Source organism: Oncorhynchus masou, chromosome 16, assembly GCF_036934945.1.
Source record: "Oncorhynchus masou masou isolate Uvic2021 chromosome 16, UVic_Omas_1.1, whole genome shotgun sequence".
NCBI lineage: Eukaryota > Metazoa > Chordata > Actinopteri > Salmoniformes > Salmonidae > Oncorhynchus > Oncorhynchus masou.
The window spans coordinates 23,715,548-23,770,493 of NC_088227.1; the positions used below are offsets into that span (position 1 = coordinate 23,715,548).

Here is a 54,946-nt window from a genome sequence, read left to right on the forward strand (position 1 = left end):
TTGCCCTCTAAATACACCTCTGCTGTCTTCAACCAGGATCTCAGCGATCAGTGCCTCATTGTAAAACTGACTATCCTTCCGATCCTTGACTTCGGCGATGTCATTTACAAAATAGCCTCCAACACTACTCAGCAAACTGGATGTTGTCTATTGCAGTGCCATCTGTTTTGTCACCAAAACCCCATATGCTACCCACCACTGCGACCTGTATGCTCTCGTTGGCAGGCCCTCACTACATATTCGTCGCCAAACCCACTGGCTCCAGGGCATCTGTAAGTCTATCCTAGGCAAAGCCCCGCCTTATCTCAGCTCACTGGTCACCATAGCAACACCCACCCGTAGCACGCGCTCCAGCAGGTATATTTCATTGGTCACCCCCAAAGCCAGCACTTACTTTGGCCGCCTTTCCTTCCAGTTCTCTGCTACCAATGACTGGAACTAATTGTAAAAATCACTGAAGCTGGAGACTTATATCTCCCTCTCTAACTTTAAGCATCAGCTGTCAGAGCAGCTTACCGATCACTGTACCTGTACACAGCCTATCTGTAAATAGCACACCCAACTACCTCATCCCCATATTGTTACTTATCCTCTTGCTCTTTTGCACCCCAGTATCTCTACTTGCACATCATCATCTGCAAATCTATCACTCCAGTGTTAATGCTAAATTGTAATTATTTCGCTTCCATGGCCTATTTATTGCCTACCTCCCTACTCTTCTACATTTGCACACACTGTACATAGATTGTTCTATTGTGTTATTGACTGTACGTTTGTTTATGTGTAACTCTGTGTAGTTGTATTTGTCGCGCTGCTTTGCTTTATCTTGGCCAGGTTGCAGTTGTAAATGAGAACTTATTCTCAACTGGCCGACCTGGTTAAATAAAGGCGAAATACAAATAAATAAAACATGATCAGTCCAATCAAAGCTGCTGTACATATAACTTCATTTGATGTCATTTTATCTGTGGCCAATGACCTTGAGTTTTCTTGGATGGCCACTTCTAATGTAACTCTATGGCAGCACCCAAGGGACTAGAATTTTCTAGCTCTAATTTTCTAGTTCTTGTGGGGCGGCATGCAGCCTAGTGTTTAGAGCGTTGGGACAGAAACTAAGGTTGCTGGATCGAATCCCCGAGCTGACAAGGTAAAAAATATGTCGTTCTGCCCTTGAACAAGGCAGTTAACCCACTGTTCCCCGGTAGGCCGTCATTGTAAATAAGAATTTGTTCTTCACTGACTTTCCTAGTTAAATAAAGGTTGCATTACCATTAGACTTGGCAGTGACATAGTGTCCCCATGAGTGACAGAACACTGAGCTAGGCTGAAACACCTGCATTTTGGAGTTGCCTTACTCAAGAAAACAAAAAAGAGACAGTGTTTGTATGCGGCTTTATTAGTAACATGCCCCCCCCCCCCCCCAAAAAAAATGTTTTTGTAAAAATGTTGGCCCCAAAACAGGTTTCCAGCGTTTCCACTGCACAAGACTAAGATCACCATGCCAAGCGTCAGCTGGAGTCCGACAAATCTGGGTTTGACAAATGCCAGGAGAACGCTACCTGCCCAAATGCATAGTGCCAACGGTAAAGTTTGGTGGAAGAGGAATAATGGTCTGGGGCTGTTTTTCATGGTTAGGTTTAGGCCCGTTACTTCCAGTGAAGGGAAATCTTAACGCTGCAGCATACAATGACATTCTATATGATTCTGTGCTTCCAACTTTGTGGCAACAGTTTGGGGAAGGCCCTTTCCAGTTTCAGCATGACAAAGCCCCTGTGTTCAAAGCGAGGTCCATACAGAAATGGTTTGTCGCAAATCGGTGTGGAAGATCTTGATTGGCTTGCACAGGTCCCTGACCTTAACCCCAGTAAACACCTTTGGGATGAATTGGTACGCCAACTGCTTATCGCCCAACACCAGTGCCACTCCTCACTAATGCTCTTGATGCTGAATGGAAGCAAGTCCCTGCAGCAATGTGGAAATCCTTCCCAGAAGAGTGGAGGCTGTTATAGCAATCTGCACACAAGGCCGTAAACACTTCCTTGTGTTTGAACGCTAACTGCAGTTTAAGAACAGCGGCAGTTAGCCTAGTGGTTAATAGTGTTGGGCCAATAACCGAAAGTTCGCTGGTTTGAATCCCCAAGCTGACAAGGTGAAAAATCTGTCTGTGCCCGTGAGCAAGGTACTTAACCCTAGTTGCTCCTTTAAGTCAGTCTGGTTAAGAGCATCTGCTAAAATGTAAGAACGTTATATTTACATTCATCTGAGTTTTGTGTTTTTCTAGTTGGGATTCAGCCCTTAGTCTTCACACTAACACACATTGCAGTTTAAACAGTGTCTTTTCTCTTCTATATATTATGTATGGTATAATATATAGCATTTTGTGTACTGTATAGTATATTGTCCACCTGACTGTGGATCTATAGGAGGGAAGTTCCCCTTCAGCCCTCCAGCAATAGGCTGTTAGTTTGGCACAGTCATGTTATTATAGTACAGGACTGTGGAATCTATGTAACTCCAGCCATCTTCTAGACAGGTCAACACACACACAAAGGACTTCTCGACGTGTGCCACCCCTTCCATTCAATACTTGTTTCTCAGAGTTCACTGGACAATATCTGTTGCTGTGTCTGTATTGGTCAGAAGACTTTAGTACAACATGCCACAGTATCCAGGACTGAGCTTCTCACTGAGCACAGGTGGCAGGTGGCACCTTCATTTGGGAGGATGGACTCAGTAATGGTTGGAACGGAATAAATTGAATGGTATCAAACATGTGGTTTCCATGTGTTTGATAATATCCCATTCACTCTATTCCAGACATTATTATGAGCCGTCCTCGCTTCACCAGCCTCCTGTGCCTGTCAGGCTTATTGGTGGCATGGCCACATATGCAAATTTAAACATTATGCAAAAATATATCCACACACATTCAAAAATATGTGCACACACTGAAAATCCATTTCCAGACCGGTGAGTAAGGTTTACAGCACATTTCACTGTAAAAGTGTGGAGCATGTACGTCTGTGGTGATGTCATCAGATCAGACGAGCCATTATGGAGCCTGACCGTCATCAGGGGTGGTTGTCATGGCCATGCGGTGGTTTCTCAGGGCGACATGCGTGGGCGGAAGGTACGTGGGCGGATCATCATACTGACTTTCCTTAGAGAGTAGTAGTCCGAGTCCTTCCAGGAATACCACACGATTCCGTCTGGTCCGAGAGGGTTCTTCCCCTTGGGGGAATACCGGCCTCCCTGTGGGGTCACAAACACAGTCAGAGTCAGCGGTCAGGGTGGTAACAGGGAGGAATACCGGTGACCAGATACCTATAGGTCTGTAAATATCTGTCAAGCACTTTGCGACAACTGCTGATGTAAAAAGGGGATTATAAAAAACATTTGATTGTTTGATTGGTTATGAATATACTTTTGATTACCATTAGACACATACCTCTATCAAACATTCACATACCATTCACATTCTATCTGACAAGGTCATTTATTGTGCAGTGTGTGTGTGTCTGTATGGTGAGGTTGTTACTCTGTAGTAGACTCCGTTGAGGTTGGCGTAGAAGCACTGGTTGTACCACCAGCCTCCGTGGGATATCTCAGCACAGATGTTGCCGGTGTCGGGGGTGCTGAAGCCCTGCTTGTCATGGTACCAGCTGAATGAGTCCTCCGTCGTCCCACTGAACCCAGACACATGGAGACAGTACTGGCTGTCCTCCCCATCCACACTGTATGGAGACACACACGCACACGGACAAGCAGAAGTTAAAATGCCACCCAAAAGAGAATGTCTAGGTCATTCCAAATTCCATTAACAGTGTGTGTTTTCATTCAAATAAAAATTGAAAATCTGCAGAAAATTACGATTTTGAAATGTCCAACTTCTGCAAAAATGTTAACCCACTCAACCCCAAGGTTTTCACAAGTTTTCACCATTGTTGTTAACCCCTGGTTATTTTGTTGCTTTGGACAAGTAATTTAACTTATTTAATGTGATTAGTGATTAATTAACATTTGTCCCTCCGGTTTAAGGTCGACCCTGAAATGTGAACTGGACTCTCGTTTTAATATGGTAAAACTATTTCTTTGGAAAAAGGAACATTGAACATTAATAGTCAAATCATAGTGTATAAGCAGGTGAGATGTTTCTACTGTTTTATGGGGGTGTTTTTTGTTGGAAAACTGAGTACATTGAGTATAACATGTCAACCCTGTTACTCATTATAGGCTAGAAATGTTTTAACACGTTAAAATATTGTTGTGAAGCTTGCATTTAATTCCCCCTCCCTGTTCCATACAACAAGCTTCCATTCCCCCTGTCACATGGGGAGTTACGGCTGAGAAAGATTCAATTGTCAACCCTTTTTCTGTCAACCCAGTCCCTTTTTACAGTCCGTTTTCTAGTAATTTGTCGTAATTTAACCTCTTGAAGTTGGAAATGTGTTTGTTTGTCTCTAACCCCCACCTGAAACTCTGGTAGAGGGCGTGTTTGTCTCTAAACCCCACCTGAAGCTCTCGTAGAGGGTGTGTTTGTCTCTAACCCCCACCTGAAGCTCTGTTAGAGGGCGTGTTTGTCTCTAACCCCCACCTGAAGCTCTGGTAGAGGGCGTGTTTGTGCTTGTTGCTCCAGTCCTCTAGGTCAATCCTGAGGCTATAGTCTCCCTGGCTGGTCAGGTCATGGATGTGGTCGTTACCCAGCCAGAACTCAGAATGCATATCACCAAACCCGTCCTTATACTCCCTCCAGCTCCGGTCAAAGGTCACAGAGCCATCCACACGCCGCTGGAGCATCGTCCAGCCACCACCTGGGAGAAGGAGAGGATACGTATACATTAAATATGACATACACTACCGGTCAAAAGTTTTAGAACACCTACTTATTCAAGAGTTTTTTTCTTTATTTTTACTATTTTCTACATTGTCGAATAATAGTGAAGACATCGAAACTATGAAATGACACATATGGAATCATGTAATAACCAAAAAAGTATTAACCAAATCAAAATATATTTTATATTTGAGAATCTTCAAATAGCCACCCTTTGCCTTGGTGACAGCTTTGTACACTCTTGGCATTGGTAGTGTACAAGTTATGCAAACACACATTATGAGGATATGTTATTGACTGATCAAACTGGTTATTCAAACCACAAACCAACTCTGTTCATGTGTGACACTTGTGAGTGTATATAACCCTCACCCTCTGTCTCCATGTCACAGTAAACCTCGACAGGCATAACCCCCAGTGAAGGCACCACCGTGTACAGACCAGAGCGCCTCACACCGTTATAGTAGATAGACGCACAATCTATAGGACAGTTCCTCACATGCTGTACCTCTGGCGGACAGAGAAAACACAGTGTTTCATCAGTATTTGACACAAACTTAAAAATGCAGTATTTGAGCAGAGATGAACAGTGGGATATTGGACTCAGAGAATACTTTTAAAGAGGCTTGTCACCCCCTACTGTTAAATTGTAGACCTTGGCTCCAATGAATTGTAGATATGTTAAATATGTTAAATCTACACGTGTGTGTATAAGGTAGTAGTTTTGGAATTGTTAGTTAGATTACTCGTTGGTTATTACTGCATTGTCGGAACTAGAAGCACAAGCATTTCGCTACACTTGCATTAACATCTGCTGACCATGTGTATGTGATCAATAAAATTTGAGTCCAAAATAAGGCAATAATTATATATATATTTCATATATATATGAATGATAGTGTGTGTGTGTTTATCAATAATGGGTGTCTATGTACCTGGATGCAGGGCCTCCTCTGAACTCATCTGAGGGCTGGTACCGACAATGTTGATCATACAGCCAGGGTTCCTCCGTACACTCTCTACCAGCCGAGACAGGTTATGGATCTGGGCCTAGAGAGACAGACGACTAGCTCTCAACATGTTTGAAAAATGTACTTAGATTATTACATTACTGGTACTATAAGATGTGTACTGTACTGTGTACCTGAAGGTCGTAGATGAGGGTCCCTTGTAAGTGCACTAGTGTGGTGGCCTCGGCATAGTGCGTCTCCAATTCATGGAATCGATGCTCCAAGGATGAGTTAATACGGGTCTTCTCCTCGCTCTGATATATATATATACACACACACACACACATTAAGACAACAATGCATGGATATGTACACAGCAAAGAATAAACTCTACAGCTGGCCATTTCAAAATCTATGCAAGTAATGGAACAATGCTTGAAAGTGTTGATTGTTTGAGGATATATTCTGAATGATCTTTTGAAAAGCACATTGATTATATTCGAAAAACAACTATAAGCTTAGATTACTACACAGATCTAATATTTTTTTTACTTCATCCATTAGAAAGATCTTAGTAACTCAACTGTTGCTTCCTATAATAGACTATGGTGACATCATCTATAAAAACACAACCACGACCTTACTTTATGAATGAGATGTAAGTGATATCAATCTTCGAAGATTGATTCCTGGATGCCATTATAAGGCACATCATTGCACAATGTGAGTCACTAAATGGTCTGTCACTGTCTAACAAAAGACAACTGCATTGGTACCAATTTCTTTCTAAATGTATCTATTTAAATCTCTCTGTATCAGTGGAGGCTGCGGAGGAGGACAGCTCATAATGTCTGGAACGGAGTGAATGGAATGATACCATTCCACGTATTCCGCTCCAGCCACTATCACGAGCCCGTCTTCCCCAATGAAGGTGCCACCAACCTCCTGTGCCCTGTATATACTTACTTTACAAGACACACACTCCTTTCAAAAACAGTAGCAATCACAAATTCTAAGGGTATATCATGAGGTTGGAGTAAGATCTTTCAGATACAAAGGACCAACTTACTGAAGTAATTTACATACAGAAATCAGGACATTACAATCACACAAGGAATTTAAGAAAGGCCTTTTTAGAATGTTAAGAACAAACTGTGTTTTTAAGTAATAGAAACATCACCATGTGAATATGTTTGTAAATATGTATCTATGTATTATAGGTACTTGGATGTATTAGTAGTGTTAGCAGTTGTTTTTATTAGTTGTATTGTTAGCAGTAGTTTTTATTAGTTGTTTTAGTAGTGTTAGCAGTAGTTTTTATTAGTTTTATTAGTAGTGTTAGCAGTAGTTTTTATTAGTTGTATTAGTCGTGTTAGCAGTAGATTTAATTAGTTGTATTGGTAGTGTTAGCAGCAGTTTTTATTAGTTGTATTAGTAGTGTTAGCAGTAGTTGTATTAGTAGTGTTAGCAGTAGTTTTTATTAGTTGTATTAGTAGTGTTAGCAGCAGTTTTTATTAGTTGTATTAGTAGTGTTAGCAGTAGTTTTCAGTAGTTGTATTAGTCGTGTTAGCAGTAGTTTTTAGTAGTTGTATTAGTAGTGTTAGCAGTAGTTGAATTAGTAGTGTTAGCAGTAGTTTTTAGTAGTTGTATTAGTAGTGTTAGCAGTAGTTTTCAGTAGTTGTATTAGTAGTGTTAGCAGTAGTTGTATTAGTTGTATTAGTAGTGTTAGCAATAGTAGTATTAGTAGTGTTAGCAGTAGTTTTCAGTACTTGTATTAGTAGTGTTAGCAGTAGTTTTTAGTAGTTGTAGTAGTAGTGTTAGCAGTAGTTGTATTAGTTGTATTAGTAGTGTTAGCAGTAGTTTTTAGTAGTTGTATTATTAGTGTTAGCAGTAGTTGTATTAGTAGTGTTAGCAGTAGTTTTTATTTGTTGTATTACTAGTGTTAGCAGTAGTTGTATTAGTTGTATTAGTCGTGTTAGCAGTAGTTGTATTAGTTGTATTAGTAGTGTTAGCAGTAGTTGTATTAGTAGTGTTAGCAGTAGATTTTATTAGTTGTATTAGTAGTAGTTGTATTAGTAGTGTTAGCAGTAGTTTTTAGTAGTTGTATTATTAGTGTTAGCAGTAGTTGTATTAGTAGTGTTAGCAGTAGTTTTTATTTGTTGTATTACTAGTGTTAGCAGTAGTTGTATTAGTTTTATTAGTAGTGTTAGCAGTAGTTGTATTAGTTTTATTAGTAGTGTTAGCAGTAGTTTTTATTAGTTGTATTAGCAGTAGTTGTATTAGTAGTGTTAGCAGTAGTTGTATTAGTACTGTTAGCAGTAGTTGTATTAGTAGAGTTAGCAGTAGTTGTATTAGTAGTGTTAGCAGTAGTTGTAGTGTTTGCAGTAGATGTATTAGTTGTATTAGTAGTGTTTGCAGTAGATGTATTAGTTGTATTAGTAGTGTTAGCAGTAGTTGTATTTGTTGTATTAGTTGTATTAGTAGTGTTAGCAGTAGTTGTATTAGTAGTGTTAGCAGTAGTTTTTATTAGTTGTATTAGTCGTGTTAGCAGTAGTTGTATTAGTATTGTTAGCAGTAGTTGTATTAGTAGTGTTAGCAGTAGTTGTATTAGTAGTGTAAGCAGTAGTTGTATTAGTAGTGTAAGCAGTAGTTGTATTAGTAGTGTAAGCAGTAGTTGTATTAGTAGAGTTGTATTAGTAGAGTTAGCAGTAGTTGTATTAGTTGTATTAGTAGTGTTAGCAGTAGTTGTATTAGTAGTGTTAGCAGTAATTGTAGTGTTTGCAGTAGATGTATTAGTTGTATTAGTAGTGTTAGCAGTAGTTGTATTAGTAGTGTTAGCAGTAGTTTTTATTTGTTGTATTAGTAGTGTTAGCAGTAGTTGTATTAGTCGTGTTAGCAGTAGTTGTATTAGTATAGTTAGCAGTAGATTTTATTTGTTGTATTAGTAGTGTTAGCAGTAGTTGTATTAGTTGTATTAGTAGTGTTAGCAGTAGTTGTATTAGTAGTGTTAGCAGTAGTTGTATTAGTTGTATTAGTAGTGTTAGCAGTAGTGTTAGCAGTAGTTTTTAGTAGTTGTAGTAGTAGTGTTAGCAGTAGTTGTATTAGTTGTATTAGTAGTGTTAGCAGTAGTTGTATTAGTTGTATTAGTCGTGTTAGCAGTAGTTGTATTAGTTGTATTAGTAGTGTTAGCAGTCGTTGTATTAGTAGTGTTAGCAGTAGATTTTATTCGTTGTATTAGTAGTATTAGTAGTGTTAGCAGTAGTTTTTATTTGTTGTATTAGTAGTGTTAGCAGTAGTTGTATTAGTCGTGTTAGCAGTAGTTGTATTAGTTGTATTAGTAGTGTTAGCAGTAGTTGTATTAGTGGTGTTAGCAGTAGATTTTATTAGTTGTATTAGTATTGTTAGCAGTAGTTTTATTAGTAGTGTTAGCAGTAGTTTTTATTAGTTGTATTAGTAGTGTTAGCAGTAGTTTTTATTAGTTGTATTAGCAGTGTTAGCAGTAGTTGTATTAGTAGTGTTAGCAGTAGATTTTATTTGTTGTATTAGTAGTGTTAGCAGTAGTTTTTATTAGTTGTATTAGCAGTGTTAGCAGTAGTTGTATTAGTAGTGTTAGCAGTAGATTTTATTTGTTGTATTAGTAGTGTTAGCAGTAGTTGTATTCGTAGTGTTAGCAGTAGTTGTATTAGTTGTGTTAGTAGTGCTACCAGTAGTTGTATTCGTAGTGTTAGCAGTAGTTGTATTAGTAGTGTTAGCAGTAGTTTTTAGTCGTTGTATTAGTAGCGTTAGCAGTAGTTTTTAGTCGTTGTATTAGTAGCGTTAGCAGTAGTTTTCAGTAGTTGTATTAGTCGTGTTAGCAGTAGTTTTTAGTAGTTGTATTAGTAGTGTTAGCAGTAGTTGTATTAGTAGTGTTAGCAGTAGTTGTATTAGTAGTTGTATTAGTAGTGTTAGCAGTAGTTTTATTAGTTGTATTAGTAGTGTTAGCAGTAGTAGTATTAGTAGTGTTAGCAGTAGTAGTATTAGTAGTGTTAGCAGTAGTTGTATTAGTAGTGTTAGCAGTAGTTGTGTTAGTAGTGTTAGCAGTAGTTGTATTAGTAGTGTTAGCAGTAGTTGTATTAGTAGTGTTAGCAGTAGTTGTATTAGTAGTGTTAGCAGTAGTTGTATTAGTAGTGTTAGCAGTAGTTTTTAGTCGTTGTATTAGTAGCGTTAGCAGTAGTTTTTAGTCGTTGTATTAGTAGCGTTAGCAGTAGTTTTCAGTAGTTGTATTAGTCGTGTTAGCAGTAGTTTTTAGTAGTTGTATTAGTAGTGTTAGCAGTAGTTGTATTAGTAGTGTTAGCAGTAGTTGTATTAGTAGTTGTATTAGTAGTGTTAGCAGTAGTTTTATTAGTTGTATTAGTAGTGTTAGCAGTAGTAGTATTAGTAGTGTTAGCAGTAGTAGTATTAGTAGTGTTAGCAGTAGTTGTATTAGTAGTGTTAGCAGTAGTTGTGTTAGTAGTGTTAGCAGTAGTTGTATTAGTAGTGTTAGCAGTAGTTGTATTAGTAGTGTTAGCAGTAGTTGTATTAGTAGTGTTAGCAGTAGTTGTATTAGTAGTGTTAGCAGTAGTTGTATTAGTAGTGTTAGCAGTAGTTGTATTAGTAGTGTTAGCAGTAGTTTTTAGTAGTTGTATTAGTAGTGTTAGCAGTAGTTTTCAGTAGTTGTATTAGTAGTGTTAGCAGTAGTTGTATTAGTTGTATGAGTAGTGTTAGCAGTAGTAGTATTAGTAGTGTTAGCAGTAGTTTTTATTAGTTTTATTAGTAGTGTTAGCAGTAGTTGTATTAGTTGTATTTGTAGTGTTACCAGTAGTTGTATTAGTAGTGTTAGCAGTAGTTTTTATTTGTTGTATTAGTAGTGTTAGCAGTAGTTGTATGAGTAGTGTTAGCAGTAGTTGTATTAGTAGTGTTAGCAGTAGTTTTTATTTGTTGTATTAGTAGTGTTAGCAGTAGTTGTATTAGTAGTGTTAGCAGTAAATGTATTAGTAGTGTTAGCAGTAGATTTTATTAGTTGTATTAGTAGTGTTAGCGGTAGTTTTATTACTAGTGTTAGCAGTAGTTTTTATTAGTTGTATTAGTAGTGTTAGCAGTAGTTTTTATTAGTTGTATTAGCAGTGTTAGCAGTAGTTGTATTAGTAGTATTAGCAGTAGTTTTTATTTGTTGTATTAGTAGTGTTAGCAGTAGTTGTATTAGTCGTGTTAGCAGTAGTTGTATTAGTTGTATTAGTAGTGTTAGCAGTAGTTGTATTAGTAGTGTTAGCAGTAGATTTTATTAGTTGTATTAGTAGTGTTAGCAGTAGTTTTATTAGTAGTGTTAGCAGTAGTTTTTATTAGTTGTATTAGTAGTGTTAGCAGTAGTTTTTATTAGTTGTATTAGCAGTGTTAGCAGTAGTTGTATTAGTAGGGTTAGCAGTAGTTGTAGTAGTTCTTATTAGTTTTATTAGTAGTGTTAGCAGTAGTTGTATTAGTTGTATTAGTAGTGTTAGCAGTAGTTGTATTAGTAGTGTTAGCAGTAGTTGTAGTAGTTTTTATTAGTTGTATTAGTAGTGTTAGCAGTAGTTGTATTAGTTGTATTAGTAGTGTTAGCAGTAGTTGTATTAGTAGTGTTACCAGTAGTTGTATTAGTATTGTTAGCAGTAGTTGTATTAGTAGTGTTAGCAGTAGTTGTATTCGTAGTGTTAGCAGTAGTTGTATTAGTTGTGTTAGTAGTGTTACCAGTAGTTGTATTAGTAGTGTTAGCAGTAGTTTTTAGTCGTTGTATTAGTAGCGTTAGCAGTAGTTGAATTAGTAGTGTTAGCAGTAGTTTTTAGTAGTTGTATTAGTAGTGTTAGCAGTAGTTTTCAGTAGTTGTATTAGTAGTGTTAGCAGTAGTTGTATTAGTTGTATTAGTAGTGTTAGCAATAGTAGTATTAGTAGTGTTAGCAGTAGTTTTCAGTACTTGTATTAGTAGTGTTAGCAGTAGTTTTTAGTAGTTGTAGTAGTAGTGTTAGCAGTAGTTGTATTAGTTGTATTAGTAGTGTTAGCAGTAGTTTTTAGTAGTTGTATTATTAGTGTTAGCAGTAGTTGTATTAGTAGTGTTAGCAGTAGTTTTTATTTGTTGTATTACTAGTGTTAGCAGTAGTTGTATTAGTTGTATTAGTCGTGTTAGCAGTAGTTGTATTAGTTGTATTAGTAGTGTTAGCAGTAGTTGTATTAGTAGTGTTAGCAGTAGATTTTATTAGTTGTATTAGTAGTAGTTGTATTAGTAGTGTTAGCAGTAGTTTTTAGTAGTTGTATTATTAGTGTTAGCAGTAGTTGTATTAGTAGTGTTAGCAGTAGTTTTTATTTGTTGTATTACTAGTGTTAGCAGTAGTTGTATTAGTTTTATTAGTAGTGTTAGCAGTAGTTGTATTAGTTTTATTAGTAGTGTTAGCAGTAGTTTTTATTAGTTGTATTAGCAGTAGTTGTATTAGTAGTGTTAGCAGTAGTTGTATTAGTACTGTTAGCAGTAGTTGTATTAGTAGAGTTAGCAGTAGTTGTATTAGTAGTGTTAGCAGTAGTTGTAGTGTTTGCAGTAGATGTATTAGTTGTATTAGTAGTGTTTGCAGTAGATGTATTAGTTGTATTAGTAGTGTTAGCAGTAGTTGTATTTGTTGTATTAGTTGTATTAGTAGTGTTAGCAGTAGTTGTATTAGTAGTGTTAGCAGTAGTTTTTATTAGTTGTATTAGTCGTGTTAGCAGTAGTTGTATTAGTATTGTTAGCAGTAGTTGTATTAGTAGTGTTAGCAGTAGTTGTATTAGTAGTGTAAGCAGTAGTTGTATTAGTAGTGTAAGCAGTAGTTGTATTAGTAGTGTAAGCAGTAGTTGTATTAGTAGAGTTGTATTAGTAGAGTTAGCAGTAGTTGTATTAGTTGTATTAGTAGTGTTAGCAGTAGTTGTATTAGTAGTGTTAGCAGTAATTGTAGTGTTTGCAGTAGATGTATTAGTTGTATTAGTAGTGTTAGCAGTAGTTGTATTAGTAGTGTTAGCAGTAGTTTTTATTTGTTGTATTAGTAGTGTTAGCAGTAGTTGTATTAGTCGTGTTAGCAGTAGTTGTATTAGTATAGTTAGCAGTAGATTTTATTTGTTGTATTAGTAGTGTTAGCAGTAGTTGTATTAGTTGTATTAGTAGTGTTAGCAGTAGTTGTATTAGTAGTGTTAGCAGTAGTTGTATTAGTTGTATTAGTAGTGTTAGCAGTAGTGTTAGCAGTAGTTTTTAGTAGTTGTAGTAGTAGTGTTAGCAGTAGTTGTATTAGTTGTATTAGTAGTGTTAGCAGTAGTTGTATTAGTTGTATTAGTCGTGTTAGCAGTAGTTGTATTAGTTGTATTAGTAGTGTTAGCAGTCGTTGTATTAGTAGTGTTAGCAGTAGATTTTATTCGTTGTATTAGTAGTATTAGTAGTGTTAGCAGTAGTTTTTATTTGTTGTATTAGTAGTGTTAGCAGTAGTTGTATTAGTCGTGTTAGCAGTAGTTGTATTAGTTGTATTAGTAGTGTTAGCAGTAGTTGTATTAGTGGTGTTAGCAGTAGATTTTATTAGTTGTATTAGTATTGTTAGCAGTAGTTTTATTAGTAGTGTTAGCAGTAGTTTTTATTAGTTGTATTAGTAGTGTTAGCAGTAGTTTTTATTAGTTGTATTAGCAGTGTTAGCAGTAGTTGTATTAGTAGTGTTAGCAGTAGATTTTATTTGTTGTATTAGTAGTGTTAGCAGTAGTTTTTATTAGTTGTATTAGCAGTGTTAGCAGTAGTTGTATTAGTAGTGTTAGCAGTAGATTTTATTTGTTGTATTAGTAGTGTTAGCAGTAGTTGTATTCGTAGTGTTAGCAGTAGTTGTATTAGTTGTGTTAGTAGTGCTACCAGTAGTTGTATTAGTAGTGTTAGCAGTAGTTGTATTAGTAGTGTTAGCAGTAGTTTTTAGTCGTTGTATTAGTAGCGTTAGCAGTAGTTTTTAGTCGTTGTATTAGTAGCGTTAGCAGTAGTTTTCAGTAGTTGTATTAGTCGTGTTAGCAGTAGTTTTTAGTAGTTGTATTAGTAGTGTTAGCAGTAGTTGTATTAGTAGTGTTAGCAGTAGTTGTATTAGTAGTTGTATTAGTAGTGTTAGCAGTAGTTTTATTAGTTGTATTAGTAGTGTTAGCAGTAGTAGTATTAGTAGTGTTAGCAGTAGTAGTATTAGTAGTGTTAGCAGTAGTTGTATTAGTAGTGTTAGCAGTAGTTGTGTTAGTAGTGTTAGCAGTAGTTGTATTAGTAGTGTTAGCAGTAGTTGTATTAGTAGTGTTAGCAGTAGTTGTATTAGTAGTGTTAGCAGTAGTTGTATTAGTAGTGTTAGCAGTAGTTTTAGTCGTTGTATTAGTAGCGTTAGCAGTAGTTTTTAGTCGTTGTATTAGTAGCGTTAGCAGTAGTTTTCAGTAGTTGTATTAGTCGTGTTAGCAGTAGTTTTTAGTAGTTGTATTAGTAGTGTTAGCAGTAGTTGTATTAGTAGTGTTAGCAGTAGTTGTATTAGTAGTTGTATTAGTAGTGTTAGCAGTAGTTTTATTAGTTGTATTAGTAGTGTTAGCAGTAGTAGTATTAGTAGTGTTAGCAGTAGTAGTATTAGTAGTGTTAGCAGTAGTTGTATTAGTAGTGTTAGCAGTAGTTGTGTTAGTAGTGTTAGCAGTAGTTGTATTAGTAGTGTTAGCAGTAGTTGTATTAGTAGTGTTAGCAGTAGTTGTATTAGTAGTGTTAGCAGTAGTTGTATTAGTAGTGTTAGCAGTAGTTGTATTAGTAGTGTTAGCAGTAGTTGTATTAGTAGTGTTAGCAGTAGTTTTTAGTAGTTGTATTAGTAGTGTTAGCAGTAGTTTTCAGTAGTTGTATTAGTAGTGTTAGCAGTAGTTGTATTAGTTGTATGAGTAGTGTTAGCAGTAGTAGTATTAGTAGTGTTAGCAGTAGTTTTTATTAGTTTTATTAGTAGTGTTAGCAGTAGTTGTATTAGTTGTATTTGTAGTGTTACCAGTAGTTGTATTAGTAGTGTTAGCAGTAGTTTTTATTTGTTGTATTAGTAGTGTTAGCAGTAGTTGTATGAGTAGTGTTAGCAGTAGTTGTATTAGTAGTGTTAGCAGTAGTTTTTATTTGTTGTATTAGTAGTGTTAGCAGTAGTTGTATTAGTAGTGTTAGCAGTAAATGTATTAGTAGTGTTAGCAGTAGATTTTATTAGTTGTATTAGTAGTGTTAGCGGTAGTTTTATTACTAGTGTTAGCAGTAGTTTTTATTAGTTGTATTAGTAGTGTTAGCAGTAGTTTTTATTAGTTGTATTAGCAGTGTTAGCAGTAGTTGTATTAGTAGTATTAGCAGTAGTTTTTATTTGTTGTATTAGTAGTGTTAGCAGTAGTTGTATTAGTCGTGTTAGCAGTAGTTGTATTAGTTGTATTAGTAGTGTTAGCAGTAGTTGTATTAGTAGTGTTAGCAGTAGATTTTATTAGTTGTATTAGTAGTGTTAGCAGTAGTTTTATTAGTAGTGTTAGCAGTAGTTTTTATTAGTTGTATTAGTAGTGTTAGCAGTAGTTTTTATTAGTTGTATTAGCAGTGTTAGCAGTAGTTGTATTAGTAGGGTTAGCAGTAGTTGTAGTAGTTCTTATTAGTTTTATTAGTAGTGTTAGCAGTAGTTGTATTAGTTGTATTAGTAGTGTTAGCAGTAGTTGTATTAGTAGTGTTAGCAGTAGTTGTAGTAGTTTTTATTAGTTGTATTAGTAGTGTTAGCAGTAGTTGTATTAGTTGTATTAGTAGTGTTAGCAGTAGTTGTATTAGTAGTGTTACCAGTAGTTGTATTAGTATTGTTAGCAGTAGTTGTATTAGTAGTGTTAGCAGTAGTTGTATTCGTAGTGTTAGCAGTAGTTGTATTAGTTGTGTTAGTAGTGTTACCAGTAGTTGTATTAGTAGTGTTAGCAGTAGTTTTTAGTCGTTGTATTAGTAGCGTTAGCAGTAGTTGTATTAGTTGTATTAGTAGTGTTAGCAGTAGTTTTCAGTAGTTGTATTAGTAGTGTTAGCAGTAGTTTTCAGTAGTTATATTAGTTGTGTTAGCAGTCGTTTTTAGTAGTTGTATTAGCAGTAGTTATCATTAGTTGTATTAGTCGAGTTAGCAGTAGTTTTTAGTAGTTGTATTAGTAGTGTTAGCAGTAGTTGTATTAGTAGTGTTAGCAGTAGTTGTATTAGTAGTGTTAGCAGTAGTTTTTATTTGTTGCATTAGTAGTGTTAGCAGTAGTTGTATTAGTTGTATTAGTCGTGTTAGCAGTAGTTGTATTAGTAGTGTTAGCAGTAGATTTTATTTGTTGTATTCGTAGTGTTAGCAGTAGTTGTATTAGTTGTATTAGTATTGTTAGCAGTAGTTGTATTAGTAGTGTTAGCAGTAGATTTTATTTGTTGTATTAGTAGTGTTAGCAGTAGTTGTATTAGTAGTGTTAGCAGTAGTTGTATTAGTAGTGTTAGCAGTAGTTGTATTAGTCGTGTTAGCAGTAGTTGTATTAGTTGTATTAGTAGTGTTAGCAGTCGTTGTATTAGTAGTGTTAGCAGTCGTTGTATTAGTAGTGTTAGCAGTAGATTTTTTTCGTTGTATTAGTAGTGTTAGCAGTAGTTGTATTCGTAGTGTTAGCAGTAGTTTTTATTTGTTGTATTAGTAGTGTTAGCAGTAGTTGTATTAGTTGTATTAGTAGTGTTAGCAGTAGTTGTATTAGTTGTATTAGTAGTGTTAGCAGTAGTTGTATTAGTAGTGTTAGCAGTAGTTTTTATTAGTTGTATTAGTAGTGTTAGCAGTAGTTTTTATTAGTTGTATTAGCAGTGTTAGCAGTAGTTGTATTAGTTGTATTAGTAGTGTAAGCAGTAGTTGTATTAGTAGTGTTAGCAGTAGTTGTATTAGTAGAGTTAGCAGTAGTTGTATTAGTAGAGTTAGCAGTAGTTGTATTAGTAGAGTTAGCAGTAGTTGTATTAGTAGTGTTAGCAGTAGTTGTATTAGTAGTGTTAGCAGTAGTTGTATTAGTAGTGTTAGCAGTAGTTGTATTAGTAGTGTTAGCAGTAGTTGTAGTGTTTGCAGTAGATGTATTAGTTGTATTAGTAGTGTTAGCAGTAGATGCATTAGTTGTATTAGTAGTGTTAGCAGGAGTTGTATTAGTAGTGTTAGCGGTAGTTTTTAGTAGTTGTATTAGTAGTGTTAGCAGTAGTTGTATTAGTAGTGTTAGCAGTAGCTTTTATTAGTTGTATTAGTACTGTTAGCAGTAGTTGTATTAGTTGTATTAGTTGTGTTAGCAGTAGTTGTATTAGTTGTATTAGTAGTGTTAGCAGTAGTTGTATTAGTAGTGTTAGCAGTAGTTGTATTAGTTGTATTAGTAGTGTTAGTAGTAGTTGTATTAGTTGTATTAGTTGTGTTAGTAGTAGTTGTATTAGTTGTATTAGTTGTGTTAGTAGTAGTTGTATTAGTTGTATTAGTTGTGTTAGTAGTAGTTGTATTAGTTGTAGTAGTTGTATTAGTTGTATTGGTAGTGTTAGCAGTAGTTGTATTAGCAGTAGTTGTATTAGTCGTGTTAGCAGTAGTTGTATTAGTTGTATTAGTGTTAGCAGTAGTTTTTAGTAGTTGTATTAGTAGTGTTAGCAGTAGTTTTTAGTAGTTGTATTAGTAGTGTTAGCAGTAGTTTTTAGTAGTTGTATTAGTAGTGTTAGCAGTAGTTTTAGTAGTTGTATTTGTAGTGTTAGCAGTAGTTTTTGGTAGTTGTATTAGTAGTGTTAGCAGTAGTTGTATTAGTTGTGTTGGCAGTAGTTGTATTAGTTGTATTAGTAGTGTTAGCAGTAGTTGTATTAGTTGTATTTGTAGTGTTAGCAGTAGTTTTTGGTAGTTGTATTAGTAGTGTTAGCAGTAGTTGTATTAGTTGTATTAGCAGTAGTTGTATTAGTTGTATTAGTCGTGTTAGCAGTAGTTGTATTAGTTGTATTAGTAGTTAGCAGTAGTTGTATTGGTTGTATTAGTAGTTAGCAGTAGTTGTATTAGTAGTTAGCAGTAGTTGTATTGTTTGTATTAGTAGTTAGCAGTAGTTGTATTAGTTGTATTAGTAGTTAGCAGTAGTTGTGTTAGTTGTATTGGTAGTGTTAGCGGTAGTTTTTAGTAGTTGTATTAGTAGTGTTAGCAGTAGTTTTTAGTAGTTGTATTAGTAGTGTTTGCAGTAGTTGTATTAGTAGTGTTAGCAGTAGTTTTTAGTAGTTGTATTAGTAGTGTTGGCAGTAGTTGTAGTAGTTGTATTAGTAGTGTTTGCATTAGTTGTATTGGTAGTATTAGCAGTAGTTTTTAGTAGTTGTATTAGTAGTGTTAGCAGTAATTTTTAGTAGTTGTATTAGTAGTGTTAGCAGTAGTTTTTAGTAGTTGTATTAGTAGTGTTAGCAGTAGTTTTTAGTAGTTGTATTAGTAGTGTTAGCAGTAGTTTTTAGTAGTTGTATTAGTAGTGTTAGCAGTAGTTTTTAGTAGTTGTATTAGTAGTGTTAGCAGTAGTTTTTAGTAGTTGTATTAGTAGTGTTGGCAGTAGTTGTATTAGTTGTATTAGTAGTGTTTGCAGTAGTTGTATTAGTTGTATTAGTAGTGTTTGCAGTAGTTGTATTAGTTGTATTAGTAGTGTTGGCAGTAGTTGTATTAGTAGTGTTGGCAGTAGTTGTATTAGTTGTATTAGTAGTGTTGGCAGTAGTTGTATTAGTTGTATTAGTAGTGTTGGCAGTAGTTGTATTAGTAGTGTTAGCAGTAGGTGTATTAGTTGTATTAGTAGTGTTAGCAGTAGTTATTAGTAATTGTATTAGTAGTGTTAGCAGTAGTTGTATTAGTTGTAGGCCTATTAACTGTTTTATGCTGTTTATGTACTTTTTTGTTTGTTATTATTTCATTTGTATTATTTTTAGACTGTTGTTGCCATATTATTCCTGTTGTTAAGTATTGTTTGTTTGTTTCATTTTTTTTTTTTGGACACGAGTTGCTGCCTCAAGAGATTTCATCCTTGAAAATATATAATAAATATATATAAGTACATTTTCATAAACAAAGATGTTCTGTACATGCTAAGAAAAGTCTGCTTTGCCCTTTTCCCCTGTAAGGTGAGAAGCGTTGGGATATAATAGTGGGGCAATATACTGTATGACCCCAGAAAAAGAGATTTGCAAAGAGAGAAAGGAGTAAAAAGGATAAGGGAAATGACAGAGAGAGACAGACATACAGAGGGGATTCAACCACCGATTATGGTGGAAATTACAAGATTATGTTATAATGCTTTTTTTGCATCAAATGGTTGTTTTATGCAACCAAATGTGTATTAGCAGTAGTTGTGTTAGTAGTGTTTGCAGTAGATGTGTTAGTTGTATTAGTAGTGTTAGCAGTAGTTTTTATTAGTTTTATTAGTAGTGTTAGCAGTAGTTGTATTAGTCTTATTAGTAGTGTTAGCAGTAGTTGTATTAGTCGTGTTAGCAGTAGTTGTATTAGTCGTGTTAGCAGTAGTTGTATTAGTCGTTAGCAGTAGTTGTATTAGTAGTTAGCAGTAGTTGTATTAGTAGTTAGCAGTAGTTGTATTAGTTGTATTAGTAGTGTTAGCAGTAGTTTTTAGTAGTTGTATTAGTAGTGTTAGCAGTAGTTTTTAGTAGTTGTATTAGTAGTGTTAGCAGTAGTTGTATTAGTAGTGTTAGCAGTAGTTGTATTAGTAGTGTTAGCAGTAGTTGTATTAGTTGTCTTAGTAGTGTTAGCAGTAGGTTTCAGTAGTTGTATTAGTAGTGTTAGCAGTAGTTTTTAGTAGTTGAATTAGTAGTGTTAGCAGTAGTTGTATTAGTTGTCTTAGTAGTGTTAGCAGTAGTTGTATTAGTAGTGTTAGCAGTAGTTTTCAGTAGTTGTATTAGTAGTGTTAGCAGTAGTTTTTAGTAGTTGTATTAGTAGTGTTAGCAGTAGTTTTTAGTAGTTGTATTATTAGTGTTAGCAGTAGTTGTATTAGTAGTGTTAGCAGTAGTTGTATTAGTAGTGTTAGCAGCAGTTGTATTAGTTGTATTAGTAGTGTTAGCAGTAGTTATATTAGCAGTAGATTTTATTAGTTGAATTATAGTGTTAGCAGTAGTTTTTATTAGTTGTATTAGCAGTGTTAGCAGTTGTTGTATTAGTAGTGTTAGCAGTAGTTGTATTAGTAGAGTTAGCAGTAGTTGTATTAGTAGAGTTAGCAGTAGTTGTATTAGTAGAGTTAGCAGTAGTTGTATTATTTGTATTAGTAGTGTTAGCAGTAGTTTTTAGTAGTTGTATTAGTAGTGTTAGCAGTAGTTGTATTAGTAGTGTTAGCAGTAGTTTTTAGTAGTTGTATTAGTAGTGTTAGCAGTAGTTGTATTAGTTGTATTAGTAGTTTTAGCAGTAGTAGTATTAGTAGTGTTAGCAATAGTTTTCAGTACTTGTATTAGTAGTGTTAGCAGTAGTTGTATTATTTGTATTAGTAGTGTTAGCAGTAGTTTTTAGTAGTTGTATTAGTAGTGTTATCAGTGGCATCCTCAAATAGATGATTTTTATAACTATTGTGTGTGTGTTCTACTGAGGATGGGCCTCTGGGAGATAACACTGACAGGAGATTTATGATGTCTTTTGGGTGATAAAACCTAAAGAGACCGCATTCCAGAGAATGAGTTTATGTTTCTGTTCTATATGGTACCAGGGAGAGATGACCCCAGTGCCAGACACTGGTCTCTACACAAAGATAACTGTTTTTTACAACAGATACTGTCTTCTGTGTATTATAAGTATCGTTCATACAAATCTTAACCTTGTGACCCATTCTATATATCTGTTGTTCATCATGTAGGTTGAAAGGGGTGTATCTTAGCTATAAAAGACCTTTGTACTTTTGTCTCAGGGCTCTCAACGAGTCATCTGAGGGTGACTCGATGACCAGCCATCATTATCGTAAAGCACTCAATCGATTCACTTCATATGTGTGAGTTGTATTGACCTGCTGATTAAAGATTTAGTTTAAGTGTAACTCTGACTTGTGTGATAAGGTTGTCTCCTCATTTGATAGTAAAGAAATGAACCACCACACTAACCCCAACCATCCCACCTACAGGTGCTATATTCCCAGCCCATATCCCAAACCACATCCAATTGGCACTACCCCCCTTTCGTCCCAGACCTGGTAAAAGCCATGGTTAGCCAAAGGGCTGAGTCCCAGTGCCACAGACACACGAGGCAGCACGTGGTGGAGGAGGGCCAGGAGAGCCAGGCCAGAGTACCCAGGGCTAATCCCCTTAGCGCCAGGGTCAAGGACTTGCTAGGAGGGAGGGACACCTGGGGAGATACCGTACACTACCGGCTGCTACGGCGTAGGGGGAGTAACAGAGACAGGTGTCAGTGTGTGTGTGTGTGTGTCTACAGTATGCGTGTTAGTTGGCTGGAGTCCTCCTTTATGACGTAGGGTTAGAGTGTGTTCCGGAGGCTTTTAGCATTCAGTTTAACGTAAAGTAACCATAGCAGTATCTCAAGAACAGTTGCTCACCTGCAGTTCTAGACCACTGGCACATGTCCTGCTCTGAGTCTGAAGCAGTGGCTCACCTCCAGCCTTACACACTCATACAGAAACTAGAGCACTGTATCTCAGTCATTGAACTTTTATTTCCATGAAGCTTTATAACCCTGGCCTACTTGTTTTTCCCTGAACTCTAGTTCTAGAATTTGAACGCCATCTATTTCTCTACACCATTAGCCTATTCCTCCAGTTCTATCTCTAGAACCCACCTGCAGCTCCAGAACCTTGACGCGGTGCCTGTGGTTCCTCAGCTCCTCCTGAAGCTCTGAGATGGTCTCCCTCAGCGACAGAATCTGCTGTTTCCTCTCCTCGTTCTCATGCAGCCAATAGGAGACTTCGTCTGTGCAACGGAACATGTCTGGACAGCGCTGGTCCTCGGTCTGGGGCAGGGTGGCCACCAGACGGCACATCCCATCCTCCATCACCTGGTTACTGTAGTCCCCGCACTGGGAGCCCCCACCACCACCGCCAATCTGATGACTAGTGGGGTCTTCTCCATGGACCTCCCGGACCAGGAGGACATACAGAGCCAGCCACAAGCCCAAGAGGGGGGTACAGTGAGGGGGTAGGAAGGCCATTGTTCTCCTCTGGTTGGAACGTCCAAGCTTGGTCAGAGAGAGTGGTCTGTCTGGCTCTGGAGACTGGCAGGTTCAGGTTCAGGTTTAGCTTTCTCTCTGTAGGATGGGCAAAAAAAGCTTTAGTACTATAAAATCACAGCTCACTGGCAGGCCTATATGTACCACCAGATCATCATTACATTACTTAGCAGACGTTCTTATGCAGAGCAACTAGGGTTAAGTGCCTTGCTCAAGGGCACATCAACAGATTTTTATACCTCGGCAGCTCAGGGATTCAAACCAGCGATATTTCAGCTATTGGCCCAACGCTCTTAACCAATAGGTTACCTGGTGCCCCATCGTAGTCCAGACACTAATGTCTGACATATTCATAGCTCACACCAATGCCCACCTCCCAACCACAACCTTTGACCTGCTCTAATAGCGTGATTAACAGGTTGTGAACTCTGAGCACTGAAATGAATACTAGGTGAGCCTACCATGTTATAATAGTTGAATTGCATCATAACTGATATACATGTTTTCAAATAACTGAGTAGCATTTACTGACACACAAATACATAAGCCAATGTATCTCAAACCCCCCTCCAAAACAACATACTATTTAATCACTCTATTTATTCACACAACACAATAAAACCCAACAACAAACCCAGTATAGAACCCCCCTGTGCATATACAGAGTTTGCTACAGAGCTGCTGTAAACAAAGAAGTTTGGTATTTCTTTACCTCTCTCCTGGCCAGTCTCTCGCCCCTGTCCTTACACCATCCTGGTCGTAAGACCCTCCCCATTCCTCTCCGTCTCCGTCGTTCCTTCTCTCCTCCAATCTCCACCTCTCTTTCTCTCTCTATCCCTCTATGTGAAAGAGTGATTTAGAGCAGTGTGGCTGTAACACAGTGGACATCTTATCCCCATAATCCACCTTAGAGGATTCCCCTGAGGGAGAGGGAAAGTGAGGGAGGGAGGGAAGGAAGGAAGGAACGAAGGAGGGAGGGAGGGAGATGCTGTGAAAATAGGATTAGGGATGAGCTGGGATGTGGACATGAAGCTAGGGTTAGAGGTAAGGTTAGGGATGAGCTGGGATGTGGACATGAAGCTAGGGTTAGAGGTAAGGTTAGGGATGAGCTGGGATGTGGACATGAAGCTAGGGTTAGAGGTAAGGTTAGGGATGAGCTGGGATGTGGACATGAAGCTAGGGTTAGGGGTAAGGTTAGGGATGATCTGGGATGTGGACATGAAGCTAGGGTTAGGGGTAAGGTTAGGGATGAGCTGGGATGTGGACATGAATCTAGGGTTAAGGGGTAGGGATGAGCTGGGACGTCATCCTGGTCTCAGAACATTTCGGTTTTTCTTTCATTTTTGTCTCTATGTATTAATTTGTGGATATCCATCACCCATTTCTTATATGTTACGAACTACAATTCATATTATAAACTCAACAAAAAAAGAAACGTCCTCTCACTGTCAATTGCGTTTATTTTCAGCAAACTTAAAATGTGTAAATATTTGTATGAACATAACAAGATTCAAAAACTGAGACAGAAACTGAACAAGTTCCACAGACATGTGACTAACAGAAATGGAATAATGTGTCCCTGAACAAAGGGAGGGTCAAAATCAAAAGTATCTCCTCCTCATGGACTGCACCAGATTTGCCAGTTCTTGCTGTGAGATGTTACCCCACTCTTCCACCTAGGCACCGGCAAGTTCCCGGACATTTCTAGGGGGAATGGCCCTAGCCCTCACCCTCCGATCCAACAGGTCCCAGACGTGCTCAATGTGTTTGAGATCCGGGCTCTTCGCTGGCCATGGCAGAACACTGATACTCCTGTCTTGCAGGAAATCATGCACAGAATGAGCGGTATGGCTTGTGATGCTGGAGGGTCATGTCAGGATGAGCCTGCTGGAAGGGTACCACATGAGGGAGGAGGATGTCTTCCCTGTAACGCACAGCGTTGAGATTGCCTGCAATGACAACAAGCTCAGTCCAATGACGCTGTGACACACCACCCCAGACCATGACGGACCCTCCACCTCCAAATCAATCCCGCTCCAGAGTACGGGCCTCGGTGTAACGCTCATTCCTTCGACGATAAACGCGAATCTGACCATCACCCCTGGTGAGACAAAACCGCAACTCGTCAGTTAAGAGCACTTTTTTGCCAGTCCTGTCTGGTCCAGCGACGGTGGGTTTGTGCCCATAGGTGATGTTGTTGCCGGTGATCTGTTGAGGACCTGCCTTACAGGCCTACAAGCCCCCAGTCCAGCCCCTCTCAAGCCTATTTGGGAAAGTCTGAGTACTGATGGAGGGATTGTGCGTTCCTGGTGTAACTCAGGCAGTTGTTGTTGCCATCCTGTACCTGACCCACAGGTATGATGTTCGGATGTACCAATCCTGTGCAGGTATTGTTACACGTGATCTGCCACTGCGAGGACAATCAGCTGTTCGTCCTGTCTCCCTGTAGCGCTGTCTTAGGCGTCTCACAGTACAGACATTGAAATGTATTGCCCTGGCCACATCTGCAGTCCTCATGCCTCCTTGCAAAGTGCCTAAGGCACGTTCACGCCGATGAGCAAGGACCCTGGGCATCCTTCTTTTGGTGTTTTTCAGAGTCAGTAGAAAGGCCTCTTTAGTGTCCTAAGTTTTCAAAACTGTGACCTTAATTACCTTCCGTCTGTAAGCTGTTAGTGTCTTAACGAACGTTCCACATGTGCATGTTCATTAATTGTTTATGTTTCATTGAACAAGCATGGGAAACAGTATTTAAACCCTTTACAATGAACATCTTTGAAGTTACTTGTGTTTTTACTTATTATCTTTGAAAGACAGGGTCCTGAAAAAGGGTTGTTTCTTTTTTTGCTGAATTTATGTTACGAGTTTGCAAAAATATACTATAAAATAAAAAACATTACATCTAGTCTGGGGATGTGGACATGAAGCTAAGGTTTGTTTTTTTTAAACCTTCATTTCACTAGGCAAGTCAGTTAAGAACAAATTCCTATTTACAATGACGGCCTACCCTATCATGGCCGGATGTGATGCAGTTTGGATTTGAACCAGGTACTGCAGTGACGCCTCTTGTACTGAGACGAAGTGTCTTAGAACACTGAGCCACTCGGGAGCCCATAAAAAGGGTTAGGGGAAGGGAGGAGCTGGGATGTGGACATGAAGCTAGGGGTGGGGCAGTGACGGCCCTTCATTCAGGGTACCTGTTTGAACCCAACATTTTTTGCAAAAAATTATAATAAAATAAATGTTTTGTTAAAGAATTGGGCTTGCCTGTTTTGCATGTTATTTTAGAATGAATACGTGTCACATATCAGTTTGCAAACAATGTAAAAAAAAGTACATATCATTGAGTTAATAAAGCTGCATATAAACATTGTCTTTTTAGTTTTCTTGATTAAGGCAGCTTCATAATGCAGGTGTTTCAGCCTAGCTCGTTGCGTCATGATTGGTTCAGTGTTCTGTCACTCATGGGGACACTACATCACCACCAAGTCTAAGTGTAGAGCTAAAAAAATTGTTGCCCCTTGGGTGCTGCCATAGAGTGATATTAGAAGTGCCCATCCAAGAAGGCTCAAGGTCATTGGCCACAGATAAAATTACGTAAAATCACGTTATACAGTATCTACTGTAGCTTTGATTAGACTGATCATATCAACATCATACTTTCAAAATGTTAGCTAGCAGTCATCATGAATCACGTTGACAACCTACTGGTAAATCCTTTTAAATTCTTGTCATATGAAGAGAAATAATGAGAAATTATAGATAAAACGTATCGGTGTTCATCGACCATTGGACATAAACATTACACAACAAGTTTGAAATCTCAAATTTAACAATGAGTGGTTTGGAAGTAATCAGTGGCTAACTGCAAGCATTTCAAAGCAATCATTAGCCTGCTATTCAGTGGAGTGGCTTTGTGGTCCCAAGTCTAAGATCTATGGGTCTATTCTCCTAGTTTAAAATGATAAACATTCAACATTGGCCATGCTGTCTGATTTGTGCCGCACTCAAAACAACTGTTAACTCTGAACTGAAAAATCTGATTTTAGTGAGTTCAAGACAACTGGGAAATCAGGAAAAATGAGCTACGACTGGGAAAATACATTGTGAACTTTCATCCAACTCGGAATTGTAAATCAGGAATTCGGGCCTCTTTCTAGAGCTACGACCAGTTGTCTTGAAAGCACCATAAATCCAAAGAGTGACAGATTTGATGACGAAGATTGATGACAAAATTCGCCCATGAAGGTCCGCCGCGCCACCTTCCTGTTCAAGTGAGAACAGCACAATAGGGTGATGTGCCTCACCCTAATAATTTGGTCTATTTTCACCTCTTAATTTCACCTGCTGTTCTGACTTGGTGGTGCACATTTAGCCTATAACCTGTTTTTGAGAAATGTAATAATAAAATATTGTAAGAGCTTTCATTGTCTGCTTATATGGTCCCTTTATTTATCATACTGTTCTGACTTGGTGTACAGGGAGAACACTGTAAGAACAGCCCATATTCTGAAGTCAAGGTTCTGCTGATAGCCAGGTGTAGCAGTGGGATACAAGGATTCAAGCCATGGTGCTGAAAATAAAGCTCTCCTGTTGGGACAGCTTTATGTAGGCCATACTGTAACATTGTGGGCATCATTTGTCACCGTTTCAGTGCAATTAATGTATTGTTTAGTGTTGTGGCTTTGCTGGCATGCATCTAAAATAATGTTGGAAGGTTTGTCCCACCAAGATTTACACTCTAAAATCGCCACTGTGGTAGGATTTAGGGATGAGCTGGGATGTGGACATGAAGCTAGGGTGAGGGTTTAAAAAGTTTGGGAACCTCTGGGTTAGGCTAAGCCTAACCCTAACTCTAGTTTCATGTCCACACCCCGGTTCAAATCCATCCCTAGCCATAACCCCAATCCTAACCCTTAAAACTTTACAGGTTGTCATGTAAAGAAAGTTGGCCTTTCCCTGAGTTTATAGTGCTCTTAAATCAACCTGAAATCATTTGTTTTGATGGCTCATAATAAAGCATATACAGGTGTAAGATCTTAATTTGATCAGTTTCTCACAGCAGGAAAATAATCATGCAGCAACGGGAAATGTGAATTATTGTGTGAATTATAATTAATGGACAATTTTGTAGTGGATGATACATTTTTTTTGTTAGGGCAAATCAAGTCTGACATTTTTAAGTGAAAATTGTCAACTTTAGAAGCCTTTTAAAACCTTGAATACACTACAAATGTGCAGGAAATTTCCAGCAACAACAAGGTGATCAAATTAAGATCCTACGCCTACAGGTTATGTTGGAGCATTTTGACATTTCCATGGCATCAATGTAGATTACTCACTTCACACTTAGGTCATGTTCAGACAAGCTTGCTGTTGAATAACTATTTGACAGAGCACAAAACAACTTTCCTAGAAATGCATTCCAAATATCAAAGTGTGTGTTCATCTGGTGTAATGTATATTTGAGTAACCAACCATTAAAACCCTCCTAACCCAACCAAAACAAAACACACACACACACACACACACACACACACACACACTGTTTTAAGACCAAGTTCAGGTCTTTGAGCTAATGGTAGGCTTTTCATATATTTTTTATCCATCTTGAAAGTGGCAATCTGCTGTAGCTACATCCCATGTTTGGACGTGTAAATTAATTATATGGACCCATTGATTCGTTGAAATGTATCTTATACGTGCCTCATACCCCATCAGAACCCCAAATATAAGCTTGTTTTACTCCTATGTTTGTAAACGAGGTAAATGTAAACGAACACTATATAGCCTCAAAAACTTTGTTAAAACTCTCATTTTGATATCATGGATGGCCATAGCAATGCATCCATAGCTCTGTCAATGAATTTGAGAGTGGGTACATTTCTCCAACCTCATCCATCCCTCAGCTTTCTACCGAATCAGAGGCGGAGGTAAGCTTTGTTAAAGTTTCAACTGCTGATATCCCCTTTAAAGCAAAAAAATACAAATGTTCAATACGCTTTTCAATATACTTCTTGCAACATCAAAGCAACATGTTATTGGAGAGAGAAAAGCTTTATATTTGGGATCCACCATCTGCCATTCTGTGGCTAGCCTAAAGTTCCCTTTCTTTTTACAAATCAATTCAAAATGTACCGTAAAGTGTGTAAAAACCTGTTTCTAGAAAAATCCGTCAATAACTAAGTGTAATTGCTTTCTTTCTCCAGCCCCTAACAGAGATTTCTGTGGTATTTTTTTGTATCTTGTTTCCTTCCATTATATGGAGCAGTCACAATAGTGCATTCAGATCATCCTCCACTGCAATGGAAGACATTGTTTTTCACAATGTGTGTGTAGCACAAGAGGTTGGTGGTACCTTAATTGGGCAGGACAGGCTTATGGTAATGGTGGAGTGGAATACATGGAATGGTTTGAATGAATCAAACACATGGGTTCAATATGTATGATGTCATTCCATTTGCTAATTTCCAGCCATAATTGTGAGCTGTCCTCCCCTCAGCAGCCTCCACTGATGTGTAGGGTTGCAAAGGGAGGGTATACTGTATTACTGGTCACTTTAAAAGTTTATAACATGTCAAATAAATTACATTGTAAATTAAGACAATTTTAATATTGACATTTTTTTTGATGACAAAAGCTGTATAACATTATCCTAAATATAACCCATCAACTTTGTGAATATCGTTGGTGTTTAAAAGGGAGGGTTTCAGCATGAAATATCCTTTATATTTTGACGTGCTTTTATTTATTTTCATCTGTCAATATGTGTTTGTTGTACATGTAAATAGGGTTGCAGAGTTCATTGGAATTGATTTAATTGTTGATTAGATGTTTTTTTTTAATTAATTAGGCTGTTTTCTCTTGATCATAATGGTCTATACACTAAAAACTCATGGGCAATAATATGGATACAGATCTAAATATGAAGAGAAATTAATATTTTACATTAATACATTTCAAATATATATTTAAGAATAAATTTCTACTTACCATAGATTGCCAAAATTATAGATAATTCTGTTTTGCAACCCTACAGTGTGTGTGTGTGTCTGCTTCAATCCTGCTTGCGTGTGTAAGGTGGAAAGAGTGTTTGCTTGCCCTTCTACAACCCAACTTCTAAGGGTTTATTAAGGTGTAGCAATGATGTGTGATCATCAATGAGTCAGATTTCTGAGAAAATGTTGATTTGGCCTTAAATGTTATCCTTGATGAAAACCAATGGAACCAACTCCATTTGCACGCTGCCCGCTGCTGCCCTTTCTCCTAGGAAAACATCTTACTCCACATCACTCCTCCGTAGCTGATTAGGTAGCAGTGTTTAGCACCTCCTTGAGTATCCATCTACTGACAATGGGGGCTGGAGAGAACCTCAGATCCGGTGTCAGCGTCACCTTTTAAACCCAGAAAGAGATGTGTCAATTTTCCCACATACACATATGATTCAAAAACTGATCAACGCAAAGAAACACAACGTTGGTTGATATGGCATGACTCAACAAGTGGCAGCTACCTGCTAAGACCTCACCTGTCATCTGGTAACGTGAGCCCCCATCGATTAGAGAGAGGGAAAGTGTGTGAGGGTGGATTTTCCTATGACCTCCCCACCCCTAGCCTCCTACCCACCCACACGCGTCTTTGGCTACAGTATAAAAGGTGCTCCCACCTCACAGACATATACACAGGACAAATTCCTACAAAGAAATTGATCAGACAACCAAGGGAAGAGAGAGAGAGAGAGAGAAGGAGTGATTCCATTCTGCGCTGTGAGATCCTGCAGAGAAAGACAGGAGACCTGTGGAAGAACAAAACGAGAAAGTGGAAGAAGGTAAGGAAGATGAACCTGCTAAAGAGCAACAGCAAACTTTGCATAATTTTCCATTCATGCTCTGAATTAGCTGTTGTCTTATTTTGTTGAGAATTATTAGTAAGACTGTGTGTATAAATATGATTTTAGATAATTGCACAGGTCTATTGCATGTTAACATTCCTACCCTGAATATTAGCAGAGGTAAGCTGACTAATCTGCTTTTCTGCAATATATATTTCATTATGTTTGAAATAGATTTGTTGGATAAATTTAAGGCTGATAATGTTCATCTCTATTAAACACATATTAGTATATTGGCATTTAAATAAACATTGAAACATTGGACATTTACTGTATATCAACTTGGTTAACTAATATTCCAATTAGTTGGGACACAAATGATTGGACACATCAAATACTTGTACTATCAAATAATGATGAAATCAATGTTAAGTTATAAGTAAGAATTCAAATTTGGTAACGCTTAAGGTTTCCTGATAATTTAAACAAAGTTTAATGAAGTTCTTGCTTGGTGCATATCGAAGGTGTCATAAAAATGGCTCCTGATAATGATCATTTCAAACAGTAATGTAAAGCACTACTATACTGCTGTGTATGTGAGAGGCTCCTTGGAGAGCAAAGCTTAGTGCTCGAGGACGGTTCATAAAAGGTACGCACTGTTGAAGGCACAGACTTACTGTGACTGAGGTCTGCCCACATACCATCTATTCATTACAATAGCGAAGAAGGTGTGATTATTCAATTCCAATACAATCAAATCTGTCTAATACAACACCAAATCATTCAGTGAGATTATTTGTCCTAAAGTAGAGAGATGAGAAATATTGATTAGGTATCAATTGATCAGGGAGAGGAAATATGAACATGCATGCATGGACTACCAACTCATAACATCACTTTTTGTAGTAATAATAATATAAAAAAATATATAAACTACTTTGTTCGTTATTAGAAGAATTTTGGGGGAAATACTTATTTTACTGTGACTTTCAGACACAAAGGTATACTTGTGTGTCAATGTATTAGTCACCATCAATTGAGTTTAAAAGTTACAGTAAAATCAATGCTAATTTCCCCCCAAGATAACCTTTTTTTTGAGCCATTCACGAGCAAATGGCATTTCCTCCTCTAGTCTTTCTGACAAAACAAGTGGCTGACCTTTCTGCAATGCAGAGCTCAACTTATTCTCAGCAAACCTGGGAACATTCCCAGAACATTAGTTAACATTCCCATTCAATTCTTGTTAAGCTTTGAGCTAATCATCTGATACCATCCCACGTACATTCTAAGAATGTTTTTGATCACCAAATAGAGTATATCCTTGGAATTTTCTCCGAACATTCACTAACATGTTGTGCACAACACCTGTTAAAACTACTACAGGACATTCTCCTAAGGTTCTCATTAGGTTGCCAGGGAACGTAATAACACAATGTTCCGGTATATTCTTAGAACATACTGACACAACAAAATATGGGAGCAATAGAAATGGTTCTGAGGAAACGTTCCAGGAACGTTCTGCTTATTTTGATGAATATGAACAAAATATAAAAATAAAAATAAAATTAGGGCATATTTCTACAATGAATGGTCTCATAAAGTTAGTGCGACATTTTGACCTTATGTTCCAAAAACATTCCTTGAACATACTTCATGAAATGATGTCTGGATTCAGTTGAATTGGTTATGACAACATTGCAGGACCGTTCTGCTAATGTCCATGGAGACTCACATAGGTACAGTGTGATGTGTCCATTAGCGTTCCCTGAACATACTTCAGCAATATAATGTAGGAGAAATAGAAAATGCTGGAGAACATTCCTGGAATATTCAACTAATGTTGGTGTATATACAGTATTACTACTGACACCTACAACAAACAAACAACATACATTCCTGCAAGACTGTTATAAAGTTATTCTGGACCTCTATACCAGGCAGTGTCAGAGGAAGGCCCTAAACATGGTAAAAGACTCCAGCCACCCATGTCATTGACTGTTCTCTCCACTACCGCATGGCAAGCGGTACCAGAGTACCAAGTCTGGGACTCCTTAGCAGCTTCTACTCCCAAGCCATAAGACTAATGAACAGTTAATCAAATGGCTAACCCCCCCCTTATTTTATTTTCTGCACTGACTCTCGTGCACAGGCTTGATGTACCCTCACTGGACTCCAACCACACACTCACACATGCACTACACGGCCAAAAGTACGTGGGCACCCCTTCAAATTAGTGGTTTTGGCTATTTCAGCCACACCGTTGCTAATAGGTGTATAAAATCGAGGACATAGCCATGCAATCTCCATAGACAAACATTGGCAGTCGAATGGCCCGTACTGAAGAGCTCAGTGACTTTCAACGTTGCACCGTTATAGGATGCCACCTTTCCAACAAGTTAGTTCGTTAGTTCGCCCAACTAGAGCTTCCCCGGTCAAGTGCTGTTACTGTGAAGTGGAAATGTCTAGGAGCAACAAAGGCTCAGCCTCGAAGTGGTAGGACACACAAGCTCACAGAATGGGACCGCCGAGTGATGAAGCTCGTAGCGCGTAAAAATCTTCTTTCCTCGTTTGCAACATTAACTTCCAAGTTCCAAACTGCCTCTGAAAGCAACGTCAGCACAATAGCTGTTAGTCGGGAGCTTCATGAAATGGATTTCCATGGACGAGCAGCAGCAAACAAGCCGGAGATCCCCATGTTCAATACCAAGCTACGGCTAAAGTGGTGTAAAGCTCGGTGCCATTGGACTCTGGAGCAGCAGAAATGCGTTCTCTGGAGTGATGAAACACGCTTCATAATCTCGCAGTCCGACGGACTAATATGGGTTTGTCAGGATAATGCTGCCTGAATTCATAGTGCCAACTGTAAAGTTTGGTGGAGGAGGAATAATGGTCTGGGGCTGTTTTTCATGGTTCGGGCTAGGCCCCTTAGTTCCAGTGAAGGGAAATCTTAATGCAACATCATACAAAGACATTCTAGAACATTCTGTGCTTCCAACGTTGGGGAATCAGTTTGGGGAAGGTCCTTTTCTATTTCAGCATGACAATTCCCCCGTGTACAAAGCGAGGACCATACAGAAATGGTATGTCGAGATCTGTGTGGAAGAATTGTTCCAACATCTAGATGTTCCAACATGTTCCAACTTCCCAGAAGAGTGGAGGCTGGTATAGCAGCAAAGGGGGGACCAACTCCATATTAATGCCCATTACTTTGGAATGAGATGTTCAACGAGCAGGTGTCCACATATACGTTTGGTCGTGTAGTGTCTCACTACACTGACACTCCAACACACAAACACGCACACACACACAGGGACAAACACAAAACACACACACATGCATTTTGACACCACACACACATGCGTTCACATTCTTCACATACACTGCTGCTACTCTCTGATTATTATCTATGCATAGTCACGTTACCCCTACCTACATGTACATATTAAATAATTTACCTCAACTAACCCGTACCCCTACACATTGACTAGGTACCGGTACCCCTTGTATGATCATTTATTAGGGTATTTCAAAAAATAGTTACAGCTTTAAAAAAAAATGGTAATCAAGTAGAATTGAACCAGCAATCTGCTGTCTTACAGCCCTGATAGTCTGCTAAGCCACCAGGAAAGAGCTCATCTGTTTCATTCTGTACATAAAGCTGTTCAGTCACAGACAAAGCAGGGGTTCAAACTGTGGAACCCAATTCCTACATTTGAATATAAAAATTGATTTTATCAAACAAAACTATGCTACATTTGATCTCTGGGACCCTCAGGATTACAAATCAGAGCAAGATTCCTGAATGTAAGTACATTATTTACCTTCAGAGGTGAATGTATCAAACCAGTTGCCGTGATAAAAGTGTTTTGTTGTTGTGCACTCTCCACAAACAATAGCATGGCATTTTTTCACTGTAATAGCTACTGTAAATTAGACAGTGCAAAATAAGATTAACAAGAATTTAAGCTTTCTTCCCATATAGAACATGTCTATGTCCTGAGAAATGTTATTTTTTACTTACAAAGTCATGCTAATCACATTAGCACACGTTAGCTCAACCATCCCACGGGGGGACACCAATCCCGTAGAGGTGATCCTCTTTCTGCAAAGACAAACATCACAACCTGGAACTCTTAACATAACGCTGTAAACAGCTTTGTACTTGTGTTAGTCCCATGCTAGTGGTGTGGTGGATTCATTCCTGGGATAACACTCCAATGTTCCCAACTAAATGTTTTGGGAACTTTTAAATAACATTTTGATTAAGGTGAGACAAGTTTCCACAGACATAGATCTATGGAGTTGGTCAGAGAACTCCACAGCAGTAAGAAGGCCATGACAAAACACTCCGTTACATTGTAACTCAATACTTTCTATCCTTTTTTCAGTCACTGTTTTAGTATGTTCTGTAAAAGTATGTTGTATGTTCAGTAAAAGGTGTTCCTTTATTATTTAAAGGCAACACATTCCTGCCTTCATACAGTACCTGGTGTTAGTACAGTATGTTCGGAACATTCTTGCAAAATCAGAGGTGTGTTTTTAACATCCTAATACAAAGATGCTAACTGCTAAGTTAAAGATAACAGGGGGCAATTAGACGAGGGGAGATGCGTCACAAGGCCATTGAAGGCTGCCTCCCATTCAGAGACTTCCTTTGCACATCTTCCACAATATTTTATAGAAAATGTTCCAGTGTATGTGTGGGACAGGGGCATGAATGAGCTCCATATCTGTGTTGTGTGTGTGTGTTCACAAGGGCACTGATATATAGGAGCAACAGATAAACAAAGGTCAGCGAAGTCACCTTTGATAAGAATGGCTGAGCGTCACATACGTTGGGTGATAGAATTCCAATGGTATGGGTTCTAATCCATCCTTCTTATAGTTTGCCCTTCACCAGTTTACCTGTGAATACTGCATTCATTCACTTTTGTGTCATACATACCTTTTATTCAGTGTAAGGGATTATTTCAGATTGATGCAGGACAGGATTAAAGTTGATCAAGAGAAAGTAGAACTGCTGGTGAAATGACCACAGACTCAAGCCCTATTCCTCTATGCGCCTCATCATCTGCAGTCTATTTTCATGACGTGTTTCTGATCAGAATGAAATAATTGTACATGTCTTTGTCATTGGCTAATCCTCCCTGTGCCTCTGTGTGTCTTGTGCAGTGTTAGGTTGAATATGGTGTGTGCGCCCTGGCTGTTAGCGGTGGTGGTGGTGTGTGTGTGCAACCCCGGGGTGGGGGGGCAGTGCTGGGATAGCTCCCACTGCAAAGACCTCCCTTCAGAGGACAAGATACTGGTGAGTCTAAGTTAGAATCATCACCTTCATTCAGTAATCATCATCAAAATCAGTACAAGATTGAATCATCATCTATAGCAATTTTCATCAGTCACTATTCATGGATTGTTCTTTAACCCATCCATCCATATATCACTAAACACTGTTCCTGTACATCCATTTGTATTGAACTCCTGTCTGCTGTTCTTCTTCCGTCTGGCAGGAGTGCATCCACCTGTTCAGGTCTAGGCTCCAGGACGAATCCCCAGAGCCCAGATCGGCTGCCCAGCAGTCCACTGAGGAGAGCCTCTCCCTGGGCATCGTGTTGGCAGCCCTGACCTCTGGAGAGAGAGCCCTGGATGCTGACCCTGAGCCCCACAGCGACAAGAGACACTCCTATTCCATGGAGCACTTCCGCTGGGGCAAACCCATTGGGCACAAACGCCGCCCCATCAAAGTCTATGCCTCCAGTCTGGAAGGGGGGGACTCCTCCGAGGGCACCTTTCCCCTGCAGGCACGCAGGCAGCTGGGCAGCTGGGAGGACGAGATGGTGGGAGCTCTGGGGAACCAGGGGGCCAAGGCTCAGACCAAGGTAGTCCCCAGAACCCTCACTGTGACGGGGCTGCAAGATAAGAAGGATGGGTCCTATCGGATGGGTCACTTCCGCTGGGGCAGCCCAACCGCTATCAAGCGCTACGGTGGCTTCATGAAGCCATATACCCAGCAATCCCACAAGCCCCTGATCACGCTGCTCAAGCACGTCACCCTTAAGAACGAGCAGTAGAGGAGGGCAGCAGGAACAAGGGATAGAGGGAAGGGAGGGGAGGGATGGGATGAGTGTAGTAAAGAGGAAAAGATGAAAGATGAACGGAATGTTTTGAAGACCAGTGGCAACTGTTGAAAACTAAGGGTCATATTTAATCTGTAGCCAAGTTTCTAGAGTAACACAAAAAAACAAATTAAGGCTCCGCAATATAAAACAATGAAACAACAAATAAGTTTAAAAAAATATATATTATATACATTTCAGACAAGATATGGTATGTTACCTGTACAAAAGATAAGGCAATGGTCCCATTCAAACAGCCCCTTATTTACCACTTATTTGCACTTTTAAACATATCAGTGGGTAACTGGCAAATTGGGAGGGTAGGGTGTGCCGTTAAACAATCGAAGTGTTAATTAATTTACCTACAAAGAAGCGGAGAACCATACTGTACACAGACCTGATACCTGTATTTTGGTTAGAAGGGTCTGTGAAAATACAGGAATCATGTCTTTAGGTGGGTTTTAATTACCATGTTTTTTTTAACCCTTACCCCTTTCAGAATGACAAAAAAAGCTTGTACTGTATAAAAAGCTGGCATGGTAAAATAGTGTGATTTTTGTCTGTATATGAAAGGGATATTAGCATTGCCCTAGATACCCCATAACGGTTTTGATTGAATAGGGCCATTGATAGCTGTAGAATTAATTTATGGCCTTGGCTTGAATGCTGTATGAGAAAGTATAAATTGAAGGAAGTACTTAGAAAGTCTTCGGTAACAGTGACCATACTGAATACTGTGTATAGATGACAGACTGGGGTAGGGAGTGGGTATGAGAGAAGATCATTTCAAATGGAATACTATTTTTCCTCATTATTTTTATTGAGATAAATTGTACCATATTGTAAATGTATGTATTAAACAGATACTGCTTTGTGGCAAGCAACACAAATGACTTTTTTGTACTGTACATTACGTTTATTTGAGGTCTACCAAACAAGCAACCAAGATAAAATCAATGGTGCTGTCAATATACAGGTATAAGCAGTGCCGATTTTAGCATGTACATTTTGGTGGGGCAAAAATAAACAAGTGGGGTGGCATGCCAGCAAGGCCACAACACAATACTAAACAATACAGTAATTGCACTATAACAGTGAAAACGGTGCCCACAAACTGTTCGGGCCTACATAAAGTTGTCCCAACAGCAGTCCCAACATCTTACCACTGCTACACGTGCCTTGTCTGGCAGCAAAACAGTTAATTCAGCCTCATTGACTGCCTTTAAAAAAATATAGCTGATGTGGCTGACTTGCTTAAACAAATGTGGTTTCTACGAACAATTGAGATGTACAAACTATGGCATAAGGGGGCGACAAGCGGATAAGAGGCAATGCGTAATTTCAATTAAGACTTTAATAAGTGAGCTAGGATGTACGTAGTCAATATAACTATTTGTTTAGCACGATTGAAATGTACAGCGACAGAATTCAGAACATGGGCTGTTCTTACAGTGTTCTCCCTGTACACCAAGTAAGAACCATAGGATAAATAAAGGGGGATAAGCAAACAATGAAAGCTCTTACAATATTACATCACTTATGCAGGAGCAGACAATACATTTTTGGACTCACCTTGTTGTGCTGTGCTCACTTGAACAGGAAGGTGGCGTGGCGGTCCATCAAAGTCTGGCATTCTCAGAATTTATTGTGCTTTTAAAACAACTGGGAACTAGGAAAAAAATAAGGTTGAATCATGATGACGTCATTGATCTTCAGGTTGTAGCTTTAGAAAGAGGCCGGATTTACAATTCCGAGTTGGATGACCGTTCAAAACATATTTTCCCAGTCAGAGCTTGTTTATTCCCGACTTCCCAGTTGTCTTGAACTCACTGAAGTCAAGTTTTCGCAGTTCCGAGTTAACAGTTGTTTTGAGCGCGGCATAAATCATGCTTTATTGACTTGGAAAAGAGCCCCTTAAGCCCAGATTTGGGACCACACAGCCATTCCACTGAATAACAGGCTTGTTATTGCTTTACAATGCTTGCAGTTAGCCACTGTCACTGATTCCTTCCAAACAATTAATTGTTGAATTTTAATGTTTATGTCCAATGACTGAATACGTTTTATCTATCATTTCTCTTCATTATCTCTGTCACGTCTGCTCTCACTCTTCCCTCCCCTGGCGCTTGAGGGCACCAGGCTGCCCTCATTCACGCACTCCTGTCGTCAATTACGCACACCTGCGTTCCATCATCACGTGCTTCAGCGATATTGGACTCACCTGGACTCACTTATCCTCTGTTTATTACCTCCCCTATATTTGTCAGTTTGCCTGCTCTGTTACCTGCTGATGCATTGATTATTTTGTGTCTTTGTTTTCTTGTATGCTAACGCTGTTCCTGTGTCGTTCCATGTCCGTTCCTTATTAAATGTTTGACTCCCGTACCTGCTTCGTCTCTCCAGCGTCAACTCATGTGACAATTTCTCTTCATATGACAAGGTTTAAAAAGGATTTGCCAGTAGATTGTCGACTTGATTCATGATGATGACTGCTTGTCTCACTTGCCAGCTAAGATGGTGAAAGTATAATGTTGACATGATCAGTCCAATCAAAGCTACTTTACATATAACGTGATTTGGTGTCATTTTATCTGTGGCCAATGACCTTGAGTCTTCTTGGATGGGCACTTCTAATGTAACTCTATGGCAGCACCTAAAGGGCTAGAATTTTCTAGCTCTACCCTTAGACTTGGCAGTGACATTGTGTCCCCATGAGTGACAGAATACTGAGCCAATCATGTCATAACGCTCCGTATTTTCTGCTGGCTTGCCCCACCACCACAGAAAGCACAGAGCTAGGCTGAATCACCTGATTTTTGGAGCTGCCTTACTCAAGAAAACAAAAAAGAGAATGTTTTTATGCGGCTTTATTAATTCAATGATATGTACTTTTTTTTGACATTGATTGCAAACTGATATGTGACACAGACTAACTTTCTCAGGCCTTTTATACTGTATATACTGTACAGTTAGTGAAAGTCTAAACACCCCTTGCACAGTCTTTACATTTTGCTGTCTTAAAACTAAATCCAAAAACGTAATATATTCTTTTCCTACTGATCTACACAACCTACTCCACATTTTCAAAGTCATTATAAAAAAATATAGAAAGTTTACCACAAAAAATATCGGAAAAAGTATGATTTTATCCCAGCTTCCACATTTTGTTCCTTAAAAGTTGGGACCGTACATTTTTTATTTCTCATTGTTTCTGGGAACGAAGCCATACAGTGCATTCGTAAAGTACTCAGACCCCTAGACTTTTTCCACATTTTGTACCGTTACATTTTTCACCCATCAACCTACACACCTACCCCATAATGACAAAGCAACAAAAAAAGCAGAAAAATATAATTTCCATAAGTATTCAGACCCTTTACTCAGTACTTTGTTGAAACACCTTTGACAGCGATTACAGCCTTGAGTCTTCTTGGGTATGACGCCACCAGAATGACACACCTGTGTTTAGGGAGTACTCTCAAGCTCTGTCAGGTTGGACGGGGAGCGACGCTGCACAGCTATTTTCAGGTCTCTTTCCAGAGATGTTTGATCTGGATCATGTCCGGACTCTGGCTGGGCCACTCAAGGACATTCAGAGATTTATCCCGAAGCCACTCCTGCATTGTCTTGGCAGTGTGCTTAGGGTTGTTGTCCTGTTGGAAGGTGAACCTTCGCCCTAGTCTGAGGTACAGGTTTTCGTCAAGGATCTCTCTGTACTTTGCCCCGTTCATCAATGCCTCATCCTGACTAGTCTATCAGTCCCTGCCGCTGAAAAACATCCCCATAGGTGTCTTTTGGCAAACTCAAAGCGGGCTGTCATGTGCCTTTTACTGAGGAGTGGCTTCTGTCTGGCCACTACCGTAAAGGCCAGATTGGTGGAGTGCTACAGAGATGATTGTCCTTCTGGAAGGTTCTCCCATCTCCACAGAGGAACTCTAGAGCTCTGTCAGAGTGACCACCAGGTTCACCTCCCTGACCAAGGCCCTTCTCCCTCGATTGCTCAGTTTGGCCGGGAGGCCTCCAGGAAGTGTCTTGGTGGTTCCAAACTTGATGGAAGCCACTGTGTTCTTGGGGACCTTAAATGCTGCAGAAAAGTTTTGGTACCCTTCCCCAGATCTGTGCCTCGACACAATCCTGTCTCGGAGCTCTACAGATAATTCCTTCAACTTCATGGCTTGGTTTTTGTTCTGACATGTACACATCTGTCAACTGTGGGACCTTATATAAACAGGTGTGTACATTTCCAAATGATGTCCAATCAATTAAATTTACCACAGGTGGACTCCAATCAAATTGTAGAAACATCAAGAATGATCAATGGAAACAGGATACAGCTGAGCTCAATTTCGAGTCTCATAGCAAATGGTCTGAATACTTATGTAAATAATTTATTTCAGTTTTTTATTTGTATTAAATTTACAAAAATGTCTAAAAACCTGTGTTTGCTTCATCATTATGGGGTAGTGCGTGTTGATTGATGAGGAAATGTTTTAATTTAATCCATTTTAGAATAAGGCTATAATGTAAAAGTCAAGGCCTCTGAATCCTTATTCGCTTGAATTTTTTTTTTTACCTTGTCTGATGGACAAAATGAAAGTAACAAATAATTCAACAGCAGCAGTAAAACAACAAGCGAGGCTATATACAGGGTGCACCGGCACAGAGTCAATGTGCAGTCTAGGCAATTGAGGTAATATGTACATGTAGGTAGAGTTAAAGTGACTATGCATTATAAACAGAGAGTAGCAGCAGCGTAAAAGAGGGGTCTGGGTAGCCCTTTGATTAGCTGTTCAGGAGTTGTATGGCTTGGGGGTAGAAGCTGTTACAAAGAATTTTGGTCCTAGACTTGGCACTTGGTATTGCTTGCCATGGGGTAGCAGAGAGAACAGTCTATGACTAGGGTGGCTGGAGTCTTTGACAACCTTTATGGCCTTCCTCTGACACCACCTGGTATAGAGGTCCTGGATGGCAGGAAGCTTGGCCCCAGTGATGTACTGGGCCGTACGCACTACCCTCTGTATGCTCACAGTCAGCGTTCCAATTCATCCCAAAGGTGTTTGATGAGGTTGAGGTCATGGCTCTGTGCTTGCCGGTCAAGTTCTTCCACAAAATCTTGACAACCCATTTCTGTAAGGACCTCGCTTTGTGCACAGGGGCATTGAGATGCTGAAACAAGAAAGGGCCTTCCCTAAACTGCTGCCACAAAGTTGGAAGCACAGAATCGTCTTGACTGTCATTGTATGCTGTCGCATTAAGATTTCCCTTCAATGGAACTAAGAGGCCTAGCCCAAAGCATGAAAAACAGTCCCAGACCATTATTCCTTCTCCACAAAACTTTACAGTTGGCAATATGCATTCGGGCAGGTAGCGTTCTCTTGATATCCGCCAAACCCAGATTCATCAGTCGGACTGCCAAATGGTGAAGCATGATTCAATGGCTGCGAGCTTTATACCACTCCAGTCAACGCTTGGCATTGTGCATGGTCACCTTAGGCTTGTGTGCGGCAGCTCGGCCATGGAAGCCCATTTCATGAAGCTCCCGACAAAGAGTTATTGGGCTGACGTTGCTTACAGAGGCAGTTTGGAACTCGGTAGTGAGTGTTGCATCCGAGGACAGACGACACACACATTCAGCACTTGGCAGTCCCGTTCTGAGCTTGTGTGGCCTACCACTTCGTGGCTGAGCCGTTGTTGCTCCTAGACGTTTCCACTTCACAATAACAGCACTTAGAGTTGACCGGGGCAGCACTAGCAGGGCAGAAACTTGACAAACTGACATGTTGGAAAGGCGGCATCCTATGACAATGCTATGTTGAATGTCACAGAGTTCTTCAGTAAGGCTATTATGCTTCCAATGTTTGTCTATGGAGATTGCATGGCTGTGTGTTCGATTTTATACACCTGTTAACAATGGGTGTAGCTGAAATAGCCGAATCCACTAATTTGAAGGGGTGTTAACATAAACTATATATACAAAAGTATTTTGTAAATAACATTCTTAAGACTGTCCTTTGAACTTTACTGTTTTCTTGTGGTTTTTATTGAACATTTGCTTAATGTTCTGAGAACATGCCATTAAATAGAAACATGAAGAAACCTGCAGAAAACATTATGCCTGTAGAAACCCGCAGAAAAAAAAAATCACACATAAGAAACATATGATTCTCAGAATGTTATGTGTAAGCCTCACACCTAAAATAATTCTTAGCAGAAACACCTTTGGCTGGCATTACCACCAACTTGCACAACTCAGGATCAGGAGTTTGAGGAAACCCCACCTCTGTCTTCTAAATAATTAACCCTGGTATAGTTTTATTTTTCAGAGAAAATTACAAAAAAAATGTATGCCAAAGATGTACCAGAATGGCTTTCCAATAGGTGTTGAGTGTTCCAATATTGCTTTCCATCAATGACTCCCAACCAAATTTACAGAGCCATTTTTACAAAAACAATAGGTATATGTTGCCCTAAGAGTTGTGCCAAGTTGGTCAAATCTTATTCAAAATGATTCCCAGCCGCTGAAAGGAATTCCACTAAGTATTTACTCTGGGGTGTGAAGACATACGCAATCGAGATTTTTTGTTTAAAGTTTAACATTCTCTATAATTGTTCTTTCACTTTGAAGATGTGAAGTAGGTTGTGTACATCAGAAAAAAAATATATAATTTAACAGATGTTTTGATTTCATTTTAAGGCAGCAAAATGTGAAGACTGAGCTGCAAGAGTTGTGTAGACTCAACAGGCACTGTATTTCTCTTTTTCTCTGAAGCAAAGTACATTTTCACTAATGAGGTGAGAAGACCGTGTGCTGTACTGGTGGACAGTCTCTCATTCCTCAGAGACACATTCGTAATTATATTCTTAAATCCTTAGTCTTAAAAGTCCTGCTTCACTCAGCTGTCAGATATACAGCAGGCTACCCAATAGAGCATTGTCCTACCCTCAGTGGGTATGGTAACACCCTTTAATGCTACCATATGCATTAGTGCTGCTGCCATCAGAATTACCTTTACAGATTCAGAAACAAACACCATACCAGCATATTTTGGCGACGCCAACATTCGTAAAGTTAATTTATTTGACAACCAATCAAATGACAATCAGGATGAAAAAAACCAAACAGCTGAGCAGGACAAACATTCAGGATCAGGAGAATAGTCAGTCAGTTAATGCTGCACAGTAGTGTTTCAATAACAATACAAACATCACATACTGCAGTCTATCAAACTATGGGAGAGAACACCTCACCTATAGTCTGACAATCAGTCACACACAACCGCATGCTGTTGTATTGTGATGGAAAAACCTACGACTGTTTGAAACACTGTAGCCTATTATACATAAATAATTCAATGTCACCTGGAAAAGCTAGGTAAAATCACAGGGGGACATTCTACCACAGTCCAGTCTCACTTCTGAGATGAGCTTTACTCAGAGATAGATAGAGGACTTATCTTCGTATCTGTGGCATTGTAGCGTCTGTGACAGCATGGGCAGCACCATTTTGAAGTAGTCCATTTTCTTCATGGTTGTCTGATGAATTTGGAAGTTCCACCCAGTTGACTACATTCAAATGGTGGAAGCCCTCAACGCCTCTGCCAATGCTAAGATGGTCTCTTCTTTTACTAATTGGCAATGAACTATGCTGATTTCTACTACGTAGCTCTGTCTGTTAAAATGTTGCTGTATGTACACCAACTGTGTGAGCGTCCGACTGTATTTGACAATATGTCTACATCTTATGACATTGGTACTGAGAGACAGGGTGCTTCTACAACAGCCATACTACATACAGTTCAATTAAAAAGTATGTGTTTTTATAATTTCAGCAATAAAGGTTTCTTTGAAACAGAACATCTTCAGTGCAATTGGCAAAGACAAAATTAAATGTTTCATGGAAATTTGATCAGGAAGAAACAGTAATATACATATATTCAGCTAGATGGTCATTGAACTGTACGTAGCTACATCACTAGCATGCAAAGTCAGGTCCAGCACTCATCATAAGGCATTTTCTCCATGTACAAGCTGCCTCTGTCACTAGGGAATCCAGTTTAAAGTGCAAAGTTCACAGATTAGATAGTTTGACCTACAGCACTACAATGTAAAGAGCTACATTTACTATACAAGGAAAAGGAGATGAGTGGACAGAAAGGTGCAACAGATCTAATAAGCATTAGATTTACACCAAGCAGAACTGTTGTTTAGTTCAAAAGAAATGTACCCAGATGAAAAAAACAAGTTTACTATAGAATACTACAGTACTTACTATACTACACAATATAGTATCCCCCGATCATGTGTAGTACCTACTATAGAATATTGAAGTACACTATAGTAAATACTACAGTATTATGCGCCAAAAAAACACTGTAGTGTTCATCTGTTATTGGCTTCGTTGGAAGGATAGAGAGCTGTGTGATGCTGATGACATTGAGAAGGAGGAAGAGGAGTTATTGGACTGGGTTGTAAACTGGGTCTGATCATTAGTTTGGTCTTGGGGTGATGACTGAATAGACAAGCACACACAAATGCACACACGAATGCACGGACAAACACACACAATGACAAAGTTACTCAGTAAACATGAACCTTGTAAAAATTGAAACGTCAATGGACAATCCAGTAAACTACTGGCATGGGTTGACTTGACAGAGACAATACATAGTAGAAACAAAACCTACAGAACACTGTATAATGGGCAGTTAACACTAATCACAATATGACATTTTGTCAGTGACAGACATCAACTGGTTATGACAGTGACACATATAGAGCACGCCCAGTTTACAGTAGCACAGTTTGAGAGTCAGTTTGAGAGTCAGTTTACACTAGCACAGGAAGGAAGGAGTCTCACAATGTCACGGGTACAGAAGGTGTCCCAGCACCATCCAGGTACAGAAGTCCTTTATTAAAACACAGAATATGGACTATCTTCAGATGGGGCTATTTCAGTCTGGAAGGCCAGTCTGTTTCGGAGTTGGCTAAACTGGACTCTAGACTGGCTGATCTGGCTAGTTCAGAAAACCTCAAACTATTATAAGACTAATAATTATTGCCATTGTACTTTGTTTTGCGACAATCTGTAAGAGCATGAGCTGAAAGTACGAGCCCCAGACACACCGGCAGAGACATTCTTAAGAAGCTACTTCTGTGACCAGTATCTACTGTCCAGTCCAGGCTCGTCTCTCTCCACTCACATACAAAGGGCAAACAATCATACCGATGACGTCATCAGTAGGGAAAGGATGAGGAGGATCTGATATAATAACGTGGCACTATCATTGGACTAAACACACTGACTCTAGTTGTAATAAAGGATAATAATGGCAGTATGATTACAGAGAGGGGGGTATGTTGCTAACTTGCTTTCCCTCCTGCAACATCTCTCTGGTGTATTACAGACGTTAAGATGTCTGAGGGAACTACACACTAGATCATCTCTAACATCTCTGGTTTTAAAAACGGCCTGTGTGGCATCGATGAGTCAAACATTCATTCTAGTGTCAAAATTGATTACAAAGTGAAATAGGATAAAACCTAGTTTATGAAGTGAATAGGTCATGACTTCCTGAAGCGTTGGGTATGGATTAGGATCATGCCCACTAGCAGCCAAAACCTCCAGACAGTGAAACAGACCTAAGCCCTTTAAGGACTGGCCACACGCGGATGTGTTTTAAAGTGTCAAACCCCCGAGTCTGCCACTTTTTGGGGGCAAAATGAGAATTGAGATGATCTTATATCGCACTTGTATCCCATCTGCAACTCAATTTTGAGTGACTTGATAAGCTGATTGTGGCCTGGTTGTGATCAATACACCTTCTAGCTACTACTTGCTAGCTTCGTTGACAAACAGAGTTGTAATTTAGCTGGAAAGTGATTTTGGGCACTGATAAACAGCTTGCAGATGATGAAGTTGTAGACAAGTTATTGTTCTCAGAAATCAGTCCTGAGCGCGCAGCCAGACTTTCCCGACTCGATAGACTGTATGCAGTGCACGGACTAGTTTTTCATGCACATGTATTTTCTTGAGATATACTGCACCAAACACCTTAGCTAGATCTAAAATTGCACGACTAAATTAATTACAGATGTTGTTATTGATCTTAAATTAAAATCTGACTATTTTGAAGAAGTGGCTGTGTTATTGTACAGTGACTCAGGAGGGACAAGCAGTACCTGTCAGGGTACGATTAAGTGAACACAACACACCCACATCAATCCACACCCCTAAGACAACTCTCATTTGACTTCAGCCATGGCCACTGGCATTTCTTAATGAGCAATCTTCAAAATGAGGCTACATCAGGAAGTGCAATCGCACTTTAATATGTCTGAGGGAACTACTCCCTAGATCTTCATCACTCTCCTCCACTGCTCTCTGTCTGGCAGTAACTCGAAACATAATATTGCAGTCTCTTTACAGGCCATCCCTGTTCCAGACACAGTCCGTCCTGATTTGATGCCATGCTGGTTAGTTCTCAGTGGGCTAGCTTATATATATATATATATATATATATATATATATATATATATATATATATATATATATATATATATATATATATATAATATATCTTAAACATATTAGTAGATATTTCCCTTAACTATGGCTAGTCAGTGCAATCTAAAATTATATTTATAGATCATACACAAACAAAATGAACTAATTTACATGATGGTTATAGCTAGATATGTAATGTACTCTGTATACACGTACAAAATCTTAATTTGACCCTGCTTCTCACAGCAGGAAAATAATCCAACAGCAACAGGAAATGTGAATTATGTGGATTATAATTATTGGACACTTTTGTAGGGGTTGATACATTTTTCGTTAGGTCAAATCAAGTCACATTTTTAAGTGGAAATTACAAACTTTAGAAGCTATTTAAAACCTTGAATACACTACAATTACCATTTCCTGCGACAACAGAGAGTTAAAATTAAGATAGCAGATTTGTATATGACAAATAATAGTGAGGGTTGGTTAATTAGTCTATATGGGTCGTTCAACAAAATGAGCACCTTTTGAAATTGTGCATCAATATTCAATTGTAAAAGCCTGTTATAGTCAATGAAGTGCCCTTTATTATAGACCATATGGAGAACTAAAATACATATTTTTGTATATGAATAAAGACTTGCTAAAGTGCCAAAATTCAGCATTTTAACATGTCCTTCCTTGCACCCTCTGACTTCCAGGAAGAGTTTAACATACTTAACCCCACAAAGGTTTTCACCATCAAAGCCCTTGTTGCTTTGACAAAGTCATTTCTGAAGATGATCATTTATTTCATGTGATTAGTGATTCATTTTAAGGTAAAAAAACAACATGTTCCTCATTTTATGGTTAACCTTGTTATGTGAACTGAATATGGTGAAACTATTCCTTTGAAAAAAAAAAACATCTCAAGAAATGTTGACCATCTAATAGTCAAATCGTAATGTAAGAGCAGGTGAGCTGGTTCCACTCTTTTTGGCCATTTTCTGGTGTTTTGTGGTGAACACTGAGTGGGTCGAGCATAACACGTCAAGCCTGTGACCCATATGGACAGGCTAGAAATGTTTTAACAAAAACATGTGAAGCTTCCATGCAATTGCCCCTCCCTGTTGCACACAACAAGCGTACAATTCCCTTGTAACGGGATTTGTGGCTGATTTAAAATGAAATCGTCAATCCTGTTACTTTATTTGCCACTTAATAGGCCCTTACTATATATAGTATTATTAGTATCTCTTACTCTTTACAACAATGTTCAAATTAGGTGAAATCAGAAGTTTCTTTTAACCAAGTTCCACATCTCAAAAGGCACCGTATTGATGGAACGACCCACATGCTAGTGTTTGAGCATGTAGACATAACTGTACACTCTTCAGATCCTCACAAAGTGGGAACGCTATGACTGGCTTTATGAACGGTTGGACTGGTTGAATCTAGTTCTGCTGTCACCTGTAGGGCACTCTCACATTTCAGAGGACAGCACACACGTCACACACTTTAACCGGTGCAGTCAAATCATGGATTACAATATACAACATTTAAAAGGCAAGGGGGTAAAAAATACAAAATGAAGATAGTTTGGGTCAGCATCAAAAGCACACCCGGCAAACACGCAGCGACACAAAAAAATACTCTGGAGTTCTCACCCCAGAGACTCAAAATAAAAACCTAAAAAGACATGAAAAGCACCAAGCAAACACAATGCACCGTTGACTTGAACTGAATGGTCTGAGCAGGGAGTGGGGATAGTGTTTCAGAAGTAGTCATCCCACTGAAAACTAAAACACTAGATTCCATACATTTTTCATTACAGCTTCCATTGCCAGGTATGTAACATTGTCCCTTTCCAGTACTGAAAAACAAAATAATTGCAATACAATAAAACTAATGAGAACATTTGATTTTGTTACATTTGGCAATTAGCCATTTTGTTGTTGGTGCACTTTGGGTAGTAATGCATCCAGTGAGGGATAAACTGGGACAACGACTAGACACTAGTAACGGGCTCAAGGGTGATGTTTAGAGTGGTGGGCATGCAGCAAGTTCATCAGGGGGAAAAGAAGGTTAAAACTGGGGATCACTATGTTTTCTCCTCCCTGTTCTATCCATCCATTGTTCTTCTCCACGGTCTTTCTGGCTACAGTCTAATCCAAGCCGGTGGCAGTCATATGGGAATTTTTAGGATGGGGGGGAGGGGTCGAGCAAAGGGTCAATATCTCACACTGCTGCCTTTTTGTTTGTCTTTGTTTAGTCTGCGATCACAGTGCAAAAAACACATGGTCAGTCATGTCAGTAGCTCTTGACAGAATGAGAATGGGGAGCAGGGGGAACAGGTCACAGTGTCTGTAGTTGTTTTAACACCGAGGGCTGCTGTAGCTCCACACCCCCTGTTCCCCTCTCCTCCTAGGGTGACCCCTGACCTTTAGGGCTAGTAGACACAGAGGTCAGGGAACTTCATCTCGTAGACGGGCACCGAGCGGCTCTGGGTCTGGCCGTAGCCTGATGAGATGGTGCCAGACGGGCTGGGAGGGGGTCTGGGGGGGGCAGAGGGAGAGAACATGGGGAAGGTGTTCTAAAACATTCCAAATTATGTTGCTCAAGTCATAGAGTGTGCCAGATATTTACCAGGACAGATTGGAGGGTACAATTATATCATACTAAGTGCCTACGGGAATCCTCTGTTCTTTTGGCATGTGGACTGGCATACATTACAGTGGTGAGAAGTATGTATGTGTTTATGTGGGTGGGGAGGGGGTGAAGCTATTCATTCCAATTTATGCTGTTCAAGTCATAGTGTGCCTACTTGTGCCCATACCAAGAGCCAAAATAACTTCAGAATGCACCTAACATTATGATATAATTGTACCCTCCAACCTGGCCTGTTAAAAATGTGCAGGTTAGCATTTATTCAGATGAGTAGTCTACCATAGGCTGCACTGTAGTGTTCAATAGCTGGCACAGCCACCGTGCCGGCTTTAAACCTAACCCTAATACTTAGCCCTAACCTTCAATTAAGACCAAAAAGCACATTTACGATATAGCCAATTTTGAAACAGCTCAATTTTGCCTCCAGGGCGAGACCCTGCCAATAAACGCTAACCTCTGTTAAATATCTGGCTCCTGAGCAACACCACCCCCACCCTCCACCCACACAAACACACTCATCATGTCTACAATGTACACAATGAACTGAATGGTGAATGATAACTGAAGAAATGTACTGAGTGAGTGGATGTTTCTGAGCACTTCTAAAGTGGGAATTACATTATCATAGCTTCTGTTTGGACTATTCTTTCTTTTCTTCTTGTTTCTTACCGGATTGTGATCTCAAAGATCTGATTGAGTTTGCTCTGCAGCAACGTGGCCTGTAAAGAACAAGCAGAGAAGAGCATCAGAGTCAGAAATAGAATGAAGCCACAAAATAAAAAATACAAAAGTAAGATAATGGATTGAAAAACTCAACAGTGATATTCAAATCATGCAACGGCAGAATTTAGGTTCTTTAAACATGGGGGTAGAATTATATATATTTTTTTACCCTGGCACCGCAGTGGGCAGCTATCTCCTCGAAGGGGGCCTTCTGGAACTTCTCCACTACCTGCCTCCTGCGCTCTCTCTCCTGCTCCTCCATCCCCACACTGTCCACTGAGGAGACACACACACAATCACAATGTCCTTGGAGGCACAGATTGATAACGGTCCAATAGAACACTTTACTGTCAGCTAACTCAATATCCTGCTGCCTGACCAAATGACTCATGAGTGATATAGTGCTGAGGGGTACTTACCAATGGCGTTTTTCAGAGTTTCAAATGTGATCTCCTCTGCTGGAGTCCTCTGTAGAATGAGAGAGAGAGAGTGAGGGACAGAAGAGACGGGGGACATTTTTGGTGTGCCTGTGTTTGTGTTTCTCCTTACCTCCTCTTTCTCTGGGCTGTTCCTAGACTCCACCTCCACCTGTAGTGAGATGGTCTCTCCAATGCTCTTCCTCTTGGACAGACGGTCCTCGTCTAGAGAGAACACAACAATTTAGCTGAAAAATGACCCACGAGGAGTGCAATGGCTTGGGATTAAAGAGGCAATCTGGGATTCAATCAACAACAAAGTGGTCACCCAGTGACGAAGGTACAGTACACACTATTAACTCAGTTGTAGAAGAGGTGCAATTCACCTCTTTTCTATTTCTATTCACTCTACAGGCATGGATCAAAACACAGGCTGTGTGCATTGCTGTTCCAAAGGTTAACCATTTCAGTTGGATTACTCCTCATCACCCATCCTTATTGAAGCTACTGATCTTAGTAAGAGTTGAGCACATGTTCTCGTGCATGTTGAAAGGTGTGTGTTACCTGTGAACTGAGGGATGTAGGGTGTGGCCAGCCTGTCTGTGTTGTAGCCGCTGCCCCCCAAGACTTCTGTGATCTTAGACTGCTGGAACAGAACATCCCCCTCCAACTTCTCCAGAGAGGCAGGGAGCCTGGGAGACGGGAAAGAAGAGACGCAGAGCGCAGAGACCGAAGACAAACGGTAAGAGAGATGGGGAAGAAGAGAGATGAAAGAAGAGGGGGACCAGACGGCGACAGAAGACATGGAAAGACAGAAGGAAGATCAGAGAAGGAGGAAACGGGAGGAAACTTCTCCATTTTACTCCAGATCTTATTTACTCCACATCTTAAAAGACTGGGGAGATGAAGTATGAAAGCAATATATGGAGGAAAGTAACCCTGCATCCATAAGCTGCACTGCTTTCATCTGTAGAGTTCACAAAAGCCTTGAGGAAGTTCACAGAGCGACAAACAGCAAAGAGCACACAGATACACACACACACACACACACACACACACACACACACACACACAGAACTTAGAATAGCTCTCTTTAAATGCATCACTAATAGGATTTTCGGGTTGACACGAAAAGGAAGGAAGGTCTGTTAAAAGCTGTGTTGACTGTGGCTGAATGCTTCATGAATCTTAAGTGAAATGTCTTTCTAATGGAAAGAATACAAGAGGGCTGTGGGAAGAACAAGAACCCAGACTACTACTCCTATTCACTGAGTAGTGCTGAGCGATTAGTGAACTTCGAGGTCGGTTCGATTCAAAATTGATTTGAACGCTGTAACACAGAATAAAACAATGAATACAAGTCCCATGATGGTAGTAACTGCCCATTACTGCTTATCACTAATTAACCATAATTTTTTCACATTACTTTACGAAAATATTTCAGTTGTGTATATTACATTTGTTTTAAGTGATGACTATTATTTCATTCCAAGTCTTCATCTCATCTCTATAGAGCTGTTGCCTATGCGGTCTGACAAAATCATTATTTTAGTAGTTCTTCAAAGTAAATAAGGCATACTTTTATGATCATGTATTTTCAGGTAGATACCTCGCGGAGCAACAGCTGCTCAAACAGCTGCTCCTTCCGTAGGAGGCATAAAAGAAACACAGACCAGACAAGTAGATGCACAATAGATTATGCTCATTGTAGTTAATTACCACATTTTATGCGATAAACTATGTAGAATATTGGCCTGTTGGAAACTCCCATCGCACAGTTCAGGATGGATCTGATTTATCTCTAGAGAAACTGTGCAATGTGTGAATTAAGCTTGCAGAAAACAAAGAACAAAATGGAATTCAAAATAATTGAACCAACGTCGGTCAATTAGTTGTTTAAAAAAATAAAAATAACCAACATTTCGGTTAATCGCTCAGAACTACCACTGAGACCTATAATATAATATCATATCATACAGTGCCTTCAGAAAGTATTCATACCCCTTGACTTATTCCACAAATCATAATTCTCACCCTTCTACACATAATACCCCATAATTACAAAGTCGAAACATATTTTTTGGCAAATTTATTGAAAATTAAATGCAGAAATATATAATCTACATAAGTAGTCACACCCATGAGTCAATACTTTTTAGAAGCACCTTTGGCAGCGATTACAGCGATGAGTCTTTCTGGGTAAGTCTAAGAGCTTTGCACACCTGGATTGTACAATATTTGCACATTATTCTTTAAAAGATTCCTAAAGCAATTTTCAAGTCTCGCCATAGATTTTCAAGCCAATTTAAGTCAAAACTAACTAGGCTCTCAGGAACGTTCAATATGGTCTTGGTAAGCAAATCCATTGTATATTTGGCCTTGTGTTCTAGGTTATTGTCCTGCTGAAAGGTGAATTTGTCTCCCAGTGCCTGTTGGAAAGCAGACTGAACCAGGTTTTCCTCTAGGATGTTGCCTAGATGTCCACCACCATGCTTGACTAGTACTCGGTGTTGTGTTGAATTTGCTCCAAACATTACGCTTTGTATTCAGGAAATGAAGTCCATTACTTTGCCACATCTTCTGCAGTTTTTCTTTAGTGCCTTTTTGCAAACAGAATGCATATGGGATATTTTTTTTCTTAGCTTCCTTCTTTTCACTGTCATTTAGGTTAGTAGTGTGGAGTAACTACAACATTGTTGATCCATCCTCAGTTTTCTCCTGTCACAACCATTAAACTCTGGAACTGGTTTAAAGTCACCATTGGCCTCATGGTGAATCCGCTGAGAGGTTTCCTTCCGGTCCGGCCACTGCGTTAGGAAGGACACCTGTATATTTGTAGTGACTGGGTGTATTGATACACCATCCAAAGTGTCATTATTAACTTGACCATACTCAAAGGGATATTCAATGTCTGCTTTCAGATTTGCTATAACAAAAGGGGTTGAAAACTTGACTAAGAACATTTCAGCTTTACATTTTTATTAATTTGTAAACATTTCTAAAAACATATTCCACTTTGACATTATGGGGTGTTGTGTGTATGCCAGTGATACAAAATTGCAATTAAATCCATTCAAAATTCAGGCTGTAACAAAACAAAATGTGGGTAAAGTCGTAGGGTGAGAATACTTTCTGAAGGCACTGTAGACACAAATGAATCACTAATCACACAAAATAAATAATACACTTCAGAAATGACTGTCAACACAACAAACGTGAGCAAGAACAAGGAACTGATCGTAGATAACAGGAAAAGGAGGACCGAACACGCCCCCATTCACATCGACGGGGCCGGAGTGGAGCAGGTCGAGAGCTTCAAGTTCCTTGGTGTCCACATCACCAACAAACTATGATGGTCCAAACATACCAAGACAGTCGTGAAGAGGGCGCGACAACTCCTATTCCCCCTCAGGAGACTGAAAAGATGTGGCATGGGTCCCCAGATCCTCAAAATGTTCTACAGTTGCACCATCGAGAGTATCCTAACCGGTTGCATCACTGCTTAGCGTCCGTAAGGTGTTACAGAGGGTAGTGCGTACGGCCCATCACTGGGTCCAAGCTTCCTGCCATCCAGGACCTTTACACTAGGCAGTGTCAGAGGAAGGCCGAAAAAAATTGTCAAAGACTCCAGCCACCCAAGTCATAGACTGTTCACTCTGCTAGCGCACGGCAGGTGGTACCGTTTCTTAAAACGGCATTGTTGGTTAAGGGCTTGTAAGTAAGCAATTCACGTTAAGTTCTAACTGTTGTATTTGGCGTATGTGAAAACTAGGGAGAAATTGTGGGTTTAAGTGGGTTAAAATCTTCCTAGAAGTTACACAGGGTGCAATATTGGGGAAACATTTCTACTTAAAATATCGAAGGGACGCAAGAGGCACTCGTAGTAGAACAAACCATATCGACATATACAATATACAAAAATATATACACAACATGTGCTGGTCCCATGTTTCATGAGCTGAAATAAAAGGTCCCAGAAATGTTCCATATGCAAAAAAGAGCTTATTTCTCTCAGATTTTGTGCACAAATATGTTTACATCCCTGTTATTAAGCATTTCTCCTTTGCCAAGACAATCCATCCACCTGACAGGTGTGGCATATGAAGAAGCTCATTAAAAGGCATGATAATTACACAGGTGCACCTTGTGCTGAGGACATTAAAAAGGCCACTCTAAAAATGTGCAGTTTTTTCACACAACACAATGCCACAGATGTCTCAAGTTGAGGGAGTGTGCAATTGGCAGGCAGACTGCAGGAATGTCCACCAGAGCTGTTGCTAGAGAATGTAAATGTTAATTTCCCTACCATAAGTTCCCTCCAATGTCATTTTAGAGAATTTGGCAGTACGTGCAACTAGCCTCACAACCGTAGACCACGTGTAACCACACCAGCCCAGGACCTCCACATCTGGCTTCTTCACCTGCGGGATGATCTGAGACCAACCACCTGATGAAACTGAGGACTTTTTCTATCTGTAAACCCCTTTTCTGGGGAAAAACGTATTCTAATTGGCTGGGCCTTGCTCCCCAGTGGGTGGGCCTATGCCCTCCCAGGCTCACCCATGGCAGCGCCCCTGCCCAGTCATATGAAATCCATAGATTAGGGCCTTATGCACACTCTTGGCATTCTCTCGGATTTGTTTAACAATTTTTGGGTTACTACATGATCCCATATGTGTTATTTCATAGTGTTGATGTCTTTACTATTATTCTACAATGTAGAAAATAGTAAAAATAAAGAAAAGCCCTGGAAT

The 54,946-nt window shown here is 39.1% G+C and overlaps 3 protein-coding genes across 3 annotated transcripts in view; 1 reads left to right on the plus strand and 2 right to left on the minus strand.

Annotated features, from left to right (window-relative positions):
• Positions 1-1,427: 1,427 nt before the first annotated feature.
• Positions 1,428-22,714, minus strand: si:ch211-203k16.3 (angiopoietin-related protein 7). The gene is given in 9 exon segments (XM_064990422.1): positions 1,428-3,252; positions 3,539-3,734; positions 4,595-4,811; positions 5,207-5,344; positions 5,770-5,884; positions 5,979-6,098; positions 21,576-21,965; positions 21,967-22,040; positions 22,675-22,714. Coding segments are annotated over 9 exon segments (1,437 nt in total). The 3' UTR covers positions 1,428-3,105.
• Positions 22,715-29,635: 6,921 nt separating this feature from the next.
• Positions 29,636-38,288, plus strand: LOC135557704 (pro-opiomelanocortin). Its single transcript, XM_064991229.1, has 3 exons — positions 29,636-29,787; positions 34,963-35,095; positions 35,298-38,288. Exons 2-3 carry the CDS (start codon positions 34,976-34,978, stop codon positions 35,856-35,858), a joined length of 681 nt encoding a protein of 226 aa, XP_064847301.1. The 5' UTR covers positions 29,636-29,787; positions 34,963-34,975; the 3' UTR covers positions 35,859-38,288.
• Positions 38,289-46,971: 8,683 nt separating this feature from the next.
• efr3bb (EFR3 homolog Bb (S. cerevisiae)) overlaps positions 46,972-54,946 on the minus strand; it is a 56,056-nt gene continuing 48,081 nt past the window's right edge. Inside the window, exons 18-23 of the mRNA XM_064991230.1 lie at positions 50,757-50,884; positions 50,326-50,417; positions 50,196-50,244; positions 49,946-50,052; positions 49,723-49,772; positions 46,972-48,941 (exon numbers count right to left, since the gene is read on the minus strand). Coding sequence (XP_064847302.1) covers positions 48,836-48,941; positions 49,723-49,772; positions 49,946-50,052; positions 50,196-50,244; positions 50,326-50,417; positions 50,757-50,884 — 532 coding nt within the window. The 3' untranslated portion in view covers positions 46,972-48,835. The remainder of the gene's footprint in view (positions 48,942-49,722; positions 49,773-49,945; positions 50,053-50,195; positions 50,245-50,325; positions 50,418-50,756; positions 50,885-54,946) is intronic.

Excerpts from the sequence above, each read along its gene's own strand:
- LOC135557704 (XM_064991229.1), top strand. The coding sequence starts at position 34,976 with ATGGTGTGTGCGCCCTGGCTGTTAGCGGTGGTGGTGGTGTGTGTGTGC. Across the intron at positions 35,096-35,297 it reads CTTCAGAGGACAAGATACTG|GAGTGCATCCACCTGTTCAG; the intron begins GTGAGTCTAAGT and ends TCCGTCTGGCAG.